The 72089-nt window shown below is 40.8% G+C and overlaps 1 protein-coding gene across 2 annotated transcripts; it reads right to left on the reverse strand.

Moving 5' to 3' along the window:
- Positions 1 to 1772: 1772 nt before the first annotated feature.
- DKK2 (dickkopf WNT signaling pathway inhibitor 2) lies at positions 1773 to 50096 on the reverse strand. Of its 2 annotated transcripts, XR_011048391.1 has the most exons (5): positions 49244 to 50096; positions 6962 to 7112; positions 6137 to 6286; positions 5251 to 5611; positions 1773 to 4982 (listed from the first exon to the last, which is right to left on the reverse strand). XR_011048391.1 is itself a non-coding variant. In XM_068403363.1 (4 exons), exons 1-4 carry the CDS (start codon positions 49499 to 49501, stop codon positions 5361 to 5363), a joined length of 810 nt encoding a protein of 269 aa, XP_068259464.1. In that variant the 5' UTR covers positions 49502 to 50096; the 3' UTR covers positions 1773 to 5360. The 2 variants fall into 2 exon arrangements, 1 of the variants encoding a protein (XP_068259464.1); XM_068403363.1 differs by having other exon boundaries at positions 1773 to 5611.
- Positions 50097 to 72089: the final 21993 nt, after the last annotated feature.

The following is a 72089-nucleotide window of genomic DNA, read 5'->3' on the forward strand; positions in this document are numbered from 1 at the left end:
TGGGACCAGCTGGAGTTCTGCAAAGCAGCAGCCGGCTCCTGCTTTTTTCTCTTCCTTCCTTCTCCGCAGCCTTCCAGTGGGATCCCTTGGCATGGGCAGGCTGCAAGCTACAGCAATGTTGCCTTAACAATGTCTGAGCGTTGGTGACAAATCCAAAGACTCTGGAATTATTGGGATCTGGATACGCAGTGGACCAAGGTGAGAGGCATGCTGCTGCCAGGGGGACATAGGCTCAACACTTCAGCTTTTGAGGGACCAGAATCAATCAGGCCTCCCTCCCTTTGGGTCAGTGCTGTGGGGACGTGGCTAAGGACCACATAGAGCACGTTTGCCCTTCTTCTATTCTTGGTAATTGGGTGGGATACAATGAACATTCATGGGTTTTGCAGTAGCATCTAATGAAATGTTGAGGTAGATTTTCCCCGCTCTCCCTGCCATGTCAAGCTTCTGGCTGACTCTCTCCCATCCATCCTCCCCACCACCACCACCACCACCATTTTCTCTGCTTTCTCCTTACCTCCTGCACTGCTGCCTTAAGCAGTTCCGTAAAAAGCCAGCAGAGCAGTAAAGTAAGAGGGGGCTGCAGCAATTTGCCGTGTTTCAACAACTGACAATAGTCATATAAATTTGAAGGTAAAACAGAAGGTAAGAATGGGTGTAAGGTCTGTGTTGAACTGTAAGCGCTCTTTGGTAGCAGTGGGCATGTTAAAAACTGTATTACATAATAAGGCACTTGAGCAGAAAGTTTCTGTTCATCTCAGTGAAATAGTATGATTTAAATGAGGGAGTGCAGACCTCTAGACTAACTCTGTTCTTTCACTCCTGTCTAATGCAGCATCAGAAAGATGCCATACATCAGACAAGTGAGCTAGGTAAGAAAGCATAACTTTATTATTAGTGTGATTTAAAAACAAAATTAATGATGGCTTTCTGTGGAGTGAAACTGTGCCTAGTACAAAAAAAAAAAAAAACCCACAACACAAAACCCCTGCATTCAGGGACTACAGGTGAGATTGTTTTGGGGTTGTTGTTTTTGTCCACCCCGCTGCCTGTGGACAGTTATTTTCAGACCACTTGACTGACAATCCAAAGAGCTAGGTTTCTTTATTTTTTGTAAATGTGGACTTATTGTCTACATAACTCTCTTAGCAGTGAAAGTTAGAGGATAGATCTCAAGACTCTTAAAAGCCTTGGCTTAGCGTATCTGCTAGATGAGCTTCTGCTGGCTTTAACCTTCATGATATCTTTTTTTTAAAAATGGCTCTCCTAGAAGAGAAGAAAACTGGAAGGGGATGAAGAATACAAATTTTCTTTGATAGCACTTACCTTTCCTATTGAGGGTGATGATGCAGGGCTCTGAAACAAAAGCAGAGAGGGCTGGTGGATTGGTGACAAGGAACAGTTTAGGAATGTCTCTTCTCAGCCTCTGCCCAAGACAGTTCATGGTGTTTGGTGGGTTTTTTTGGTTTTGGGTTTGTTTTCTTTTTGGTTTTGTTTTTTTTTTCTGTTATTGAGACAATGAGCAGGAAAGTCAGAATATGCAGAAGACTGCTTGAATTCCAGTGAATTGTGTTTTAGGTGTCGGTAGCTGGATGTATGCTGTTGAAAGTGTTGTTATACAAGTAAGTGCATAAATCTATTTTAATTGCTTTCATTAAAAAAATGTTTAAAATCATAAATACTATGGGTCGCAAACAACATAAGACAAAGCAAATAGTACAGTAATAGATACACTCCCACATTTATACTGTAAATCAAATATATGCTATTACAGAGTAGAAATCCATTATTTTTAGGAAAGTTAATAAGTTCTTTCACAGAGATGTTGCATTGCTGAGGCTATTCTAGGCTAATAGGAAGAGTATTTGAATTGTTCAGCAATAACCTCTTCAGTACTTGTGTCATGACAGCAGATTTCTGAAATGTTGCTGAGCCGAAGCCACTCTTAATTCCCTTGATGAGTGACACAGTGAGAGCAATTTTCCCAAAATTTAGTTTTTCTTTTATTCTCTAACTGATGTATATTTCCCAAAAAATCTTAACTGAATGGCTTCTAAACAATCAAACTTCAGTCTTGCGAAACTGCTTGCATGCTATTCAGTTCAGCTATGTTGCTCAGTATTTGTGGTGTGCAAGGAACCGCCTGTGCCTATTGTGTTTGCTACCAGATCGAATCTCTGAAGGCTTTGGCAGCCTCAAGCTCTGTTGAAGTCACTGGGCTCTGAAGATGCTCACAACTTTATTATGTTGTTGTTAAAAGTGTAGAATTCAAAGGCCTACCCACCAAATTTTGCAAATAACAGTAAGAAAACTTTTTCATTTTGTATAAACGCTGGTGCAACTTGGAGACCATGCACTCCTCCAAATATACATCTGTTTGAGCAAAGGGTTACCAGAAACAAGGAACAAGGATATGGAGACCATTGCTCAATAACCACAGCCATTATTTTGCAATATTTATTGAGCTCTGCAGGGGTTTTCCTGGGATCAGAACTTAGTTGGTTTTAGTAGCAATATTTTCAGTTGTGTCATATGGATTGTTTCACGTTGTTAGAGAGGAATGCTGTTATCTGTATTTCAGAATTGCTAGTTATAGAACTTGCATCAATGCATTTGTATTCTGTAACCTAAAGCAAAATGCCATGTAATTTGAATATCAGCTTTACCCACCATGAGTCTCTCTGGTATGTATTGCTATCCAGGGAATGTGTCTGGGCACCTTTCCTATTTAACCTGGTTGATTGAACATGATGCATCCAGGTGCATTATTTTCAAAATTTATTCTTGAATATTTAGGTGTAAACCATCCCAAGAGAAGCATATAGATAGTTGCCGCTTAAACCAGTTTTGTAGACATGACACATGGGGATTTTAAGATGACCTTCAAGTGTTTTACCAAAACTCAGCCTACATAGCGCTTTGAGAAACAAGTACAATCAGATTCGTTTTCTTGTACAGCTAAAATATATGTATTTTTTTCCAATAGATTTGCGTATCTTTACAGAAAGAACTACTCTTCTTAAGCAGCAGGTAAAGAAAAGAATATGGGTAAAGTATTTGGGGAGGAATGGGAAAGGGCATTTAATAGAGTTAATCTTATTATACATTTTTCTACATTAAAGTCAACAGGCTGCAAATATATTCTGCTACAAAGCTTTGTGTAAGAAATATCTCTATAAGAAAATACATCTCATTAAACATTTCCTGTAAATAAATTATCCCAAATAACTATGTTTTCAAGAGGAAAAGTGGGGGCAGGCCAATGATAAGAAGAGCTAAAAATTGCTGAGAGACCATTTCTGTAACCCCCCTGCTCATGCTGGGTATCATTTTCTTTAATATGTAGTCACAATGAGAGCAATAGGGTTCCCCTGCTGAGCATGTGCTGTGTCAGTGTAAATAACACTTGCAAAATTGGTTCCTGTACTTTTTTTTAATATCTTGAAATTATGCTATTTCTGAGCCTTAGTTCTGTTTCAGTTACACTGGAAAAACTCTGAAATAAGCAGAGTTGCAATGATAGGACTGCAAGATAGAACTCTGACTGAGACTATTAAAAAACAGAAGCCTCTGCCTCTGAGCAGTCCCTCTAGGTCAATAAAAACTAACTAACTACAGTAGGGAAAGAGGCCTGTGAAATACTCTTCTTATTTAGACTCTTATGAAAGATAAAGGCAATGTAGCTGAGGTCTGTGTTCTAATTAGGAAGTCTGAGTCAGGTGGTATAGCTAAGCTATAGTTTTAAAACAATCACTGGTGGAGACAGGTCAGTGGATAAAGGTGTCTTAGGTATGGGTGACACAGTCTTCAAAGTTAAACTACATACTGGTGTACCCTCATTGTTCAGAACTGATTAAACAGAAAAGTCCCTTGTATTACAACATGAAAATGGGTAATTATAAATGGGTAATCACAACTTAGCAGTTGGTCAATTATAGAATCGGACTTATTTAAAGAAATATCAGTCTCTTTACCAATATCTATACAAAGGAATACTTGTAAATAAGTAAAATAAACAAAGTTTAAAAAGACCTGGGAGACAAGCCAAGGGATAGAGACTGTCCTTTTTTTAACCAATACACACATAATGTAGAGTTGTCAGCTGTTTCCACAGTCCATGTACTTCCATTGTTCCTGGCAGAACAGTCCAGACTGAGAAGACACCAAGTTCAGGCTGAACACATCCTGGAGGCTGGTATGCTGTGACATTGCATAATGTTTAACAAGTCATCTGCGGTCGTACCATCTTCTTACATCCTTTCCTGCAGGAGAGGATGTGTTCACATGAGCCTACTGCTTTTTCTTTGCTGCCTCTAAGAAACAAATCCATTATAATTCTGCAGAGTGCCATCACTAGCCCGTTGCTACTAATAAAATGTAAAAAATTGAGTTTGTAGCAGTATGCTCTAAACACCTCAACAAATGTCTACATCGTCTGTTATAACAGCAACAGTGACACAACTTCAGAGCTCATCGTGTTAGGCACTTCAACACTGCTATTTCTTTTGGAAATGTCTATAATGCAAGTACACTTAGGTAAAGAAAGTATATTTAGGACTAATGAGCAACTGCCTGTATATAATTCTGGATTCAGCATGCACATATTTGCTTCATCTGTTCAACCCAATGTATACTAGCAGTAAACTGAGGCAAATACAAGCGATTAAGAGCCATACTATGACGTTGAACTACACAAAGCATTTCAATTTACCTATGTATAGGAAACAGAACCCTGTTTACATGCCTCCTCTTAGAGAAACTGCTGCTCTCTAGAAATTGTGAGACAGCAAGTTTTCACCTCTTTCATAAGGGCCTGCAAAACATAGCACTCGTGTCCTGCAGGAGTGCTTTCTTTGCTTGAAGTGTCAGCCCTGAATGACAAGGGCATGTGGACATTCACAGTAACTTTATTTCCATTTCTCACACCTGCAATGTGACAAATAATGTGTTGACAGATGAGTCTTCCTGGCATGTACTGCTTCCTATAGGAGTACAAGGTATACAAGTTATTTAGCAGTCATTACCACGCTGGAAACCCACTGTAGCCCTAACACTAAGCCCCTGAAACATCACAGGACAATGCAGCAAGGTAAGAGACATTAATTACCACTGTACTTGTTTGCATGCTAGCATTTCCCACAAACTGTAGAAGTTATTTACAGAAGAGCTGCACAGTAGGAGAACTCCAGCCGCACTTGTGTTTACCACTAGCTCAAAAAGAAATGCATTTGGTGTGTCTTCTACTCCTACCCTGTTACTTTAGCCGTTCCACTTTCATTTGCAGTCCTCATTTCCCACCATGCCATGATGCATTAATACATAAAGCCACAGTCACTTAGTATTATATTCCCAATTCTCATTCAGATTTTCTGGCACACATGAAGTCTTGATTTAGAAGAGGAGGTCGCATCTTTCCATACTTTGCAAGACAGACCCTTGGCACAGTCACATCGTTGGAAAATCTCCAGTCCATGCGACCCTTTCTTGCGCTGTTTGGTGCACACCTCCCCCTGATGCAACACAGGCTTGCAAATTTTGGTCCAGAAATGGCGAGCACAGCAGTGTCCCTCAATACAGTCTGATGACCGTAGGCAGGGATCGCCTTCATGTCCTAAAAAGAGCAACCAAACTATTTTGCCTCATGGTAAAACATGAAAGTAACAGATTCAGTGCAGACTGATGAAGCTCAGAAAAAGGAGAGATGATATTTCCATCTGTGGCTACTTAAAGGATGTAAACATAAAGGAAGATATGAATTAGGAAGGTTCAAGGGGGTAATTAATGAGACTTGCCATAAGACTTAGTAATGAGAAATTCAGCTACAGGATTGTAAGCAGTATTACAAGTGCTTAATTACATGACTGTTAGAAGAGGGAGGATGTGTGCAATCTTGCACAACTACAAACTGCGTTGTCAGTCCACCTCTGATACAGAGAAGAAAGCAGATGCTATTTCAATCACAGGAACTGTTGGTTGATGTTACATCACTTTTTGGGTCATGCTGTGAATTCTCACAATAGCATTCACTCTCTGTGAAATTACTGCCTATTTCTGGTTTGCATGGCTGTATCTTAACAGCAATAACATGATTCATAACATGAAGGAGCAAAGCAGTGTAGTGCACATGTGATCTTACCTTTTATGTGTGACAGCTTGGAGCGTGGCCTCCCCAGATTATGCCATCCCAAATCCTTGCTAGCATAATGACCGTTCTTCTTGTTGCGTGGCCCTTCTAGAGCAGGGATGTGAGGTGTAAGGATGCTTTCAGTTACTGGTATGCAAATACCTGTGTAGAAAAGAGTCAGTCAGAGATTTGAATGAGAGGAAAAGAAGCTGAGAGATGTACACAAACCAGGACCAGGACCAGGACCATGAAAGTGCTGGGGCTTGGCCTCAGTGATGCTCAGCTCTAATCACATGTCTGGTCCTGATCCCTGGCACCTAACTTCACTGCAGCTCTGCTTCACTCACTGTCAGTCTCGTTGTGGCTCCGGCTTTATGGTCTGAGCACCTTGAGACGGCCTCGTAGGCATCTCTCTCCAGTATCCAGAGGAGAGTATGGGAATGCAAACAGTACGGTTATAAACAATGCCCCCCAGGAGAGCAGATCAAGGATTCATTAAGTTTCTTTTGCTTCTTTAAAAATATGGGTTCTGTGCAGTCTTCCAGGAAATCGAACCACATTGAATGTAGCGCTGTGATTTCAGTCAGCAGCAGCAGCATAATTTTTGGGTTTCCCCACCCCAAAATAGGAAAAAGTCTGGTAGCACACAAGCTTTAAACATAAAAATACTATTAAAGAAAATGAAATGGAGTGGAATGAAGTAGATAATGAAGTATTCGTGGTTTAGAAAAAAGAAGCATAGTCACCCAAAAAAAAGTACTGTTGCTTGGAACAGAGAAATCGATGCTATCAAAATGCTGATTTTTATGAAGGAAAACCAAGAAACGACTGACATACCATTGTTGCAGCGGTTCCCAGGGCAGCACATGCCATCTCTGTGGCAACGCTTCTTCTTCCTCCGGCATATCATGCATGCAGATGTTGCTTGATGAGGACTGTGACAGTATCGCCCAACTTCGCATTCCTTATCATTGGTGCAAGGATAGGCCTGGTGGGTAAAAGAAAGGTTTACAGTGAAGCACTTCTTTGTACAAGGCGTGTAAGCAGCCCATTTAAAAAAAAAAACAAAACAACGAAACCCCACCAAATCCCCCAAACAAACAAAGAAACTGACAGTTGCGATACCATTCACTGGGGCCAGGAGACACAGGTAGGGATGCTTCACTAGAGCCATACAGCAATCTTTAAGCTTACGCTTCTGATGAAGATATATCTGCTTGAAGAATCGGGGAGATACAACCAGCTCCCTGGTGGTTTCATCTTTTCTTGCTTCCAACATATGTTGGTGCAAGAGAATCATATTTTTGTGGGTTCAGGCGTCTGATTCATAGACAAGAGCTTAAAACTCCACAGTGAAGAATAAACAGAACCATAAAACTCCTCTCAGTCAGGAAAAAACCTGAAACACACCCTGCAATAGGTAACATTTTAATTTAAACTTCAAGGAGGCATTTTCCTTTGATAGTTGTCAAACACACTGATGGATAGTAAGTTCACTGTTCTCACAGTGAACACCTACAACACTGGTACAAGCTCCTTTGCAATTGTACCACTGGCCCACCCCAGCTGGACTACTTGAAAGCAAACAAACATCACCGGTCAGCATTTCACTTTGACAACCTTCACTTCATTTATGGTCTTAGTATAAACTTGCCACCTATGGTATGCAGCATGGAACATATTATAGAGCACAAAGTGTTTTGCACATATATTTCCCTGCAAGCAGAGACACACTATACAATTCTTCTATATTCATCAAAACCAGCATTATCTTACAGGAAAACTGACTTTAAAAAAAAAAGGGTGTGAAAGCACTGTGTTCACCCATAAAGAGAAAGAAAAGTTTATTCCTACAAGAGGAAAATACATGAAGGATAATGTCTGCTGACTCCCATACAGCTACAGTTATGCTCTCTGTCTGTATCTAATTTTACTGCCTGTTAAATTAATCATTTTTTTTCATTCCTCAAAATTATACTTGAGGACTCTGTTTAGATAAAAAGATGAGAATAAATTTTGGGCACTTTCTGGAAAATGGTGTTTACATGTCCTCAACTAATTTTCTCCAGCATTTAAAATAAACTATTGCTTTTACTGTTTTCAAAATGACTCTTGCAATTAATTATTCACCACAAACAAAAAGCTCAACTGAACAATTTTCAATGTAGGCTGATTACTTTTCTAATATTTTAAACCAAGGCTTGATTAAATTGTTCTCAGAAAAGAAAAGCTTGGAGGCTGTTGAGAATTTGCTCTGAAAATTGTCCTTTTAGATAGAGAACTTTTTGTTTCTCTGTCTTTGTGCCGTTCTGTTGAGAATCACAGAAGAAACAAGAGGTCTGATAGTAAAACCAAGAAAGTTGCCCTAGCGCCATTAGTGGGAGGGGGGAACTATACCATTTTCCATGCGATTTCATTAGTTGTTTTCTTTGTCAAAATTTACTTTACAATACCAAAAGTGCTGGCTGGTTATTTCCCAAGTGCTGCTGCCCCATTACTTCTGCCCTCTGAACATGTGTCTTTGAAGAATGACTCTAGAGTGCAGCTGTTCGGAGTAACCTGACGCATAAGCCTTTCTCCCTTAAGAATAAACATTTCCTCTTGAGTTCATCTTCAAGAGGATGAACATCAAAGACGACCAGATCTTTTAGCTAGGAGTAGCAATAAGAGACAAACACAAGCACTCATCTGTTTGGTGCTCTTAAGGCATAAATTGATTCTACCTATTCTAGCAAAGCAGAACTAAAGTAGTATCTCCTCAATCTCATCACTCCTTTCCCTCCTTTTTCCAGCAAGAAATCATTAAGACTGACTTACAATTTATGATATAGATACCATAAAAGTAAGGCTTCCCTGACTTAAGTGAGACCTTACTAAACTAAGGATCTTACAATACAGAAAAGCAATTTTATATAGACCTGTGCATGGTTATACTGAGTTTTGAAAATACTAACACTGCTAGCTGGGGGAAATATAAATAAAAACCAGATGAACTGGATAAAATCTGGAGATGAAGGCATTTTAGACCTTTATCTGTCATCAAGATCTTCATAACTGCATCTTTTTTCCAATATGGGCATGTGGTATACACCTGCAACTTGTCAGCAAGAAGCCTACTTGCAATTTTCTTTTGGTTCCTCAAATAGCTTTTTAAAAAAAAAGAAGAGTTCCCTGATCCTGAATGGTGCTAATGAATGCTCTCACATACCATATCTAGTGTTTGTTTTACTTTTGGCTTTTAGGCTGAGTGACACGTAAAAGATATTTTAAGATACGCATCTAATTGCTAACTCTCAGCCCTGTCTTTAAGAATGGTTAAAGCAAAAAAAAGACAATTTTGACATTAAAAATTGCCAAGGAAACTGATGTAACTCAGCCTTTAGTTCCACTCTAGAGCCTCATCCTAAATAAAGATGACGCTTTTTTAAATGAAAAACTAAGCCAAAACATTCACCTACCTAAGGCAAATGACTGCAGCACATCAAAAAAATAGGTTTGTGTTACATTTAGCTCAGACAACAACTGGCAAGTCCATTCAAAACCCCAAAAGACCAGCTGCCAGCCAGCTATATGAAAAAACATCTTGCAGATGCCTGATGCCATCAATTGCCTTGATCTTTCTTCCAAAACCACCATCCATTTGATATCCTAGCTATCAATCACAGGGAGCTTGAAACAAAAATGCCTACATAGCTTTCTGTCTCCTAGTCACTAGACATTCGTTGGAATAACTCTTCCTCCCAGCAAAGTAATTTCTATAGCTGCACAGCATTCGGTATTAAAACACAAGAATAACATAAAATAATATACTGTGTACATAGCCTTGGCTAACGGGGAGAAAATGTGTGCATAATTGTCCCATTGTTGGCAGTAGCTGAACCAACCTCTGTATAAATATGTATATAGTTTAAAAAAATGCAGGGTAAAGAAAACATACTTGTAAAAATGTACATGCTAACAATTGTCTATGCATGAGTCAAGGTTTTCGAAATCTCCTACAGCACAGTGCCTGAAACACAGTCTTTACGTTTAGAGACTTGCAGAGAACATTTCCTATATACGACACAAAGACACAAATCAGTCCCAGATGGAGAGAGAAAAAGCAAGCTGTAAACCAGCTCTACTTCCCCAGCAATGATAACTAATTCTACAAGGCACACCATCCCTTCACATTCTTCAGCTATACATATCATCTTCTCGTCGTAAATCTCTATCCACTAAACACAGCTTTGATATTATGGGAAACCAGATGAAACTGAGATAAAATATGTAGCACTCCCTGAAGCTGCATTTAAACATTCTTATTTAATTTTTTTAGCCCAGATTACAGGCAATCAAGTCACCCATAGCATGACATAAACTAGATTTGCCTGTGATAATGAATCGCATTTTCAGAATGTGTTGTCTGATTAAGAACATTGCTTGCTGAGATGTTTTCTCAGTTATTCCAATTACTTTTGTATCCTTGTATAAAAGATACTGTTGAATGCATGTCCAAAAAAGTACAGCAAAGACGTACTGGATTTTTTGCAATGTTGGAGGATTCAGGCTAGATATTTAAATGGGTGCTGCCCATGCTGTGCCAGGATGTCCCCTGCATCAGTCCACCAAGACTAACCTTTGCCAGCCAGGTCATAGCAATACATAAACGTCAAACTTTTATTTTTGAGAGCGAGAATATGAATCTCTGTTCCTGCTCTTCCTGAATGTATATTCAAAATGCCAAATGTGCATAATAGAAATACCTGAGGAAAAAGATGCAGATGACAGAGGAGAAAAGTTGGGGTTTTTTATAGTTGAACAAGTCCTTCCAGGAGTACTATTGAGGCTCTTCCTTTTGTAGTAACTTCATGGTGAAGCCGAGGAAGGGAGGGACTATCTAACTTTTGTGACTAAGTGGCTAATCCCATTCCCTTGATGTGAGGAGTGTGCAGGAGTGAAGTTTATTTCTGCCTTTGTTTTCCCCTTTTGGCAGAGGAGATCTAACATTGCAACTTTTCTTGGTGCAATAAGGTTTTCTTGATATGTTTGCTGGAGTCATTTACTATCCTGCATATTTTATATGGTCATCCTAAACCACAACTACACCGCAAGCTGGAGCAATACTAAGTGGTGGGACTGTTGTGCTATGGAGTCAGTCAGTCCGAGTCTCTCTGTCTGGCACTATAAAACGTAATGGAGAAGGACTCCAGGGAGACAGTAAGACAGACTCTGTAATGTGCTGAAGGGTGAGTGAGTAGACTGATGGCAGGCACACTTTATTGAGCTTTGGGAGATAACGGCTTGAATTTCAGGATTGCCTCCAGCAAATATTTGAAGACAATATTCCCGGCCAGTGTCTTAGTCACCAGGCTCTCACATTTGCTCATATTATGATGTCTTATTTATTTTCATGCTGAAGCTACTCCATGCGGTACTAGCTAACTATGTCAGAGAAAGGCAGGAAGAGTCACTGGCATTTTTACCTAGTCTGTGTCATCACTTATGCAGCACAAGCAGTCCTAGACACTGCTGGCTTCAGACCCACCTTCAATGCTGAGAGGAGCTGTGCCTAAATAAGTGATTTGGTGGAACAGATATCAGTCGTGGCTCCCTCAGAAGCAGGTAACTTTTTTTTTTTAAACACATCGTAAAGTCCAAGTGCAGAGTCAGTCCTGGCAGGAGATCATGGCTACTACCACTCCCAGCAGAAGAAACAGCTTGGAGGTCATTCACTATCCTTTTACCATGGATGCTGAGCAGCACTCAGGAAGAGAACTAAAGTCTCACGTGCCACATCAATGACAATATCACTGCGGTTACTGTGCTGGACACTCGGCCAGCTTGTCTCATACAATCATCCTGTCATCACACTGGGGTACTGGGGACTGAGCTGAAGAACAGGAGAAAAGCCACAGCCAGTTGTACAGCTGGAAAGTTAGAGCACTTTAGAGCTACCAGGTCAATCCTTCATCACTCCCTCACATGGCAAAGAGGCAGTAGCTATTGTAAAGGTGAGACAAGTGGCTCAAGAAAATAGACACATACATTATCCCAGGAATGGTCTTGCTTCCTGGGTACCAGTGTGTTAGAAATCAAATTTAGGCTACTACTCACAGTCCTGTACATACAGAATCCCTAGTCATTAATACCCTATGCAAATACCTGTGCCACTAGGTTATGCTATCACATCCAGCAGAAATGTCTTTTTCTGCTGTGAAAAGACTTCTCTTTTATATCACACCTGTATAGTCTATTATATTCACACCATGTCTGTGAGACTGTGTACCACAAATGAATTGGTACCGCAACTCTGTCTATTACTCACTTGTTACTTAAGGAAAAAAGGTTATTTTCTCTATTTCAATTAATTATACTTTTATAAATTTTAAAAGTATAATTTAAATTGTATAATATACAATTAAATATTAAATATAAATTAAAGTTTATATTTATATAACATAAATATAAATATATAATATATAATATATATATAATATATATATAATATTCCACCTCCTGTAAAGGAGGTGGAAGCTGACCTCTCTACAGCCATTGTGCTAACTAGATGATCAAAACTGGCCTGAACTATAGGCAAAAGGACACATTTTCCACCCTCTACATAAGAGATGAACAATAGAGCTTGTTTGCCCTTTAGTCTCGGGACTGCACATATTGCTTAATATTCCACAGCCATCAGGCACAATGAAGCAACCAACTGGCTCAGTCATGGTGAGACTCCTCCTGTCCTGCTTTGAACAGGACAGAACTATCTTTCTGAGCAAGGACTTGGTCCCCATAGAGCAAACATATGAAATAACCACAGGGGTGCCAGGTTTGCTTTTGCTTTTCTCTCTCTCTCTCTCTGAAGAATTAGTTAATCCAAAGTAAAAGCATGCCAATAAATTGGGAAATACAAACATATGCTTTAACCAAATAGCCTGATGTCAAGACTAATTACAAAGAATGCAAGTTATTGTTTGCCTCCTTGGTTGGGCCTGATTCTGAGTTGGGATCTCAAATTTGTTTTGGCTTTTAGCAGATCAACATTGGTGGGACAGTTGCATGCCTGTAGAGCTAGGTGAATACATCACACGTGGGATTTGTCCCACTCACCTCTTTGGAGATAGAATGAAGATCCTCTCAATAAAAGTCAAGAAGACCCAACACAATCTCAGAGGACACAGACCTTTGTATCAGTGGAAATAAGAGCTCTTCATTCAGAACCACGTAAATGTGATAGAGCAAAATGGAGGGGGAAAGTCAAAGCTTTTTAACAATCGAACAAACTCCCAGCTCTTTGTGGATTATTTTTTCCCTGCGAGGCAATTAAACTACTTTCTGGTAGCTTCTCAAGTGTATTCAGACAAATCCATGTCTAACCCACAAACTTCAGCCTAGCTTTCTCCTAGCTGCTAAGCAAACATATACGTTAAGATGTGGATGGGAAATGACTGTCATTTACTACTATTTTGTTTTTAATCCCGAATGAGAAAAGAGTTTATCAGCAGCCATCTGGAGCAATGCAGTTTTCCCACAGCACTGCTGATGTTGCTTTTTTCTATTCTTAGCTCAACACAAGCATAGATGATAGCGAGGGATCTCACTGTGCACAAGTAGAAAGTCATGGTTAATTTATCCCATGGAGGAAATCATGCTGTGCCCTCAGACAGCTCCAGACATGGATCCTGTCTCAGACTGATCTCACCAGAAACTCTCAACTGTTAGTGACTGCTGTGGCACAGACCATTCCTGAAAGCAAAACTCACAGCAGTTGCAATGAAACAGATTTACTCCATTCAGTTGCCATGACAAGTTTAATGATTCAATTTTTCTCACTGAGCCCCCTTCTTGTTAAAATAATACATATCTGACCCATTTCTCTGCCAGATCCAGAGAGAAAAGCACCATCTTCCGCCTCTAGATTAAGCACAGGCACTTTCTTCTAGCGATAACTTATTTTTAACTCTTCAACTTAAAAACAACACTGCTGTTCATGAGGTCTGATTCACAGAGTGCTACATCATGGATACACATACTGCAACCTCCATAGATCATTCCTTCAAACTGTGTGGCTAATGGCCCCAGAAGCCTGCATTATTAAGACAATAAATATTCATGTTTCAAAGTTATACTCAATCCACTGCTAGACCACCAGGGGAAGAACATTTCTAAAATGTGCAGTAGTCCAGCTCTCATGATTTGCTAGAGCCAAAGAAAACTCAGATCTTAACAACCAAAAAAACAAACCTCACTGAGGTCCCTCTGAACCAACAAGGCTGCAGGACTCACATGGGTCCTGACTCAGGCTTTCCTCCTCCCAACAAAAATGTCATGGAAAACAACTTCCCATTCTGTGCAAGGATCTGTCCTCAGAGGAAGCGTGTAGCTGCACTCAGCGGAAAGAGAGTCAAACACCTTAAAATAAACACGGGAGCTGTGTTGCCCTGTTGCATGCAGAGCTAGCCAGCATGAGTGGTGCCTCTTCCAGTGCAGACAGAAAACCTACAAAGACTTTTCCCATACAAAATCTCACTCATACTGTGACCCTATGTGATCTCCTGTCCCACGTAGTGGATTTTAACGAGCATTTTAGGTTTACAGCAGAACCTCTTACTCAACAGCTTACAATTCAACATCTTTTCTTACAGAACTACCTACATTTTGTGTCCTACTGGGAGGAGGTAGTGTCTGTTTAAAGCTGGCCTTGGCTTCAGGAGGACATATGGAGAAGGTAATCTGAAAGACTGCAAGGGGATCAATAAAATTCCTGGGTAGATACTATTATCTGAATTAAACTGGCCTTAATTTAGTGCATTTTGCATGCATTACGAAAGTATAAACTCAAAGGTTTAAGGCACTTAAAGTAATCCACCTTACAAGTTTATTCAACTTGACTCACCTTCAGTTCCTCACCTAGATAAAACCTGGAATGAGTACTATTTCCAAATGACTTAAAGGACAGCACACCATGCCCAAAATATACACAGTTGTATGTTGTTTATACCACAGAACAGCATAAAACTATCACCAGGATGCAGCATGTACATTGTAGTTCCCAAGACAGCACAGCTATGGGTCTTCCTGTTCTATCACACCTTTAAGGCAAATTATCAACCTTAGATTCGTATTGGTGTCCCTCTGCTGAACCATGCCATTTCAAAGGAAGCATTCTATTTTCCTGCCTCATGCACACCGTGCGTACACAGGTGCTCAAGTTTTCCCTCCCTACCTCGTATTGTGACCATAGGGTTACACAGCAGTGCTCCCTTCTCAACATTTTGAGACCATAAGCCTCTTACACTGCTTGATTATGAAGGAGGCTTCCTGCTCCGTAGAACTGGTACCTTACAGAAGACATGATTAAAGAAGGTTCAAAAGTTTGGGGAACAGTCAGTTTGACCCCAGATTTTATGGACTTTGTCTCAATGTGTATGATTCATATTGTCTGGTGAACTGCCAGCAGCAGCATTACAGCAGAGAGCATCAAAACAATGTTAGGTAATCTTTGAAGTCAACAATGTAGTACTAAATCAGTGTGACAAGAAGCCTCTAGGTCTTGATTTTATGTCATTTTCGAATGCATCACCAAAGACTGCTCGAAGAATAAAGGTTTGTTAACACGCACTTTGTTCTGTGTCCAGCCTTTTCAGCAGACTGTTCTTGCCCTTTTATCTCTTCCTTTTCCCTACCCCTTTTCTGATGGTTTAGCTTTTTAGTTTTGTCTCTAATTGGCTATTTATCATCTGTTCCAAAGTCAGATTCTTCTGGCTTTTTGATCAACACGTTTACTGCGATGGATGAACAGTGGGTTGCCAAAACCAGTTTTCCCTCTGGATCTGTTAACTCTAGAAGTATGGAGTTTTTTATTAATCTAAGAATACTATCCAGATGGAAACGGCTAGCAGATCGTATGGCTTACAAAGCACCAAGCACTAAACCACAGGTAGATACCCAGATATTGTGGCTGAACACAGCCACAGATATTGTAGAACACTACGGCTGGGAACTGGCAGTAAGTTACTGTTCTAACACCTGGGTCTGAACATCCCCAAATCATGATGCACTTTCAAGCTGGAGATTTAATTGGGAGCCATCTCTGCAAGCATGTATTCACAGCGAGAAAAACGAGATGACAGCTTTACCTTCTGTAGTATAACTACTAAGGAAGTAAACTTCCTTTGCTTTTAAAAATTCACAAAATCTAGAAAAAGGAAGAGGAAACCCTGTCTTATTGAAGTCAGTGCAAAAACTCCCTGTCTGCTACAGTGCTTCCAGGTTATAAACATTTGTGCAGCGTCTGCAGTCCTCGCCCTGGAAATGACTCTTAGGTATTCCTTGCAAAATATGCTTTGCATTGAAGAATACAAAGCATTTAAGACACTAGTTTTCAAAATGGAGTTTCTCTGGCCCCCATGTTTAAAAGGACAGCCCTGAAAACATGAGTTCATGTCAGCTGGAGAGACAGACAGATGCTGTATGTCTGAGAAGGAGGAACCGCAGTCTCCACCTCAGCAGGCCGCTGACTGCAATCTAACATTGTTACTGAATGTCAGCATCGTTGCTTGTCTCCCTGATGGTCATTTATGTGAGAACACCTGGCTCATACGCCTCTTTCAATCCCCAGTTCTTTCTCTATGCATCAGAAACCACCACTGTCATCTGATGTTCAAAACACCTTCCCTCTTCTCCTGCTCTACATGAGCCCCTCTGTAACGTGATGTCTATGACTGATCCATTGCAAGGGGAACTGAAAGGGACCAAGTCCTTTGAACTCCAAAGCACCTACAGAGAATTAAAATCAGACATCAAAAAGTCAAGCAGCCTAGCTTTAATATCAGAACAAACAAACAAACAATGCTGGGGCACCTGCACCAGCTCCCACTCTCCAGTCTCATGCACCACAGAGAATTCAGAGATGTGGCCACAGAAGTTCATGAGTTTTAAGGACAGGGAAAGAAAAAAAAAAAAGAAAAGGGCGATATTTCTTCAGTTCTTACATTTGGTCTGCATGAGTGAGACTGAGAATCAGATGAGTCAATAATGCGACCTAGGGCTTTCCCTTCGTAACAACAGGAAGAATTACAATATGAGTGCTGGTCCTCATCCTGACTCATTCTAGGAGCAGTTATACTTGTATGAGGAGCCAGCAGTAGTCATGCAGTGGGACTACCTGCAAAAGAGCAGCTGTCCTGGGAAAGGGCTTGGTCACAGCCCCCTGAAGGCACAGGTAACCTCTGTGAAGTGGTTAGACTCATAGTGCCGTTCAGCTGACTCCTCAGTAAAAGGAAAAATTATAATACTAAGCTATTAAGGCAAATTATCACACTTTACTAAAAAGGCAGTCGAAAATGGCAGAAAAGGAAAGGACCCCTAACAGCATCATTAAAAAAGTCATTGTACTCTTATTATGTGATTAAGTTAGAGCTGCCTACCCACCTTCTGCCTGTGGTAAATAACGTAGCAATCAAGGTTTCAACACTATTTACTCTCTTTTCATTTTTCTTTTAAAATGCTCCTGGTTAATTTTGCAGAAACAAGAAAATAGGAACAACACAGCAAGGCAAGAATAACTTGTGAGTAAAACCAGATGAACACTAACACATTTACATAGTGTAATGACTTCACTATTAATTCAAACAAACCCAGGCCCCAATTCTCAGAAGAGCAAGCTGAGCACATGCAGTCCAGGAGGCAAGAACAGGGTGGCTTCAGACTACATTTATGTCTGCAGCCCCTGAGTTAGTAGGGACTCCTCTTAGTTTCAGTCTGCAATAGCCGCCAAGGGACCATCTTTCATTCCAGACATTGCACTCTGACTACACTCTCTTCTCAACCTTCTGAGCCCCTTTCCATTTTCAAGCAAGACTTCCTTCAGTGCTAGGCACCATAACACAGAAGAGAAAGGACAACAGAATTTCCAAAAATATCTAATTCATAGAAAAAACACCTAATGTCATAGAAATAAGAGAAAAAAGAGAGGGAAAAAAAAAAATCCAGACACAGTTCCACTACCTACAGGGGACAGTCATTTCTTGACAAATGTACCAAAAAAAAAAAAAAAAAAAAGTCCAAAGAAATGGGAATAATCCTATGCAATTGCTGATTCAAGCCAAAATGGACATTGTCCTATTCTAGTCGTTGTCAGCATGCAGTTACCTAGGATTCTGGCATTTAATGTGGAATTAGCTATAAATCTGTTCTTCACCCTCAAAATAAGCTGTTCTGCAGCTGAGACCTCTTCCCTGCTACATTTTACCATATCTTCTGAACTTATGTTTTCAAGCACTCTCTTCTTGTCTGAAAATAATATTCTTTATGTGGAGTTGCGGAATCTCTTCTTTGTTCCTGGATGTCTTGGATGTTGATCAACAAAAAGTCATTAAAATGTTTAATCCTCTATGCTTGGCACTACATCAGTCTGAGAGCAGTTTCTTTGTAACAGCCTTTGGAATAAATATCCATTAAAGATTTTTTTTTCCTTATACGGGTCACCCACACTTTATAGTGGGTGGCCCTTTCGTTTATCCCATTACTATATTTCCACTTCTAAAGCTAAGCCAGATGCAGCAACCTGATACTACTTTTTAGTTCACGCAACTTTATTGTAATGAAAACTTCCGTGTATATCTGATACTTGTTAGGAAAGCCAAAGAAACAGGAACCACGGTAATATTGCACCACCTTCTTGACAACTTTTATTTTGCATGAGTTGGATTCTCCAGGGTACTGCATGCTTCATTAGCAAGAATTTTTTGCATAGTCAACCCATATTTGAACCCCTCTTGTTGGTGTTATTTGCATTATAACCATGCCCAGAGGCAGTGTCTAGGTGCTATACTTTCTTATAATTCTGCATGATCAGTTCTATAACTGCTAGATAGTCTACATAAGCAAGACCAAACAAGGGCAGAAGAGATTTTAAGGGTTTTGTTTGGTTGGTTTTGTTTGCCTTCCTTTTTCTTTCTTCTTTCTTTTTTTCTTTTAAACAGAGGGACCCAAGGTAGTGGAGATTAAATGGCTTGGCTATGCCAAGGCCACATAAGAAGTCCACAGTACACAAATAATTTCCTTCAACCCTCATCCATTTAACTGTATGATTCTTTCCTTTTTCTGAACTTGTACCCTTTCTTTCAGATGTGCCAAATGTAAGTGACTGTGTCTTTAACAATTATTTCCTCTATACAGGGATACAAACACAAATCGAAGTGGACACTTTTACCAGCCAAGTATGCAAAAATGTAGTCCTACTTTCCAGACATACCCATGGACGCATATTTTACATAAATAAATTGATTGCCTAAAGCATAGTTTACAGATAAATTTACTCAGCCTTTTCAACAACTGCCAAACAATTCTTAAAGCATGGATATGTGCAGAGCTCTCTTTAAACTCCACGCTGAAACCAATCATTGACCATGGCTATGTGATCACGGCAAAGGAAGATTTCCTTCCTTACCTTTTTGCTAGAGTGTTTACTGGAAGATGTAAAGGAGATGTGATTTATTGTTTTCCTTGCCACTCCAGAGGAAAAAAAAAAAAAGATGTTTTAATTAGGCAGATAAAAATATTTATAACTAAGTCTTGTGTAGTTCAACTAGCAGCAGTGGAATTATTCAAATGCTTGATGTTATTTGTATGATTGTGCTTGTGAGAATATAAGCATATTTCTAATAGTTTACTGTACACAAAGCATGATTCATCTCTTAGGCAACAGGTTATTTTCCTAGTTACATCGCAAGGAGACAGAAAAGCATGCTCGATTGACATGAATGAAAAGTACTTCATCAGAGAAAAGTAATGAAGTAACACTGGATGGCTTTCCTCAGTCATGAGAAGGGTAGTTCCCAAGTCAACCAATTCCTTTTCATTGTCCCGCTTTTCAAATCCTCCAGAAGACACAACTGCACAGAATACTTTGCACTCGAAACAAGTGAGACAGCACATTTCCCTGGCAAGGTGCCCTTTCCACCATGTCTTTAGCAGTGTGCTCTGAAGAGCACTCAGGCTTGAGGATTTCTCTCCACCTGCACCAAACCAACAGTTCTGTCAGTGGTGGTTACACACCTACTCTACTGAAAGAGCTGCAAAAACCACTAGGCAGCTCTTTGCTTATCCAGATGTCTAAATTCACCCAAGTGTTTGCATGTTTTGTGAAAACATTCAGAAAAAAAGGCAGAAAATGCGCCCTTTCCCACAGACCACTCAGTCCCAAAACAGGCACAATTCCCACTGGCTTCAGAAGTTTCTCCCAAGTAGGAAAATCAGCCCATAAGGTAGCAACATATCACTGTTAAACTGTTAGTGTGTCTCCTAAATTGGGTGCATTTTCCTTGAAACCCATTCAAAGGATCATATGGGATAGAAGCAAACGACACTTTGCCTACTAAGAGAATCTCTCAAAACTGAGGCACTGGGGGACACAGCCTTGCAGCTATTTGCTGCCTTATTAATTCAGGAATTTATCTTCCTGGGAGTCATGCAAAACAGTCCCCAGAATACAGTGGAAAGGGGCTAAACATCAGGTTTTGCCGTCTCTTGCCGGCCTTCCTACATGCATAGCAAGGGAAGAGGGGAAAGAGTACGAGACCTCTGTAGTGCTTTGCTGCTACCACTTCATATTTTGATCCCTGTTCAGACAAGTATGAGTAGAAATGCCCCTCCCTGGAAACACTGAAATGCCATATTCATGGCTATTCCTTTTCCCTGGTATCAGTGGCACAGAAGGTATCAGCTTCTACGGCAGCCTGCTTTACAGGTGCTAATGCTCCACACGCTGAGTGTGGTGCAAAGGCTAAAGGAAGGAGGAATGATTCCCTCCACCCCCAATGCCTGCAAGGGAAGGAAGAGCGGCTACAGAGTCCCAGTTCCTGCTGTGGGAAGCTGCTGCTCTGAACACTCCCGTAAAGCCCGCTCCAAAGCCCGGACTCTCTGAGGCCATGATAGAGATATGCTGTTACAAATTAATGGGGTTTTTTTTGTAATATATAGGCTTGGTGCATAGAAACACCGGTTTTATTCCTGAAAACCCATACTTGGTCCTTTTGGTGCAATGTTCTCATTTTATTCAACAGAACCTCATTTAAACATGACACGTCAGGACTTGGCCCAAAGGCAAGACAGTGCTCTACCTCAAAGTGTTAACAATATAGGATATACATTGTAGAGAGGTAAGCTTTGTCACTAAAGGTAAAACATACATTTTCATCAGTATTATTAAAATGAACAGTCAAAATTCTTGGTTTGATGGTGTCAGACTATCTTGAGCTGCAACAATAGGGCATATGAATTCCTGAATATTTAGCGTAAGTTTTAAGATAGCACATAGCGTACTTACAAAGATTTCATCTAATTTAAGTACCTTTATCCAGGTTTATTTAACAGAAGAGTTTTTTTCTCAATTAAACCAATGCAATCATGCTGATGCCTACAGGGAACATTGGGATCACTGGTATCAGTGTAAGATACTGAAAGAAGTCCCTCAGTAAGCCATATCATACAAGTATTGCTCATCAGTTGCGCCTCTGTATACTTCAGAATATTACTTGAACATGCAAATACAACTACATTGCTATTTTGACATTTTTCTAGAACCTTCTGAGAGAATATAATCACTCTGCTCCAAAACATCCCTCTCCAAATCTTTTCTCATTTTTCCTCATGTTGTATTAACAAGATTTACCATGCTTGATCATGAGATCTGGAAAAATAAAGGAAGAAGCACATGCTAATGCAGTTAGCCCATTTTTCTTTAAACAGAGGACAAAGTCTGCCTTACACACACACCTCTGCAATCATTGACATCACTATTTCTCTTCTGTATTTTAAAGTCCTCATTATAAAACTCACTGAAGGGAAAACAAAGGCACTGACAAATATCAGCATTAGCAGCAGTGCAACAGTCTGACACACCAAGAAAACCCAGCATTTTGTAGAGTGATGGCCAGTAGGGACTGCGTGCTAGGAGCAAAATACAAATGCCTGGATCCTTCCCAGCACCTCTTCCAGCTATTCATACAAACCTTTGCCAACCTTCTTTCCTCATTTCTTTTCAGTGTCAACTTCTTTTTACTCATGGGTAAGCCACAGTTGTTTACCATATACCAAAAAATTGAAGTTAATTATATTGAAGTCTTCAAGTCAAAGTACATCTGCTTTGGAAATTAGAGTCTGTTTTAGGCCCATCTTTCATGTAAATACACACACACACAGGCACAAATACATATCTCCGAATGGAAAAATGCCTGCATGTTACAGATTTGCTGAGGAACATGCAGTAGTAGCCTTATCATTCCTATCGTGTGTAACAAGAACGACTTTTGAAAAGTTCAAAAGAAAAGCAGCAAACTGTTGTTTTAATGAGACTCCATTAGGCAGAACTCTGTTCATGACTCTCCCGGATCATTGTTTTCATTAGCAAGCTACATGAATAACAGCAAATCTATCTGTATAGCGCTCATTGCTTGGGTGCAGGCTCCCTCTCTGCCAGAGTGCTGTCTTTTAGATGTTCAATCCAGCACTGCTGCTATCTGCTCTGTGAGAAAAAAAACTGATGCAGTTGAATGGAAATTTTGTGGCTGGCCAACAAAGGGGCTTTCCCAGCCAAAATCAGAACAAAGGTTATAAATTATTTAGGAAATCAAAAGGCTAAAAAGGCATGATCTTGCAAGCTCTCCTTAATGCAAGTAGTCCTTGCTGTGACATATAATCCCATGGTTTTGCTGGGCTTCACAATGGCTTTACTCATTAAAGACTTAGAACATGAGTAAAGATTTGACGAGTAGGTCGTCAATACATGACAGCACATAAAAATATTATGAAAAGTAAATTATGTGTTAGTTGGAAACATACACTTCAAGTTATTTTAGAGCAACTTGGACAAACTCTTGAAAAGAGGCATACAGACGGTCTGATTTGTTCACAGAAAAGCTAAGACTGTGTGTGTCAATTTTTCTGAAACACCACATCCACTCATCCATGCACAAAGTAATGTTATGGTCTGACAATGTCCTCAAAAGTCCATTTTGTACATCTGAAATAAAACTCTTACAAAGCTTAAATAATCTACTTTTGTAGATTAACCAAGTCTATAAATATTTAAGTCATTAGACACATTTGCAAATCTAAAAATACTTTAAAAGCCATTACTGCATTCAGAAAAAGCAGCTGTAGAGCACTCCATAAATCTTTTTCTGTTTCCTCTGAGCAAAACCTGTTCCAATGTCAGAGTTAAGACTCCAGTTCAACACTACAGAACAAACACATCTGAGAGAATAAACCAGATTACTTTTTGATCCTAAGCCTCGCTCCATTGGTAACTATGGCTAAAACAGCACTTACATTTAGGATGCTCCATAGAGCCGCCAAACGTACTCTAGAAAATTACCTAAGTACCTACAAAGTGTCCAGTACACGCGTGGCCCCATTGATTCTGATGGGATTACTGATTGAAGGTTTCCCCTAAATGAGGGAATACAGGAGCTCAGTACTTTGAATATCAGCCTGCTTGCAGTAAAATAGAAAAGACCCGCAGGTGTGTAGTGACGCCCCAGCTGACAAGGGTGGTGGATCTCTACCACCTACTGTCAGCTCTAATCTTAGTGCATGGTGTTGCTCCCCTGCATGTCCCTGTTGGATGCCTTCCCACGGATCACACAGGAAGTCTGGACTACAAATATTTTAGTTCTCCAGATTCTACCTAAGTTTTGTCCAAAAAATGGGCCTAAAATGACTGGTAAAACTTTTACCATTGTTTGGGAGGAGTTAAACCTATCCTTGTCCCCCAGTAGGGTGCCTGCCACCCAGGGAGCTCTGGAGCTTCTCCAGAGCAGGGTGCCAGAGCACAAGGCTACAGGCATGGGGCTTGCACTTGCAGATGGCACCTCCCGAACATGCATGCAGCAAACAAACACTGCTAAAAACACCTGATCTCTCCAAAAGTGCACAGCTGTGGGTAAAGTACAGTGACCCCTTTCCTTTGATGCCTTTCCATTAACTGCTGAATCTCATTTTCAAAATTCAGGAACTAACACACTTCAGAAAACAAATGTTATTTCAAAAAACCCCACCACTTTTTACCTAAGAGTTTGCAAGAAGCAGTCCTGCTGAAAAGCTATGTGGACTCATGTGGACTCTTGGAGTAGAATCACCAAGCAGCATAAGCAGGAAAAAGCTTTTTTTAAAAAAATAATGTGCTTTTTTATAACAGCCGTGAGAATAAAATATTGGCAAAAGGAAAAACCGCAGCAAAAAGTGCTAAGAAGCAGATCTGGGTACCAACTGGTCTGGGTCCATAACTAGGACTAGCAACTACCATGAGCCAGGCTATCACAGATTCTATGCAAATTCTACCATGTTCAGGATTTCAAGAGAAGGAGACGTATGTATGCTTTCATGCCTGAAAAATCTACTGCCTACCTATACCACACGCACATGCTAAAACCTATACAGAGATGCATTGATGATTTCATTTCTAAAATTCCTTCAGTTATCTAGATGTATGTCACATGAATGTATAGCAGAGATACATGGGACCCTGCTGGCATATGGCAAATGATGACAGAATATAACAAACAGCTACATCATTTGCAAGTATTGTCATAACTATGTTATATATAATTTTTTTCTACTGAGAGGCAGCAGAGCAACCAACCTCAGTTACAGACAAGACCTGCATTGTTCTTAGCAAAGTGGAAATAGGAATTCCAGTGTAAATGCCAGAAGGGTTCAAATCTAGCTCTGTAGTGGATTTACAAAGAGCTGAATGAGGTCCAAAGTCTTTTAGTATATGTCAACAAATCAAATTGAAAACACAGCTATTCGAACAAGGGATCTGTATGTACTTACATACTGCATACTGGTATACCTGCCATGTAAGAATTGGGTTTAGTTAACGTAGTTAGGAAACTCTTCATTTAAGTTTTATTTGCTTCTCCCTTTTGAAAACAGCTTACTATTTTCTTTTTTTCTTTTATGGGCCACCAAATTACATGTGACCAAATGTACCTATTTAGTGAAAATGGGTTCCATTAGTATGTAATCTTATCCTTGCATTGTTTTCTTCTGAAGGAAAATAATGGAGAACAGGTGGTGATGCTTAGCATCAGGCTCCTGTTTCTAGAATTACAATCCACTGGGAGCCACCAGCAATCTCTGAAAGCTGTCATAAGCGCTCAGGAACTAGTATGATCCAGAGCACACTCAATACATTAAAGCGTCTTTTTGAAAATTTAAGTAGGTGTGACAGGAGAAAACTGGCTGAATGGCGCAGGGATTCTAACATGTCCCTGCAAAGGGTCGTGATTTCCTCCTGCATCCCACAATTCCTCCTGCATCCCACAATAAATAACTCAAGCTGGCCTCCATTTCCACAGCAGAAATTAGACATTTAAAAAATTCAAATAGGTACCATATGCACTATAAACATTTCTGGTTTAGCGTTCAAATGCAGCCGCATTCATGTTGCTGGAAAATATGGGATTTAAATTCTCCTAGAAGAACTTTAAAAAGCTGTTCCTTTACGCTTATTTATTCTTTTCTCAGTGCCACAAAACCAGTAGTGCCGATAAACATCTCCTTGATGTAGTTTGAAAACCTACTGATGTCACACAGCATAAATAGCTTTACCCAGTGAGTCACAACACTGCATGTCAAATGGACATTTCTTTGTTTTATCAGTCCCATCCTTACCTTCCCAAGTAGGAAGATGTTTAGAAATAATTCTATATAACTGACAACTGTGTTTCCTAATGCGTTCTCATGGTGATCGTGAGACAGGAACAACACCAGCTAACAGATCTATACAAGCAAACAAGCATTATAGCTATGTTTTAAAATTTGGCTCCAAAGATGAAGAGTACAACAAAGACAACACATATTTGCATGGCAATTTCAACTGACATGCAATTTTACAAAACCAGACGTGGAAGGCTGGCTGATATCCCTAACTACCGTTCTGTGTCGGATATGCCAAGACACACTCTTACATGAGTAAACAGTTAATGCAGGTTTGATTTGTGGCATTGTAGTTGGGGAATGATAGGCATTAAAAGAAGATAAAGTTATTTGCAGGGCCAGATTTTCTATTGGTGGAAATTGGCAATATCCCACCGATTTCTACAGAAATATGTCAAGTTGCACCAAGTAGTTAGATTCTGCTTCACATTCCAGATTTCTTGCACAGCAATATGAGATCAGTGTTACATTTATTATTACTGTGGTTATTTCTTTTGGGAGACCTTAGTCAAATTATAAGCGGTCCCTGCAAGTTGAAATCGGTTGACAGTAGGCTAACTTCAACAGGCTTTAGGGCAGAGTACAAATATTTTAGCCAACTTCAGTCTCACCTGTGTCTGCTTTCCTCTAAAATAGGAGGCAGTGTGATGAACTGCAATTCTACAGAAATCATGTTCTGATTCAACAGAGCTCGGGACATTCTTTTACTGCTTCTAGTTTTCCACAAAGTCTTAATGCAGAGAGAATGCCCTGTTCTCCAATGAGTCCCATGTAAGTGTCTCTCCACTTGAAGCCCCATGGCTATGACAGAAGAAAATTAAAAGGTGCCCATTGCTTTGAAGATACTACAGAAGGAACTCCACCTTACAGAAGCAAGACACAAAGCTGGGAGAGATGGCAAAATACAAAAGTTGAAAAGGCAAAGAGGATGCCAAATACTATTTTTTCTTCTTGGCGTCATGCTAACAACAAAGTTTTTCTCTTTAAACTTCGTTATCCAAGATGAAAAACACAACCGTTGTCATAGGTTTTCTTAACCTAAGAAACACTAGTTTTGCGCTACAAAAACTCTTAGTCTTAATTAGTCTTTCCAACTGAAATTAGGTTGCTGAAGTAAGGGATTATGCTAAATTGTCCCATCAGATCCATCTAGAATCAGCTGGTTTCTGAATTTCCTTAATACACTAAATATTTCCCCCCATTTATCACTCCTGTGAACCTGGATCCAGTTAAATAATGTAAATCTCTTCAAGCTTGTGCCTCACCAGCAAAATTCTTGACCAAAAGACAATCACAGAATTACTGTTACTGGTGATGAGTGAACCAGAAAAAGTGCACAGCCTGATCCCAGGAAAGGTTTCATCTCCAACAGCTAAAATCATCCTCATCCTGTTTGTGAGCTGACCAAATTTAAACATTGGAAAACAATACACATGAAAGCGGCACACTATGCCAGTTTTAAAGAAACCCGTTTCACAATAATTTTACTTTCACTCCAAACTTCAAACTTACCTTCAAAATATATTTAGAAAGGGAAATTTGCTATGCTTTGAGCAGTGAATAAGACTGAATAATGAAATTTAGAATCATAAATAATTTAGTTTTGAAGAGACCTAATTTCTAGAAGGTTTTTCCCCCTAACAAGAGCTGAAGGCTTTGTGTCTTTATCAAAACTTATTGAGAAAATGTTCTTTTATGACATTTTTCCTTTTCCTGATACTAGAGATTGCAAAAGCATTTCCAATAACATCAGAGTATTGGTAAAAAACAGAAAATAAATTATAACTTCCCTGCTTAATCCACATACCATAGATAGTTCTAGCATATATATGCATATATGTGCAGATACGTAAGTCAGATATAATGTAAAAAATAACATACAGGTTCAAACTAGGATACGCTATTACAGTGAGAAAGCCAGAGACATTCTACTTACTATACCTTCCCTAAAATTATGTCCTTGGCTAAAATTCTGAAAGGATTTTAAAGGTAGAAATGCTTTAATTACCTTCTGAAAATCTTTTTCCACAGCCTGATGGATCACTTGCTGAGTCGATTGCAGCACAAATTCACCTTAGTCTGGAGCACAAAGATTTTGGATTTAGCTCTTACAAATATCACAGATTTACAAGTATTGTATTGCTGAAATTTCCTTTCAATTCAGAGGACTTGCACAAGTGCAACTCGGGGAGAATGAGGTTTTCCAAGTTATAATAGCTTAGAGTGATTTTTCTTTTCAGAAAAAAACCCTTGAATTTCAAATACACATAGCTGCTTGAAGAAGCAGCAGAGTTATAATACTGCATTTTAATAGGATAACTGGCCATTAAGTCCCTAAACTCTTTTCCTCCATGCTTGGGTAACGTACTACCACTACTAAGTTTATCTCCATGGTAGAAGCGAATTCTTTTCCTCATGAAAGAAGACTATAAAGGCAATAACGGTAAATTTAACCAAGAAACAACCACGTTAGAACAAAAGAAAAAACAGGGAATTGAATGGTTAATTTTCCCGAAAGTCTCATTTTCACAGAATCACACAGAATCAATCAGGTTGGAAGAGACCTCTGGGATCATCAAGTTCAACCATTGCCCTGACACCACCCTGTCAACTAGACCATTACACTAAGTGCCATGTCCAGTCTTTTCCTAAACACATCCAGAGATGGTGACTCCACCACCTCCCTGCGCAGCCCGTTCCAATGTCTAATGACCCTTTCTGAGAAGAAATGCTTCCTAATGTCCAACCTGAACCTCCCCTGGTGAAGCTTGAGGCTGTGTCCTCTTGTCCTATCGCTAGTTGCCCGGGAGAAGAGGCCAACTCCCACTTCACTACAACCTCCCTTCAGGTAGTTGTAGACTGCAATAAGGTCACCTCTGAGCCTCCTCTTCTCCAGGCTAAACAACCCCAGCTCCCTCAGCCGTTCCTTATAGGTCAGACCCTCCAGACCCTTCACCAACTTGGTCGCCCTCCTCTGGACTCGCTCCAACACCTCAACATCTTTCTTGAAGTGCGGGGCCCAGAACTGAACACAGTATTCAAGGTGCGGCCTCACCAGTGCCGAGTACAGAGGGACGATCACTTCCCTAGACCAGCTGGCTACACTATTCCTAATAGAGGCCAGGATGCCATTGGCCTTCTTGGCCACCTGGGCACACTGCTGGCTCATGTTTAACTGGCTGTCCATCAGCACCCCCAGGTCTCTTTCCACTGGGCCGCTTTCTAACCACTCTTCCCCCAGCCTGTAGCGCTGCATGGGGTTGTTGTGGCCGAAGTGTAAGACCCGGCACTTGTTCTTGTTGAATCTCATGCCGTTGGTCTCGGCCCATCTATCTAACCTGTCCAGATCCCTCTGTAGGGCCTTCCTACCCTCCAGCAGATTGACACTCCCGTCTGCAAATTTGCTGAGGGTGCACTCAATCCCTACGTCTACATCATCTATAAAGATATTGAACAGCACCGGCCCCAGAACTGAGCCCTGGGGAGCACCGCTAGTGACTGACTGCCAGTTGGACTTTGCCCCATTCACCACCACTCTCTGGGCTTGGCCATCCAGCCAGTTTTTAACCCATCGAAGAGTCTACCCATCCAAGCCCCGGGCAGCCAGTTTGTCTAGGAGGATGCTGTGGGAGACAGTGTCGAATGCCTTATTGAAGTCTAGATAGACTACATCCACAGCCCTGCCCTCATCTACTAAGCGGGTCACTTTGTGCTCTATTTTTGTTGTCTTCTGGTCATAATGATTTTACCACCTTTCTTCAAAGAACAGAAAGCTTCATTTTCAAAATTATGTGTTGCCAGATGAATCTGTCCTGAATGGTATCATTCTGAACTAGCTGGGAGACGGTACATATACAGGAATTGTATATGTTACATGAGGGGTAGCGTTCATGGTACCATGATTTTAACAGTTCGCTGATAAACAAACAGTTTACTTTTTGCCCAGTTTGCAGTTCTCCATAAGCAGAACATTAGTACCTTATGGCAACACGCTTTGTAGACAAACTGCATTGCCCTGCATTTGACACAGTTGTTCACCCTTCTCAGTTTGTAAAATCTGGATCCAATTTTCAAATGAAAGATCACTTTGCTGAACATTTATTTTTCCTGTGGAATTACTTTACCAATGTTTGGTGAACAGGCTCTTTTCAGCCTTGGGGGTTATTTATTTACATTTTTGTTCTCTTCAAAATGTTGGCGGAAAATGTTTGTCTGCTGGAGGGGCACCACATTCTTCTGATCTGAAGGTTGACTGACTTCTACTGCCTAAAAAGCAACAAGTCAGCAAGTACAAATACAGACAGGAGGTTAAATGATCGTTCAGTATCTAAATGAACTGGGAATTACAGCCCTAGTTTCAACAGTCTGTCAGATGAATTGAGTTCCAGTCTAATTCAGAGTCCTGGGAACTTAGATTTCTATATACTCAAGAGTTTACTAAACTGAACAATATAATATCGCAAAGAGATGGATGAGCGAGCATGAATGCCTAGAAGGATGGAAAACGAATGCAGCAGTAACCTGCCAATTCAAGAGCAAGTGCAGGTTCCCAAAGCAAATACTTTTCCTATCTGCAATAAATTGTGATATTTTTTCTGCTTAGAATCTGTACAAATCGTGAATATAGCACATTTTTTTCACTGAAAGATTAAAAAGAAAAAAAGCAGCTTTTTATTCCAAGAATTTTTATGGGAAAATGGAGCAGTCCCACTGAAATCTTGCAGTTTCCATTACATTTTTTTCTGTTTTCTCTTAAGCACTAAAAGCACTCACTAAGTTCTGATGTTTCCGGGAATGCAGGAACCAGAATATTCTGTCAAAAAATGGAGTTCCAAAAGCAGAAAATATGTTAGGTATGCATCTTTTTAAAAAAAATATTTCTAAGGCAAGTTTAGAAAAAGTGTTCAAAGGAATATTGATTTAAACAGTACCATTTTCAACCTGTGTACTTCCTATTAAACTTTATGACATTTAACACCATTCTGTATTAATTGCACCTGTGTCTTCTCTGAAAATACCCTACTTCCCGTTGTGTAAATACATGGATTTAAGTTATCATCTTCCAAATGTTTTGAGCTCCTTAAAATATCATATAGTTGTTTCAGAGAGGAGCATTTCCACACAGTGGGGACATTCAGATGACATACAACGGAACCAATGCATAACTGATGACTCAGCAGGCGAAACATTAGACTAAAAATGATAGGCTTCCACTCATGGGTGAATGAAGTCTTTCCTTTACGCTTTTGAATGAGAGGCTCATCTATTGAATATAGCTCTTAGAGCAAGTTTCACTGCATTCAGTTTAATTTACACCCACATAACAGTGAATTGTCTTGGGAAGGTAATCTCCACTCTTTCTCCAATACTTTGTGCACTTAGAATTGTTTGAATGACTCAGTTCTTCTATTTCAGTTTAACTTCTGCTTATGCACTCTTTAATAATGCAATGCTTTGCAGGTAATACAATGCTTCAAAGGTGATAAGAAATATTTTAACTGTCTTGCTGAATCAGAGAGAGACTTAGACAAGCCTGGATAGATGTCTTTCGGAAAAGGAGAAGTGGGATTCTGCTCCAAATCCAGGGAATTTTACTGCCTATTTCCTTTTTCAAATTCTGCATCATAAAAATAATTTCTAAATTGTCTTTTTTTAAGCAAAGAAATGTCATTGCAAAGCCAAAAACAGTCTCCAAAAAACCAAAATCTATCTTGCTCTTACCAGTGCATTTCTATCAGCGATAGCAATGCTGCAGCGTCAAGATGCAAGTAGCAAACCTATGTTTTTATTACCACGTCATGCACACCTCTGTTGGCTTGGGTGGCTGACAGTGTGCAGGCTAGACAGACTGGGAACTTCTCTATTCATTAGCCCATCAATATAGAGGAGATACATTATTTTTTATTAGATCTCTAATACCAATTCTATTTTTCTCTTGATTGCATTTGTGCAGTGTTGGTCCATGCAGTCTAATTGTATAATTATTTATGAACAATTCTTTGCTTTTACTTATACCATCTTGCAAAGGCATAATACCACTGTCGTGAAGGAAGGACATGAGGAAGATTTTGGAGGTTTTGATTAATTCTTTAAAGTGCTGAAATGAGAACTGATGCAGACGATGGAGTGGAACCGTGACCCAGGCTTTCTCTAGACATCTAGATAATTGAGCTGATTTTCAAAAGTGACTAAGCACCCAGTACCTTTCAGCCGCAACCTGTACATAAGCTGGAAGCCCACTTCAAAAAATCAGGCTACGTATCTAAAACTGTAAAAGGGACCTGACAGCCCCACATTAGCCTGAAAAAAACAAAACCAAATGACCAAACATTCACTTGTGGCCCCTGTAAATACTATAGCACATGCCCGTTAAAAATGCCATGCTCAAGTAACCATTGTGCTGTATGCACAAAAACAGCAGAATAAATGAATACGCACCATTAGTTGGCATTTTTTTTTCCAGCAAAAATGGAGTCAAAATCAGAGACTTTAACAAGCAGTCAAGTTCAGGATAGCAAGTTCCTTTACATCTCTGCTTTAAAGAAGGGAGCAGACTGGACTTGGTCACATCTATCAAAAATCATGTACTGCATCAGATATAAATGTCACAAGACTCATCACATCAATCGACTAGTCGCAAGACATCACATCTTGCTCTCAAGTGCAGTGGAGAGGCAGCGGCTCTGCCAGGCTCTTTACTGAACCTGGGTAGCTGGTATCCAGGTTTGAATGTCACAGTATTTTAAACATATGCGTTAACCATGGCTCTAACTGGTTGAGAGGTTGCAGCTGGAAAAGGAGATCAAAGGAGGGCTTTAAAACATCGTTAAACTAATGATATTCATTAAATCAGAACTGGTAACCAGAGACTGCAGGTAGGGGGAGCAGCAGAGGGAACGCAATATTTTAAGACTCTGCAAATTCCCACTTTTCCCTGATGCAGAGGGAGATCTGAGGAAAGACACCTCCCCCCCGCCCCCCCCCCCCCCAGCACTTGTAACACCGTGTCTTTTATTTAGGTTCCCTAAAATCTCTGGTCAAATAGATTTGAAAGATAACGCAGGAGATTCTTGGGTGGTTTGACTGTAATCCAGAGTTGTTCTTTGTTCTCAGCTGTCTGTCTATATTTGTAGATGGAGCTAACCAACCCTGTACTTCCTTGGTGTGAGAATAGTTTCCATCAAAACTGTAACAACTTTGAAAATGCTAGACTTTTCAAAAAGTTGTAAGGTTCTTCTAACAGCAGAAGTGATAAATATAATTTACACCAGTAAAGTGTTCTATTAATGCACCACTGAAATACAGAGTATATTTAAAGGAGAAAAAAATGTCGCTTTTGTCTTCCAGAGTGGCGTATTTTCATCAGCTTAGAACATACTTCACCAAGAGGCAGGAGAAAGTATTGACTGCTTCTGCTACGAGCTCACGAGGAAGTGACACACACTCTGCTGTAGGGTCTAAGTTTGCTGACCTTTTCTATGGCAAACTCTGCCTTTAAAGATAACTGTGCATACAGAAGGGCTGAGAGGTCTGAGCAGAAAAAAGAAGGTGGATTCTGAAGGTAAATTTAAGTCAATTCACTGAGTTATACAGAGTTTACCATAGAAGCTCACTACAAAATTACAGGATGTTATTTATTAAGTTTCTATAAAGTATGAAGATATTCAGTCCTATGTATAATGATAATTCGGGAGGTAAGAATTTACTCAGGAGCAAAAAAAAAGCTTGAGGAAGTAACAAAGGAACGAAAAAGACCCCCCCCAAACCAAAAACCTTCATTCCGAGTGATGAATGACTTGAAAATCTGACGCTTTTTTGAAAGGATTTACTTCTGTAGCTGACTAAATGGTAGCAAAGTTCTTTGAAAAGTCTCCCCCAACTTGTGCGTACTACATACTTTGTAAATCTGTCCTAAGCCTCTTTGTCTATTTCTCCATTTTTCCATTTCCTTTTCATTATACTCATGTTTTCCATTTGCCGCAGCAATCTCTTTGGAATATTTAACGTTTTGCCTAAAAGTCTTTCTGGATAACAAACCTACACTGAAGTTCGTGGGACTATTCACACTGATTTCAATGGGCATCGGAGAGTATATGAAAATCAGTGCCCACTGTCATAGACCCAAAGTTCAAGTCCAGCAAAACATTTAAATATTTGCCTGACTAATATTTATATATGCACATCCTAACTGAGGTAAACAAGACAACACAAGTGCTTATGTTGAACAACATATGCTTAAGTTTCCTGCTAAATTGAGGTAACAAGCTGGGTTATTTATGATACTGATAAAATATAAATTGATATTGATTTATTATGTTGATAAAAATAATAAATTATTGATAAACTACATAAGTACATGGAAGTTGCCATAATGCACCTGAGCAAAGTGGTCAGGCCAGTGTCCTGCTAGTGGCCAATACTCCAAGGAGTAAGAAAATAGGCAAGTACAGAAGGATTTCTCATTTCTCCCAGATACACTCTCCCAGCTTCAGCAAACCACAGCTTAGACAGATCTGAAGCTGAAAGTTTTACCACTGTTAAGTACCTACCAGTGCAATCTCTCATCGCTGCGTCTGTCTCATCTCCGTTTGAGTAGTTCCATATGGCTCCCACAGCATCATGTGGCAATAAGCTATACAATATGAAAAACTAGTTCCTGGCTGTCTGATAATTTCACACTATCTGCTCTTGGCTCACTTTCTAGGGCAAATACTGGGTGATTGCTCCCCACTCACCTTTTCCTTACCCTCCATTATTTTATATCTCTCTGTCCTGTTCTCTCATGGGCATCCCTTTTCCAAACCAGGGCATTTTGTCCTATTTAATTTCTCCTATGTTAAAGCAGTTCTGCTGCTCTGATCATCCCTGCTGTCCTCCTTTCCCATCTAATCCTGACTGCTTCTATATCCTTTTAACAGTTGTTCAGGATGAGCAGCACCATGAATTTAGTAGTAGTGTAAAAATTCCTTCTGTTTTGACCTCAGTTCCTGATATCCTGCTTGGCTTTTTTTTTTTAAATTTCTTTTCTCTCTCTGCTGCTGGTTCAACATTAAATGACGGCTAAAGTGACTCTAATTTAGAAGTTACCCCTATATGTGCCTAACTGCTGTCACACTATGCTGTGTACATTGCTTTATACCTATAGAAACAGAATTTTACCTGTGGGTTTTATTTCTCAGATGCTCAGTAGAGACTCCATGTAGAGTACTGCATCCAGCTCTCGTGAGACCCCACCTGGAGTACTGCATCCAGCTCTGGGGGCCCCAACATAAGAAGGACATGGAGCTGTTGGAGTGAGTCCAGAGGGCCATAAAGATGATCAGAGGGCTGGAGCACCTCTCCTATGAAGACAGGCTGAGAGAGTTGGGGCTCTTCAGCCTGGAGAAGAGAAGGCTCTGGGAAGACCTTCTAGCAGCCTTCCAGTACCTGAAGGGGGCCTACAGGAAAGTGGGAGAGGGGCTTTTTACAAGGGCATGTAGTGATAGGATGAGGGGTAACGGTTTTAAGCTAAAGAGGGTAGATTTAGATTAGATATTAGGAAGAAATTCTTTACTGTGAGAGTGGTGAGACACTGGAACAGGTTGCCCAGAGAAGCTGCGGGTGCCCCCTCCCTGGAAGTGTTTAAGGCCAGGTTGGATGGGGCTTTGAGCAACCTGGTCTAGTGGAAGATGTCCCTGCGGGGTTTGGAACTAGATGATCTTTAAGGTCCCTTCCAACCCAAACCATTCTATGATTCTATACTGAAATTTGCTGCAACTTTTTGTGGTCCATTTAAGTTCTTACTGCTCTGAATACATGTCACTAAAAACTTCCGTGGTGCCTCCCTAATCCCCCATTTTCCAGACAATTTACCACTAAGTTGAACAGCATCATTCTCCAAGAGATTTGTGTGAAACTTTGCTTAAAGCCTCCCTGCACTGTGAAAGCTGGCTGTTTAGTCCTGCTTATTTTTTCTTGTCTCCTGATCAGTTATTAGTTATTCTAATCAGTTATGAAATGGGTTATCCCTTGGTAATTCAGTTTCTTTAAGTTTTTGTACTTGAGCTATAGCTCCATTCACACAAGTATTTGAACAGTGGTAAATTACTTGCCAGAAATGGTGTCATTTGATTTTGATCTGTCATTAGCCTGGTAAGAGTGTGCTGTTTTGAAACATTAACCTCAATATTATCTTTACAAATACAATTAAGACTGAGTATTAAGAGAGTGTTTTGTAAGGCAGGCTGGAAGGAAGAGGGAAGCCTCAGCCTCGCACATGTTATCAGGACAGGAGAGCATTTGAGGTTTTTTGTTCTGGAAAATATTCAGGTGAAACATACTGTGAAAATAAACTTTAGAAGAAGCAAATGTTCACAAAATGTTTTCTACTAGCTACTGGCTAAATTAATTTCCTGCCAATAGGGTCATTTAGGACAGAAGGGGATCAAAAGTAAAAGCAGTGTGAAATTTTACTAACAAGTGGTCAAAGTTTTCTCAGCATACAAGCACAAAGACTTCCAGTGAAGTCAACAGCACCAGAGCTTCCCATCCTGCGGTAACACAGACACATGTTGTACTACCGACAGCGCACAAACCATGTTCATGGATGGTCTTGTCTGCTCATGCTATTTCAGCAGCATGGATCACCCTGGCTGAAATTCAGCCCTGCACCACCTAAGCAGCCTTTCAAGTTCTCCAGCTGGTATCTCACAGAAACTGGTCTGCCCTTCACTCAAGGGGTAAAACTCAAATTTAAAGTGCTCAAAAATCTTGCATTTTAAAAACAAAACAAAACAAAAAACAAAACAAAACACCCAAAAACCCCAATCCCTCACAAACCCCAAACAAAACCTCCCCCCCACACACATACTCTACAACCCAAGACCCGAATACTGACCAACAGCCAGAAGGAGCACTGGAAGTCAAACCAGAGAAAGAGAGGAAATCAAATCCAGAAACTGAGTGTCAGTCTCTGTTGTGCAATCTGTTTTCACAGAATCAGCTAAATCTGAATTAGTGAATTCCACTTCAGCTTTTGCTCCTACCGCTGCTATATCCACGGTATCTGGGAAATGACTTAGACACACTCTGGAGAACAGCATGGGTCCGGTGCTTCCAAAAGGCCAAAGTCAATACGTTCATGTGTCAGATACATGTGCCAGGGTAGCTGTCCCAGCTGTACAACACATGATGTGTCAACTGCTTTACATAGGGTGGGTCAGGAAGAGGCTCATTAAAGAGAAATGCTACAGCTCTGCTTGCAACATCTCTGCATCCTTGTCCAGTTTTACACCGAAAAAAATTACACTGCTTTAAGAAAAGGTTTACTCTGGATGGAGATTGAAACCCGTAGAGAAGAGCCAGAGGAACTATGTCTGGTACCTTAGATTACAGATCCATCACTGATCTTTCATATCATTATTTTATAGTTGAGGGAACAGAGTAGATTATTCTGATTTAACTTCTTCTGTAATAATAATGGTAACAAACTATTCTGATGACCAAATTCAGGCTATCTTACATAGGTGAAGAAAGACAGGAAAGCTCCTTTTCCCTGAGCATGCTTTGCAGCAAGGGAGTCTCAGCTGGACTATTTCCTCTGAGCTTAATTTCTCTCCTGTGTGGAAAAGGCCACGATCCTGCTCCCTAATGGCATGCAGAACCTAATTCCCACTGAAAACATTCAGGGAGTTAAGCACATAGAATACCCTTCAAATTCATCCAATCTATAAACAGGGCCTAACCTTTGAGATGGCTTTCTGCACAGAAGCATGTGGCACCACTTGGATAAGATGGGCAATGAGACAGCACATTTTGCAGAGTAAGGAGACAAAGTGTGGCATTTCTGGGCAGCATGAACTTGTGTCTGTGGCCACATTTTTTTGGTGCATCTGCTGGGAAACAGTGCTAGAGGGGAGTGAGTTACATCACTTCTCTGGGTACTGAATTGTCACCACCATTATGGACGTTCCCCTTGGCGAACCTGAAAGCTGTTCCTGAACAATTGAAGATATCATCACGTGGCTGTTACAGAAGATTACAAGTTTTTTCTCATTTTCCCCATCCATGACCCTTCTGTTCTGACCCTTTAGCTGCAAAATCGACTTCAGTCACACCAAATTCAAGAGTGACAACTGCACCCCGGAGCTGGAACTCATATACCACTATCATACATGTTCGTACAATGTATTCACTGGCTTCTATTCATCTAAAACCTTTAAAACAGGGTTAAGACAGCGCTATCCTACTCTTTGTCTGTTTGTTCCTATTGGAGGGGGATTTTGTGGGTAACTCACTGAGAGAAGTGGATACCCCCTCCAGTGTCGAATGGTATCTCGGCTAGCGGGGCCTGTCTGTGATATATGCCTATTCAGAAAAAGGAAAGATTTTCACAGTGCTAGTCCCCGTTACACAGACAATCTGCAGCCCATTTGCTCATCCTTTTTGGCTTTATTTTTAACAGGGCCTTAAAACATATTTTTCCTTAAAATGACAACGTTCTTTTCTGCCCTCTTTGTTCATGGGGCTTTCTGTGCTCGTAAACAGTTTAAGAGTTCCCTTCACACCTGCGGTGCACATGTGTGTCTATAATAAAGACTCTCTTATCTATCCTTCACTGATAACTTAAGAGGATAGTGCTTAAGAAAATACACCATCCTTGTGACTGTGGTGAACAAAACCAAACCCAACTCCCAAACCTACAGCAGTGACAGTAAGGCCAACGTGCCTGGGGAAGGAGGGAACCTGACCCACGAAGCTCATTAGAAATCTGCTTTCCCAGGGACTGAGGAGTGCCTCTAGTTTTGCTGTCCAGTATTTAAACCCTCCATAACCTGAGTTTATTGAAGTGCACCAATGACAGACATTGCATTTCAAATTAACGTCTTCTGCCTATCAGGCATCATGCATGAAGGTCTTTAAATATTTCACAAATGTTTTTAATAAAGCCATCCAAAATCCCTGTCAAGCACCGGGCCAAATATGTGCTTCTCAGTTTGGCAAATCAGGATGGCAAGCAGGGAAAAGCTAAACATGAAACTTTGACTTTCAAACTCATTCTTTCAATCACCTGATAACTGTCCTACTTCAGCGCTCCAGCCAGTTGTTTCTTCTATACTTCCAGTGAAATCCAAAGATAAAAAAAGCTCTTGCACTTTCAATAATAATAATAATAATAATAATAAAGAAACCTGAGTTCCTACCTCTGAAATCCTTAGAAAATTTTTCACTATCTAGCGCATTTTACACATTTGTGCAATACCAAAACACAGAACCTCCTATTTCCCATGTAATAAAAGATGCATCTTCTTTCCCATTCTAGTCACTTCTCTAGAGAAATGAAGGGACAGAGTCTTCCTTATCCTCCCTGCTGGCCCCGAAATTGGAGCAGAGAGGCTGAAGGGAAGGCAAGCAGATCTGCGACTCCTTTCCAGCTGGAAGACCCTGCTCAAAGACACAAGGAAGCAGCCTGTACCATCTCAAGGTTTTGCTCCATACTTCCTTGACCTCCCTGGACTCCGTGTTGCTTATTTGGAAAGTCATGCCAAAAATGCTTCCCAATTACCATAATCTGAGCTATGCTAAAGCTATGCTGCTACTCAAAAACAGCTTGCTCAGAAAATGCTCCCCCGGACACTTGTTTACACAGCAGGGAGCTGATCGGCACGCATTAGACTGCCGTGCCGTGACTTCTCCTTTCTGCTGCCTTGTGCTGGTTATACTCCGCTCCCACTGACATCACTGGCCGGGCCCCAGCCCTGGCACCAAGGTCTCGGTGGAAGGAAAACCCTAAGTCGGCCTAACCACAGTACAGTTTGGGATCGGCAAGACTTTCCCAGCCTCTTTCAGCTTAAGCACTGGTACAAAGTCTGAGAGAAATTTCCCTCCACAGAGAAAACCTTAATCTTCTGGTTAGACAACACCACACGCTACAATTTGATACTTAATAAATTGTCATGAAGCTATAATACAAGTATTCACTTGGTCACTTATCCTTTTAGCAATAAAAAACAATTGGGACTGAAGTTCAGTTGCAATTTGTTGCAGCTGCTGTGGCAAGGACCCCCTCAGAAAGTAATTTCCAGAGGATTCTTCTTGTTAAAAAGCCATTTCCTTGGCGAGGAGTGGGATGTCTGGAAGATAGCAGCGGGGACAAAACCAAGCACAGAAGTTTACAAGCATTCCTGAAGAGCATTTTAAAAACCCTGTATTTATTCAAACAATTACAAAAACATTTGATGTAACTAAGCAGTTTAGGCCCTCCACCAAAATATAAAGTAGACTTTAATGCCTAACTTTTGATAGGCAGTTTTCCTCATTACCCCTAAGACGATACATGAGGCAGCATCAACACTTGGCTCCACCCTGGTGAAGGTATGGAGAGAGGATGGCAACCTCCTGGTTTCCTGGTCCTTCCATGGCTCCCAGGATTTCCATTCTTCAGTTCTGACCCACACCCACTCTCTGTCCCCACCACAGGACTTGGTTGTGAATAATTTACATTACTTATTATGATTATTAATAATAATATACAGTGCAAATTTAGCTTTGTTGGGAGTAACAGGAACTGAGAGGGTCTGGAAGAACAACTTCCAGCCGCACTGGGCAACCACATAGTGTTCAGCTCACACGTTATGGCATGTGGTTGGCTATGTGGGTCAGATGGTATCATTATTCCTACCTGAGTGGATGAAAAAATGAAATTTAAGAATGACAAGTCTGGTAAAACTTTCAGGCTATGCTGAATACATGAAACAGCTGAGATCCAAGACATATTCACATTTACGTGGTGGTTCCCATCATCCCAGGGAGTTAATGAGATGATTCCCTCACAGAGAGAAGAATAATGATGCCAGGCTGTTTATCTCCATAAATACTCATGAATTTATCATCAGCTAACACACCAGCCGTGCTACCTTCTCTAGCCTGCCAAATGGTCACCCTCTTCCCTGATGCAAACACAGGATGGTAGACAGCTTTTTCTTCTCTTATGCTTCTTCCATTATTATTATCCCTTCATGTTACTCAACATATGGTCTCTCTCTATGTGAAAGCTATATGTTAACTATTTAATCACAATTTGTATCTCTTCCTTCGGTAAGGAATGAGTTGTCCTCTCCATCTCTGAAAGAGGAAATGGCTGTTTGAAATCTCCTCTCCCCCTACCTCCCTCCTGAAGAAGGACAGGGGAGATGATGTTTGAAAAAGAAAGTCTCCATCCAGTACTCCTCCTACCAAAGAGGAGAAGTAGGAGACTCACAGTTCATTCTCTGTGTCCTGGACAACCTAATGCCCCACAATATAGACAGGCACACTAACTTTTATTTTTTAAGATATAAAACAGGATCCTGAGTCTCCTAAGGAAATCTACAATGAACTGGATGGGAGACAGGCTCTGTTCTCTCATTCTCAAGCCAAAAGAGAAGAAACAGGGAAATACAGCAAGACTGCAGTCTGTGCTAACCCTGCCAGATCAGGTCAACAGAAGCTTCATTTGGCCATTTTTCACTCAGCTGCTACTGAAGACACACTGCAAAGACAAAACATCTGCCAAGCCCAAGGCTCCCTAACACCATCTCCTGCTTGCAGCTCTGCGTCATATCGCACAGAAGTTTTTCTCATTTTAAACCTATGCTCTATAAAACCTCACCCTGAACAGAGGCCATATAAGCCAAAGCACCTCTGTGTTATACTCCATGTGATCACACCCATGGCAAGAAAATCAGGGAAAGCACTCAGGCACACCAGTAAATCTGGCCGTAAGAGCGGGTGGCAGGTGGAGACTTCCTTCGAACTTGCAGCATTGGGAAGCCCAAAATCTGCTTTCAGTAGTGACTTTAGGAAACAACCTAAGCTATTTGAGATGGGACTCAAGCCCCAAGTAACACAGGACCTAGATTTCTATGGCTTTTTCTGAGTCGACATGAGTACTTGACACTGGCCATTCAGAGTACCATGGCTGTACTCCACGAAACTACATTTTTGCTGTAAAAAAAACCCCGACACTAAAAGGAGGGGAGACAGTCATATGAAAGCAAAAATGTTAAATACAAGATGGCAGCACATCTGTCACTAGCTTTTTTTTTTTTGACACAGCCTAAATCTTTCTGATACTTCTGAAAATTAATTGAACTAAGTTAACCCCAAATAGATTAGTTAGGCTTAGCATTTTGCATTTCTGTTAGTGGTTTTACATACGGTTCTCTCCCCTGCTTCCAGAGACCTCGTTTTACAGCAAAATGTCCAGCTTTAGGATCTTTGCGGGCTGTCAAGAAGAGGTGTACCACTTTCTGTAGGAACACATAGCAAAAGAAATAATTCTGGAAACTACTCTTCTCTGTGAAAAAGGAAAAATAAAGGAGCTTTTCCTCCATCAGATGCATTACTTTCCTTGATGCTGTTCTAGTTAAGAATGAGATTCCAAGAATAAAAGTTTCCTGCTGCATCATAAACATATTCTGTTTGCAATTCCTTTTAAGAGATCTCTGCTTTAGGCATTTCAGACTTGCAGGGAGGAGATCACACTGACAGCACGTCACTGCTTCACTCAACACAAGCTGCCAAAACACGTAGAACTGAACCCTGTCCTCTCATTCACCAGACCGATGAATATGCTTTTAAAAGCCTGCACAGCCTGATTCACACTTACATGATGCACAGAGAATGAGGCAGAGGGCTTGTAGAGTGAAGCAACACCTCATTCCCGAGCATGTGCAGAACAGTCCACCTTTGCTTACTGCTAAAAATGCTAAACCAGTGCCATTTGCACTACATATGTGCAACATGCATGTCTCCAAGATTAATTACTGTGCATATGAAAATTCAATCATATCAAAGCTTAGCTTTAAGAAAGTCCCAAGGGGCTGAACTGTGTGCTTATGCTCTTTGAGGGGGAAAAAAACAACAATTCTTAAACTTCTTTTTCTTTTTTGTAGCATTGCCCTAGTCTTTCCTTTAGTAAGAGCAAAACAGCTGCTAAATGAGTGAACTCCACATTCCCACTGTGTGTTTATAGCCATTCATTTTCATAACTCAAGTTCTGTGTGTGTGAACGCAAATGGATAAATCATAGATGGATTTAAGGCCGATCCCAAGAAAATTGTAACTAAGATGAACAAAACTCATTATTTTATTTGAAAACTGCTGTGCTTTGATCATTTAATATGACCATATGTATCTTTTTATGCCATCTTTCTCTCTAACACTACTTTCTGTAGCTCATTTGAGAGAAAAGGATTCTGCAATGAGCTTGCAAGTATCACAAATTGACCTATTTTCACATTTCATTGCAATTTGAAAATCGCTTTGTGTTCATGAAATTTTCCATTAAAATAAGTCTGCCCTTCAATCAAAAGGGGAAAAATTATATTGAAGAAAAGTGATGGTTTGGGGACACATATGGTCATTGCACATTCTATACTTGATCAAAAAAGAAGAGATGAATGTTCATGTTGTCTAATGAAAATAAAGACTTTTGCAGGCAAATTTAATTTAAAACTAACAAAAACAAACCTGATCATCTTGGTTTTTGCATAGGCCTTTCACATCCATGGATATGAAGCTCATAGAAGCTGGTTTCAACCTAAAGGTACCAGAAACACAGCATAGAACACAGCACTGAAAGACAAGGATTTCCAAAGAATTATCCTCAGTTCTCAAAAAAAAAAAAAAAAAACAAACCAAAAAAACCCCCAAAAAACGAATACACTTGGAATTTTACCGATGCAGGAAAAGCAGAGAGGTGGTTTCTGGTTTTCTTCCCCATTTTTGTAGTGTCATACAAACTTCCACTCTTCAAATCTACCATAAATGTCTAACGACTGCAGTACCAACACCGACACGAAAATCCCCAGCACCATGGTGGGACATGGCGATAAGCCGCATGCCAACAATGGGCCAAGAGGGGGCTGCCAGCTCCAAGTCTGGCCCATTGCACCCTGACTCTTGCTAGCCACGACCAGTGTGTGCACGTGGGGGTAGCACAAGCTTGGCAGGGACTTCTGCAAGCCCAAGCAGGAAGGGAAGGTCTTTACTTCGAAGGTATTCTCCAAGTTAATATTTTTACTTTTATATAAAACTTGTTTGGATATACTTTAAAAAATTCTCAGATACACAAAAAATGAAGAGGAAAGCAATGCTCAAAAAACAAACAGAAGCAGGAGCTTCATGGGACTCCTCCTTTGCAGAGTTAAATTCCTCCTAAATGACATTTCCAGGGTGAGGCATTTGTAAGTACAACTGTAAAAGGACCAAAGGCTCAACTGACAAACCATGAGATATGAAGTGCTTGCAAGATACATCCGGTGTTGAGATAATTAAAATCAAAATTAAACTTGTGCTATATTTGCATCTGCAAAGCATCAGTTAATCAAACATAATGAGTTAATCAGAATCATTTTTCTGAGGGCAAAATGTAATCATGCTTCATCATCTTTTGTGTTGTCCTCAGACTCTGACAGACTTTCCAGACAGAAACTAACTCTTCCTAAGTATTTGCACACCCAATAGCACATCAGAGTCCTGGAAGTTTTCTAGGCATTGTTGCAACATTAATAGGAAATAGTTGTCATAAAGCCACTTTATAGGAGCTTTCACTCTATATTAAGAAGTCAAGTAATAACAAATTGAAGAGGACACCAAGCATGACCCAGGAAGGAGGTAATACTCTGCATCTCATTTTTGCAATCAAGAGACGAGCCACTCAGCTATTTAGCAAGACTGCTGCTAGTAAACCAGTATGTCTCCCAGATTCCTAACAGCAAACAGCAAGAGCAAGGAATACATTCTCTGGTGACCTCTGCAGATTTAGCAATTCTGTATTTATTTTTTAATTAAAAAAAAAAAAAAAAAAAAGCAGCTGTTGCTGGATGTAATTTCTAGGTATTGTAATTAATTTATTTTTAATCCCATGGAGAAATAATTTATACTGTCTTGGTTGCTAGCTATTCAAGATATTGTGGTTACATTTTTGGTGTCTTTGATACATTTTATTGTAACATTCTCAGGGCACTGCAGTCAATTACTACATCTCATGCTGTTTTACTTTCTACATAGCATCATCCAAGCATTCTCTAGCAAGTCCTTGTGGGTAACTACGCCCTGTTCAAGAAACACTTGTATGTCTGTGCACTGATAGGTATGAGATCAGCATCAACTCAGCCATTTGGATTAATGCCTTTCTGGTTTGGCTTCTGTGGTCTTAAGCCTTTTAGCTCAAGCTGTGATAGAGTTTAAAAAAAAAAAATTTAAAATTAAACTGAGTACATTTGGAATACAAAGGCTTAGCTGATAATGGTCTATCATGCCACTGAAGTGTTAAAACTTGTCCCAGTTTTCACTCACTCCTCTCTCCCTTTTCCGGACCTCATTACCTTTTATTCAGCCCCACAGTTGTGCTGGTCCCCTCTCTTGGCTGTCCCAGTTCTTCCCTTCATTGCTGCTGCTCCCGTTGTGCGCATGGGGTAAGTGGGAGGGATAGTCCCAGTGAGAAGCACAAACCCAACCGGCTACGCAGCAGCAAAGGGAATGAGAGACACGACTTGCTGGGGAAAAGAGCTGAAAGAATGGCTTTTGGCCAGGACTTGGAAAGGGCAGAAGATAATAGCGCCCTATAAAGAAGGAAAATGGCTGGAAATAGAGTTTGGTAGGTCTCAGCCTACTAGATCATTAAAAGGCGGTCGAGTGCGAAGGAGTGCAAACCCCAGCACTGATGGAGGGAACAAGCCACAGAGGTGAGAGGGGACTATAACCCAGAGGCAAGAAGTCAAAAAGACAGTGAAGTGAATTAAAGAGGGTATGGAACCATCACCCAGGAATCTATGGAATGACTATGCCTTTCAATCACAGCTACGATACACAGGATTTTCCCTTTCAAGTTGCATCCCTATAGCTGAGCAAGAGCGCTCACACGGGAGACATTGCCCGAACACAGTGGAAGTTGTATCTGACATGCAGAAAAATTAATCCACCATCATTGCTAATCTGGCCTTTTTCAGTTATGACTCTATTCACTGTATTGTATTTATTTAGAGAAATGATATAACCAGAATGATTTCCCAGACAGGCTACAGTACTGAGGTGTTAGCTGTTTCTAGAAGCCATTTCTCTAAATCAAGTTTTGAAAGGAAATTGATGGCAGACAGTATATAGTACTGACCCCCTCAAAAGTAATGTAGTCTAACGTGCACTGTATGGTCCTATTTCTGAGCATGCTTTTCCCTTGTGCAAATGCTGTAGACACTTTCCGATTCTCTGTGAAACTGGGAAGACATTAACAGTTTGCAGAAAGGGGAAAACAGGAGTGACAGTGAAGAGCACTGAAGACAGTGAAATCTCACCGATTTAGCACGTCAATGCTTCTCATTCTCTGCTGATCCAAGGCAGTAAAGGGAATAAGAACAGAAAATAAATAATATTCCTCAGAAAGACATAAAAATGTAAGTCTTACTAAAATTCACATTTGCCCCGCCAGTGAGCAGCCCAATCAGCTTGCTTTGCTCATGTGAGTATTTTCATTAATTTGAACTGGAGCTTTGCCTGACAAAGGAACGCTGGATCTTCCCTTTCTGGGCAGAAGCACTGCAACTACCAGCTGAAATACATCAACACTCCAGATAAGCCGTGAACTATTGTATCCGTTGATTTACTGCTGATTAAAGACTCCCAAGTTGGTCCTAGTCCTGAGAATTAACATAATTGAAAATGTTGCATTAACATATTGAAGGAACATTCTGAAAGTGCATAAGTCTACCAAGCTGAATAAGTAAATAGGTTGCTGGCTGATGGTCCTTTCATCAGTTTTGGTGAGAGTTCTCTTATTTCCACTATGTGTATCTGTAGAGTTGAATGCACAGCTCAGATCTGCCACAACTGCAACAGCAAAATTCTATTAATTTTACTTTAAGCTGCATATGGTTGGTCCTTACTAAAACTATTTCTTAGTTGTAAACAAGACACTCAACTCACCATTTAACGTTACCAAGATATAAAAGGTACTGTTACATTTGACACATTATAAATTCTACTAATGCAACAGATTGTTTTAGAAAGAAAAGCATAGGCCTATTCTTTAAGCAAATGGTATGCAAAACTTCAGCACAAAGTCCCATAATCTAAACAAATCAAGTACTAAGCTAATAAGAGAGTACTTAAAAAAAATTTATGAAAATGTCATGTCTGAGTTGGTTGAGATGTGTGACACCACTGTTAAAAACCATAGCTGCTTACCAACTCTGCTACTGGAAGTATCACCAAAGATAAAGCATTATCACAAAAGCAACTTATTTTTTTCTTTTTTTTTTCTTTTCTTCTTTTTTACTGCAATTCTGTGTTAATTGTGTTTCTTCAGACGGATGGCCAAAAGTAACATCTACAATTATTGGTAGCAAATCTGAGTCATTTTCATGGACTACATCTGCGTGAGACCATGCATAAGCAGGTGACAGAGTCCCAGGGAGTGAAGGCGAAATCAGCACTGACAGCCCTTGACGGCAGGTCAGGCTTTGCTCCCTGGGAGCCAAAGTCACTGATTCTCCAAGGGTCTTTGCTTGTGCTACAAACAGGACATTAACATGCGTGCCACCTCTTCTGCCATTACACATACTTACAGCATTGTCTCTGACTCGAAGTGTACCTTGTGAGTTCATGCCAGTAACTAGAAGTCCCCAACAAACAGTCCAGGTTGGCAAGTTAAGGGGCAAATCTTACAAATTTGGTGGGCAGCACAGGAACTGGGTGAATTATATTATTGTTTTCCAGGAACTGGGTGAATTATAATCAATCATTCTCAACATTGTGCTGAACACACATTGAAGTGGGAATATGGAAAGGTGGCAAGACTTCCCCAAAAGGCAAAAATGGCGTATCGTGTTTGGGACTGTACAGCACAGCCCCACAAGTACCTGCATTGAAACTCATGAGACTGAGGTAACGCTCAGTGGGAAAATAGGTCCTATATACTGACTTTTTGTGAATACACAGGCAACAAAAGAAAGCCCAAGGAAAACATATAAGAAAACATATAATGCTCCTGTATTTTCTCAGGGTGATCTAACATAGTAATTATTACAATATGCACTTGGAAAGAGCACAGTACTTTAGTAATATGAAACTTCAGCACAGCATCTGTTACTAAACTTTGCTTAAAGGTAAGGAGAGGCGACCAAAATCTGGGTAAATTATAAAACAATTGAGCGACTAAGGAAAGAAATCTTGGAGGAGTTTAAACACAAATTTCTCACCAAAACTACCACCACTGTTATTATGCCTGCACACAAAACCAAATGATAACATTCAATTATTAGGAAGCTGATGTGAAACACTTTAGCAGATTCAGTGGATTGCTTGAATTTGCAGCTTTTCTGCTGCTTTAAGGAAAAAGTAGGCAAGATACAGACCCTTCAGGCACAGAGTATTTTGCCTTTTTAGTGCTGAATGTTGGCAGCTCCCTTGCTGCTACTCTGTTTGTTCCTTATGAAAAGCAGCTGTATTTGGAGGTACTAATAATACCCAATATATAGTATAAAATCTACATTTTCTGAAGAAGTCTACCTCCTTCAACGCCACAATGTGCAACATTCATACCACCCAAGTTGAGACTTGATAGGGAAGTAGAGGACTGATGGCTTAAAATGCTGCTTTATAATTTACCACAAGGACAGCTGAACGAAGATAATTTTCTATCAGACTTCCACATTTCCAAGCAGAGTAGAGAGGAAAGAAGACTGCACAAGAAGTCAGAGTCTTTTTTTTCATAAAGTTTCTATAACCTTTTATATCTTCCTTACACTCAAACTTCATATTCAGGGCTGTTACACCCTGCTTATCTCAACTGGACATACCCAGAAAAAACTTCCACAATCACTGGAGCGTATTCTGGACAAGAAACCTAGAATTTATTTTCTATCATATTAAGCAAATGAATATGCCTTAAACTATACCCCTGGGACAGCACGTTTTTTATTCTCACCATGGAGAAAGACATCAGAAATCAACTTGCTAGCTGTGATTTTTAAAACCAAGTTGTTTCACCTCTGTAAACACAGTTTTCACTTCATGCTCAAATTTTTCTCACCTGTTCAAATTCATTTCATTTAGTGTGTGAGAGTTAATAAGAAATTTCTTCCTTTACTTCTAGCAGCCCTTTGAAAGAGTCAAAGAGATACTGAAGATTATATTTTTTTAGATTACTCTTTCTTCCATCAGTTATTAATCCTATAGAGAAAAATGAGACGTTTAAAACCTTCCAACTCCCACTTGCATGGTTCTTAACACCAATTATGAAAGGATATTTTCCCAGACAAGACCAATGAAGTATATTAATGAATTTAACACAGTAAAGCTTTGAAAACAATGTGAGGGGAGGACTAGCAATTATTTGCTCATAGCACGCAGACGGACAGACACTTGAGCAACGAAGCGATGTCCTACCTCTCCTTGCCGGTGATAGTGCTTGGGAGGTTTTCCCATCTGCTCTAGCATTTTGCCCTTCTTACTGCTAGCAAGCGTCAGTCCCAGGTGGATGCCTGCAGATCTGTTCGTTGCCTGAGTTGGAGCCTCCCCGATCAGGGTGGACTTGATGGAGTTCACCTTGGAGCTGGAGCTGTCTAGCTGGGAGCTCTCCACGATCAGGACCGCGGCTAGTAAGAGGAGACAGCAGGAGCACTTATTCCACATCAGCACGGTCATCTCCCCTCCCCCCAAATGGACTATCTTTCTTTTTTTCTTTTTTAATGCAAAGAAAACAAAGGAGAGTAAAAAAAAGGTTTTAAAAATATCTCTCACAGTTGTTAACAAAGCAATGGATTTCAATGCCACACACTCAAGGAACTGCTGTTCTGAGAGACACGGGAGAAAAATAATTAAAAAAAGAATCCCCTAGGAAAAAAAAACGAGTCAAGTCTATAGGCACTGAGCAACTATTGGGTCTGTGAAGTGATGGCCTTTTCCTCCAGGTCCTCGAGAAGTCCAGGCAACTCTTTAGTAACTGAGGGTGATAAGCTACGAGGCAACTGCACCCCGGGCAGCTCCCCGCCAGTGCGGTCACCAGCACGTTTGCTTCAGCTTCAGAGGCAGAGTGAGCGAGCGAGTTACTTCCCCCCACTCCTCCTCTCTCGCTGCACAAGCCAGCAGAGAGGAAACTCAAACCAGATCCAATCCAAGCAGCACCGGCAAAAGCTGGGCTTAGTTTTCTTTCACTCTCTCTCTCCCCCTCTCTTTACTTTTTATTCCCCTCCTCCTTTTTCTGTCTTTTGCCTCAGCGTCTGCAGCCAGCAGGAGTGAAAGCGCCCCGTCTCCTCCTGCTCCTCCTCCTTCTCCTCCGGCCCGGCCGGTGCGAGGCGAAGGGCTCCGGGCATCCGGCGGCGGGGCGGGCAGGGCAGGGGGAGGCCCGGGCCGGCCCCGACCCGCGGTAGGAGCGCCGGGACACGGGCAGAGGGGCAGCCCCCCCGGTGGGCTTCCTGCGCCGCTCCCCCTCGCACCCGGGGGTCTCAGAGGGCGGCCTCTCGCTGCCCCCCGTATTTATTACAGCCCCCGGCACCGGCCGTCCCTTCCCCCGCCCCCAGCCCAGGGAGGGACACGCCGCGCAGCGACACTCGCCCCCTCTATCCCCCCCAGCTCCCACCTCTCCGGGGGCCGCTCTCCCCAGCCGGGCGGGGACACGCTCTCTGCGGCCGGGCCCTGCCCCGGCGCACGGCCACGCAGGGCCGCGGACACGCGTGCCGCGCTGCCGGCTGCCGCTCGGGTACCCAGCCCGGGGGCGGGGGTGAAGCCCCGGCGAAGGGCAGGGCTGCCGGCAGGCTTTCTGCACGGGCTCCCCGAACTGCGCTGCCCAAGTGAAGTACGTGTCGAGGGGCTCCTGTGCTACTGTGAAAGGACTAGGCTGGCAAGCAAATCCTGCCAAATCTCACGCCCAAGCCTGTGAAGTCCACTGCCTGGGTAAAGGGCATATCTGGCCACTAATGGTGCGCTGCACTGCTTCTAAATGTGACACTTCTCAGTGCCACTAGCAACCCAAGATATTTATTTTGTGTTCATCTTCTCAGTTTCCTTGGCATGAGCACGCATCTGATTGCTGTGAAACATCCAGGCGCTCCTAACTACACTCACACGCTCCAAGGCACTTGCATCTCCCTGCCGCAGCACCAAAACAACGTATTTCAGAAAAAGGAAGGTAAACAGGGACACCGAGCGCAAAACCAGCAGAACTGGGGTAACCCCAGCTCTTAACTTTTCCCTGTTACTTGCAAAAGGTTTAGTGCTGCAGAGAACATCACCACGGGGCACTGCAGTGGAGCAGCTATAAGCCCTTATCTTTCTCCCGGACTTGTGAAAGTGGGGTGGAGGGAACAAAAGGTGGTCAGAGGAGCAGCCCTCTTGCTATCCTGCATGTTCATGTACAAACACTACCATGGGCTGGGAAGAGTACAGAGAATTTTCATGTTTTCCCTCTCTCCTGAGGGGTCCCTCCTCTAAACTGTCAGTCCTTTCCATTTACTCTGCCTCTTTACACAGCAGAAGGTGTGAAGAAGAAATGCGCACCCGAAATTTCTTTTTTTCTAAATTAACAGCTGTGCCAAAGGAAGTTGCTAAGGCAAGAAATTCCAGGGAGGAGGGGAGCACTCTTTTGGCCCTCCCAGTGAGCAGAAGCCCTCTTGGGGGCTTAGGAGCTGTCTGCAGGAATAGTCCTCTGTGCACCACACCATCTTAGGTAAGATTTTTAAAATGTTGTCTATCTATTGACATATGCCTGCTAGCAGTGTGTCCTAATGTTAGGGCTTGTGTTCCGTTAAACAGAGCATCTTGTAAAGAGGAGATTAACTTACATCTTTTTCCACAGCTCAAACCTTAGAATTGCTTGGGAGGATTTGATCCCATTTCACAGGGCAGATTTATTTTTCATCTTTCTTATCTAATGATCTCTTAGTTCAGGGGATTATTACTGATTTTTTTTTTATGACATATCAACCCCCAAGACTGGATTTTAAACTGTTCTACAGAGCACGGCATTTGCTCTGACTTGGGCTTCACATGAGCTCATGTTTACTGGTTTTGATGTTGGAAACCGTTTTATTAGCACTTGATTTCAGAAAAATTAGGTTCAGGAACAAAACCACACCAAAAACCAAAAAAACAATGTTTGCCTTCTTCACAGCATTTCCTTTTTCCCTCTTTATGCAGCCTTAAATTAATTGAAATAACGGCCATGTCTTCATCCCTGATAATTCCTGAAGACATCTGTCAGGAAATGTTTCTAAAAGATCAGAAAGCAGTCTGCATTTTCACAAAAAACTGATAAAAGCCAGTCCTTTTTGATTGTTTTTGACACCCAGCCCTTCTGGTGTTTCAACCCCTCCCGAACCCAAAAACAAACAGCTATCAAGGCCACACGGAAAGCTCTAACAGATAATTTCATAGAAAGTTGGTAGCCATATAAACACCACACACACACAAAATGGGTAAAATCACAGCAACGGAGGACCACGCGATGCAGTCAGACATACATGCGCAGTGTATGTACCCACCTGCACAGGCAGCCTCACGGACAAACAGGGCAGGCTGACGCCCACCTGCTCATTCACGTAGGATCAAGGCGAGATGGAGAAACACAAATCGGTAACAGCTCCCTGATTTCTAATAACAAGTCAATCCTACGTTTCCTTTTGCTATTGCCATGGACTGCCCTAGTCACATTTTGTTTTCTTGCTGGGGATAAATACACTGCAGAGAACACTTAAGTTACGATTCACATTTCTTTTCCTGGTGTTCTCCATATATGCCACCACGGAGCCTTAGCCTTAATCTGTTCTGCTTCATGGGCAGTACCAAATTTGTAAAAATATCAAGGCAGCAGGTTTTGCAAGATTACCACGAAAATTGGACAAGTAAAATGTCATTTTCTCACCCCTAAGACATTTGATAAAATAATAGGTGGGTCTGGACTATTGATTAAAATATATGGGAGGCTATGTTAATTCAAACTTAAAACATCCCCCTTCTCCAAAATGCTTTATACAACTCAGAATTTACAGTATATTTAAGTGGGCTTTGAATCTATTAACTGACTTGTTTGTTAACTTTGGTGACAACAATAGCAACCCCCCTCAAATTATAATTTTTTTGGATGTTATCTCTTGTGTGCACTCAAGAAATACCTCCACTCACCTGTCTTTTGCTTCTCTGAGGGTCATAAGACGGCATATTGTGTTAGTATTCGGCTGTGACAGATACTCTTTAAAAAAAACCCACAAAAAATATCCACCTGTGTTTCTCTTACACAGGAAGGAACAGAAATTTATAAGTCATTGGTGGAGTATTCTCCACCAGAGCTGATTTGAATAAGAGGGGATTACAAAGAGAACAAAATAAACTGATGAGACACGCAAAGAGAATCCATGACAATAGAAAACACAATATGATGACCTCATGCGAGTATCATTCATCTCCTCTTGAAATAAATGGACATGTGTGGTATTAAAGAGAGTCACACAGCACCTAAAGGACCAGACTGTAAGTAGACTCTGTCTAAATTAATTAGATATATATCTGTGAATATATTATTACTTAAATTAATAAATGTAAAAAGCAAGCCACATTCCAAGTCCTTTGATGTAAAACAACAAAGTCCCCTTATATTCATAACCTCTAGAGACTTGAAGGAAACTAGGGAGGAATGCTGAAAGCTTTTCAAGTATTTAAGAACAGGTGCCCAAACTCATTTTTTCAAATCAGTCCAGATTCAGCTAAGCATGAAGTTCATCAGTCAGCTGGATTCAACTAAGTTTCCAGACATCAATTTAAATTTAGTGGGAATGGAAGTAGGTTATCTTTCCAACAGGTCAAGACCTATCTTGTAACTCACTGCTCTGAAGGGAAGAGTTTGCAACATCTCTGAGGAAATGGAAACAAGTTTTGCTTTGCTGCCCTGACAGATGGTTCCCTCCAGAGGAAGCAACAATCCACTTCACTGCAGGGAAACTGCTGCCAGACCAACATACTGCTCAACACCAAAATCAGAAGTAGATGGACAGAATACTAAACCTGTGTTGGGGAGGAGCTTTTTTTTCATTTTTCTTAACAAAAGCATGACATGTAGATCTACTTGTAGAGAAACAAGCTACTTGGTATTTTGGGTTTTTTTCCACTTTTAACTAGCATTCAGCCCATGGCTTGTGTACTTCAAACTGATCAAATACAGACTTCCAAACCTAGGTGTGAATTTCCTATGCTCCTCCTTGCAGCAACTCTTACGTCTTTTAAAGACACAGATTTACTTCACAATATCTACTCAAGTAGATATTGGCACGGAGGCAAAAATACCAAGAATCATCTCTGTTTTTCAGATTTATGTCTGTGCCACTACAACTTAGATTTTGAGAGACACCAAGAACTTCTAAAACATTTAAGTGCCATGGGGGATCTAACAGGGGAACCAGCTACAGTGGTTGTTAAGTGCATGAAGTGCACTAAGCAGAGGCTGTCACATTACTGAAGCTCAGACAGAAAGAGTTCACCACTAAGCTTGGGTGCCCAGTTTGGAGAAGCTAAGACCCACATACTTTGTGTGTGTGTGTGTGGTTATCACAGAATCACAGAATCAGCTAGGTTGGAAGAGACCTCTGGGATCATCGAGTCCAACCTTTCACCTAACACCACTGTGTCAACTAGACCATGGCACTAAGTGCCACATCTAGTCTTTTCTTAAACACCTCCAGGGATGGTGACTCCACCACCTCCCTGGGTAGCCCATTTCAATGCCTAATAACCCTTTCTGTGAAGGAATTTTTCTTAATGTCTAACCTGAACCTCCCCTGGGACAGCTTGAGGCTATGTCTGCTAGTCCTGTCACTAGTTGCCTTGGAGAAGAGGCCAACCCCCACGCCGCTACAACCTCCTTTCAGGTAGTTGTAGAGAGTGATAAGGTCTCCCTTCAGCCTTTTCTCCAGGCTAAACAGTCGCAGTTCCCTCATCTGCTCCTCATAGGACATACCCTCTAGACCCTTCACCAGCTTCATTGCTCTTCTCTGGACTCGCTCCAGCACCTCAATGTCTTTCTTGCAGTGAGGGGCCCAGAACTGAACACAGGATTCAAGGTGCGGCCTCACCAGTGCCGAGTACAGGGGGACAAGCACTTCCCTAGTCCTGCTGGCCACACTATTCCTGACACAAGCCAGGACGCCATTGGCCGCCTTGGCCACCTGGGCACACTTCTGGCTCATATTCAGCCGGCTGTCCACCAATACCCCCAGGTCCTTTTCCACAGAGCTGCTTTCCAACCACTCTTACCCCAGCCTGTAGCGCTGTATGGGATTGTTGTGGCCAAAAGTCAGACATTTCAGAGCAATACAGCCTTTTGCCCAAAACAATGTTTTGCAGCTAACCATACAGAATAATGGAAGAAGCAATACCCCAAAAACCACGGTCAGTGGCAAATGCTATATAAGACATGGAACAGTCACTAGAAATCTCTCATCAAGTGCTATGTTGAAGAGACTGAACCTGCTCCTGGTCATTGGGTACACAACCACAGATCTTCCTGGGATCCTCCAGAGGTGGCACTTATGCCCTAACTCTGGAAGCAGATTGTTTTAGGACACCCATGCTGAGCTTTAACTGCTGATCCCTCCTGCAGATTTCCAGCAGGCAGAAGGAGAGGCTGTGCTGGTTACAATCCATGCACACAAAGCTCAAAAGTCAAGAGGGCAAATGTTCATTAGATACCAGTGAGACCTCCAGCTGCAAACACCAAGAACTACATCAGTGAGTCACAAGTACTCGGTTCTCATTTAATGTTTAAAATATATATATTTCAATACAGAAATATGCATTTACAGCTCTTTGGGTCTAAATTAGCGTGCTTTCTGTAAGAAAAGTAGGTTTTGCTTTTGTCTTATTTGTACTCATGAAGAGGAGACACACGACAGAGTAAAGTTTGTATTTAATTCAAAATCAGGTATTCATACCCTGAATAAATATTGGAAGTTTAAATGTTCCAAACACGTATTTCTGTTTTACAAATGCTTTGGTGTTTCTTTTAATTACACTCTTTTATAAGTTTAATGAAAAATAATGAGTGGCCTTAAACAAAGGTTTTTGTAGAATTTTTCCAGTCTCACTACTTATCCTTGCCAAAATAAAAAGTGGCAAAAAAAATCTCAATTTGTTAGTATTTTCATTGCAAAATATTAATATTTTAATTGCTTTTCTACCATCTTTTTATTTTTCTGTATGAACTCCCCCCTTACATTCTTTGCCAGGGAGTTCCGTTAGATTCATTGCAGCCCTTTTTCATTTTTCTTGGAGGAGAGGGGATTTTATGAGGGCAGGAAAGGCATAGAAAAGTAACCTTTTTTTCTCTTTTTTTTCTCTTGCTTTTTTTTCCCTTTTTGTCTCTGAAACTTTTTTAAAGAAGAAATGTTTGGAAAAGCCAGAGTCTAGCAGAAATCAAGACAAAAGCAAGAAAAAAAAGAACACAAGAAATTAATACGTTCAATTTAAGGGCAAAAAGGAAATACAATGAAAATGGGGAGATCCTTTACCTGACCCTCCTCCAAAGGGCCAAAATTACATACTGTAAATGCAAAATGTTATGGGTCAGATTATAATCCTATGTATTTTACAGCATCTATATTTTAAGCCACTTGACTTCAGTTGGACTGTTTTGATTTATACCAGCTTTAGTCCAGTCTAATGTCCTGTGTTTTTCTTTCCCTTAAATAAACAAAATTACCTGTTCTTCAAATTAAATCTGTTCTTAATTCTATATAAAGCATCTTGGGATATTTGTTGTATGAAAGGCATTCTATAACACAGAGGTGTATTGTTTTTTGTTATTATTTTTTAAGTTCACCAGCTGCACTGAATTTCCATTGCCCCTTACAGCAACTCTCACAACCTGGCTATGGCCAAATCTCCCTTAGCACTGCCCCTGGGGCCTAGTCTGGCTTTTATTTAATTTCTGACTAAAAAATTCAACCAGGACCATCAAGCAATACCTAGTTTTGCTAAGGTTGCATATTAACAATACAATATTTTCTTTTTAAAAAGCACATTTAAGGAGTTCCTTCCTCCCCTGCTGTCCTCCAGCTCTCTATGAGTATGAACTTTGGGTTAATTTCTTTCCTTTTTCACCATTTTTGTATTCAGCTCACAACCAAACCCCCTCAACCAATTCCCTGCCTCACCACAGAGAAAGCTTTGCATGACTGTACAAGGGCAAGAGAGTGCAGGTACTGATTGTAGGATGGAGACAAAGGGCAAGAGAATCCCCTTACTCCGGCATTTCTACCAAATGCTTTGTGGCCTGGGACTGTGGCCCCAGCAAAGCACCCAGAGAACAGGCTGGGGTGTGTGATACTCGAAAGCATGACAGGTGAGTGTCAGCTCCAGAAACCCACGCTAATGGAGTCTATGGCCACCACAAAACTCTTCTCCACAGATAATATTTCTATATTAGCATCAGGGGAAGCACTCATTAGAGCTTATGCCATGTTTCTACCAGCATTGAAGTCCATAGGTGTGGCCACTACCCTAAGAGCTGGTCTGCTCCTCCTCTTCTTTTCCTCTTGACAGAGGACATGTGAAAGCCGCAGCCCTACCCTTGCGACCCAAAAGTGCCAGGGAGCCCCTTCTGCAGCCACTGGGACACGCTGCAAGGTGGGTAAAGCTCTTCTTCCTCCTCAGCCTTCATCCCTGACCGCTCCGTGCTGCGGGACACGCTGCCAGCACACTGTGGGGATGGTGTAGCGAGGTGCTGGCAGCAGCGTCTCGGCATCGCTCCTCGGGACTGCTGGCATATCCAGCAACTAGAGCAAGCCAGCGCAGCACTCACTGGATTGCCGCCACAAACAACCCCTGGCAGAGGTTTGACACTGGCTCAGAGCACCCCTGCGCTGACATCGCGCCCACCTAGCCCGGCCACTTCAAGAGGTGCCAGGTCACCTCTCCCCCCAAAGGTTACACTCTTCCAAAAAACTGTCAGCAGGCGCAGCCGCTGGTGTAATTGCTGCCTGGCCCGGCTGCAGCCGGAGCAGGAGGCACGACCGCAGCCCAGAGAGAGGCAGGCTCGCTGCGTGCAACCCCGGTCACAGAAACCGGAGACGAAATATCACATCCTTTGATTTCTGTATTTTTGGGTCTAATTCCTAATGCCACGCTCCTCATGAGCAGGAAGGCAAATGATGCAATAAAACTGTTTTGAAATCTGTATTTATGATTTTTCCTCCTGCTGATTTTTTTTTCAAAAAGATGAGTACTGAATGTTACCATTATTCCTCATAAATAACTCCTTTTCCTGATTAAAACAGTCCAGGATGGTGTCACAACTAATTAGCCACACAGTGTGCTGTGACTGGCTTGGTTGCTCACAGTTAGGATTTGAATCAGCCCCTCTGACAACCATTATTAACCCTTCGGAGTGGGAATCTGATTTCTTTGGAGGACAACAAAAGCAACGGGAAACACTCCCAGCCCACCAAAATTAATAACCGTCGACAAACGTTGCTTCAAAAGCCAAACATAATAACCAGACAATTTAAACTATTTTAAGCCACTTCATTATTTTCTCCAAAACGTCTTTGCTGTGTCACTGAACTGAACTCAGCCTGACCACGCTCCCAAGACAGTGTAACGTTTCAGCGTTAATCAGAGAAAGAAGTACTTTCCAAAAGGAAAGGTTTCAGCAAAGCACAGCAAAGGTGCAGGTCTCATGCCCAGGAGGCCACCAGTTAAACCCTCTGGTCTCCCTGCTGGGAGTGAGCCCAAGCGGAGAGCGTGAGGAGGAGCAATGGTCAGGTGGTATTTTCTCCTCCTCCTCCTCCTCCTCCCGTGTCTGCGCGCAGGACTGCTGCTGGCCCTGCCAGAGCGCTCCCCGGCACGAAGCGCCGCGAGGAAGACGTATGCGAGCTATGCTGCGTATGCACAGCATGTGGTTTTCCAGAGGATCACAACGCACAAACAAACACATGAATTCGCGGTAGCCCAGAAAGACGGCTGACTTGATATGGAAATAGCTAAAATTTCAGCCTCCCTTCCCCAGTTACATATGTTGAAGAGTTGTTAAAACAATAAAAATACTTATAATTAGCAAGTCTACATACACCCATTTTCTTTGCAATATTCTTGGCAATATTGGAGCCAAGTTACTCAAACTTTCCAAAGAAAAATAACCGTAAGGAAAATTCTCAGGAATTAAAGCAGCAGAAAATTATGAGGCTGGAAAGGGAGTTAGAATGGAAACCATTGTGCAACCTTAGACATAATAACTACTGGAAAAGCTGATTGCTGTTTATTACATTTATCTTGTGTTTTCTGATAAATGCAGTCACATCTGAAGACTGTATAAAACAGCAAATGTAAAAATATTTTCAGTCATTTGCTTTGGCTTGCAAACCTACCTTAAACAAATGTTTTTGGAGCTAGGATGGTGTACTTACAGGCTGTCCTAAATATCCCACTCTCAGAGAAAGAGTAGAGCCTCTGCTTTGAAAAAAAGGGAGTTAGGGAGGTTGCTTCTTTGTCTGTGTGATTGTTCAATTTTACTCCCTGTCTTTATTTAAGAAAAAAACTAAAAGATAAAGAGATAAGTCTTCTAGAACATACACCTCCATGAGTTTTTTTAGCACAAGTGTATTGCTGTAGAATCAGGAGATAATATGACATGGCAAAAATTCCTTATCCACAATATAAGAATTTCTGCTGAATGCTTAGTCCATTAAATAGAGTCAACTTCTGTCCTACTAACAGACTAATGCAACTGCATTTGATAACATAAGAATCTGGTATTGATCACTTATGAGCTGCCTCTCCAACTGGGTTGCGTTCTAAAAAAATGTAGACTTTATAAATAATTGTCCAAAATAAGGGACATCTCACTTCTCCTCTTAATGAGATAATGTTTTAAATGTCATTCCTAATCAACTTAGTCCTTTCATTCCAATATGCTTGCAATAATTGGTAATATATAAAGTAAATGTCTAAATAAAAAATAATTTGGAAAAAAAAATTGGAACATTTTGTTTTGCAAATGGATTTCATTTCTGGGATTTTTTAAAATTCTGATTTGTTTCAAGTGAAACAGTTTTTCCACTGAAATGCCAATTTAATGGCTGCTTTCTGACCACCTATAGAAGTGTGCTTTGCAGGGGACATGATGTTTGTTCTGAAAGAAGAAAAATAACATTCCATATGCAATTTTCACAAAAGTAGGAAAAGAAGAAATTACTATCCCGCTCTTGCATAGTGGAGAAAAATAACCTCAAGCTAGCACCAAAGATACCCCATCTCTTTACTCCATCTGTTGTTGAAAGTGGACAGAAAAAAAGAGGTTCAATCCATATTGCTCCAAAGACATTTCCTATATGGCTGCTAAATAAAGCAGCAGCAAAAGCTGGAATTATAGGACTTTTTTTCCCCCTAAAATCTTCAAAGAGGTTAAAATTAGGATAGCCATTCAACAAACTATGCAGGCTGCATTCCTGGCTAGTTTCACAGGTGATGGAGAGCAACTGTGAAGCCCCATAATTACAGGTAAGAACAACATGCTGCAGTTTTCCTCTTGTGCATGTATGTTTACACTCCATTCCCTGGTTGCAGTCGTCTCTCCATTTTTCTCTCACTGTAAGAGGATGACAAAAATGATCAGAAGGGGAAGGAAGGGGAGCCTCTTCTCTTTGGTGTGCAGCCGGTGTGATAGAGGGAAGGGAGCTTGCTTCACTGCTCAAAACACAAATACCCCGGGAAGCATCTAAATTTACTCCCATTCTGACGTTTGGTAACTCAGCCCCACTCTGGCCTTTGGTAATTCAAAGACAATAACTATGTAAACCTCAGCATAAGCTTCCTTCCCAAAGCTTGGCTCTTCCTAGCACTGTGCTGCAGCGCCTGCTCTGTCCCAGATTTTTCCAGCTGAAAGAGTTAATCGGACCTTTTTGCCAGCCTTACTCAGCATAACTTTTCTGGCTCTTGGAAGAAAGCATTTGAACCTCAAGTGGCGACTCGAAGACCCCTGCCAAATTAATTCCTGGTTTAAGTCCATTGACACTGTTGGAGTTACAAGAGGAACAGAACTGGTCCTTTGCCTTTTTTGCTCTTATCCACAACAGGCAGCTCTATTTTTCTGCATAACAAGTACCAGAATTCTGAATGTATTGTCTGCCAAGAAATGCAGAACAAACAGACTTACATGGTTTTCCCCTTATTTCCATCATCTGACCTTTGCTTTTTATGTCTTAGAAGCAAGCTGCAACTTTATTTACATGTATAATCTAGATGAAATGCTAGTTTGTGTGTAGAAAGCTATGTGGACTTTGATCTTTGAATTTGATTTTCCATTTTTTTCAAAGCAAAACATAGTGAATTAATGGAAACATGGAAATGTTAGGTTTTAGAATGATTCTCATTTCATGTTTCTGATTCTTTCAGCCCAGGCTAGATCTTTTAGGCTTCCCTAGAGGCTTGAAGCATTAGTTCATAGTTCAAAATATTATCTTGTATCCTGACATAGTAGGTACTGAAATCACTCATATTGCTCAGTTCAATAATGATAGATTTTGAATCCCCACAGAAGTACTTGACTGCAACAAAAGGTGCTACTACCCACCTCAAAATAGTATAAAGTGCCAGTAGTGAGAGAATGAATTATGAAATGATTAAAACTGTGGAATTCAAATTATGAGGAAGAGAGCAAAAACTAATAGGGAAATGGAACAAGTACTAAGAGAGTCAACAGGAAGAGGTAAATCAGATAATAATCTAGCAATGTTTTACGGTTACTTTTTTCGTAGATTTTAAGCCAAGGTTTCAAACCTGCAACTTGCTACATTGACTCTTTTTTTCTTTTCCCAGCCTGATCAATTTTGGATATTTCATTTGTATTTTAAAACCTCACATTTTTTGCTTCTATGTATCTGCCTAGACTTGGCTCTGATTGCCAATGTGCAAAGAATATCTCACTTCTACCCCATACTTCATGTCTGGGCCATGCAATCTTCCCAGTCTTAAGTACCAATTAAAAATAAGTTTTTACTGATACATGCTAAATCTTAATCTTTCTTGGTCAGGAATTTTTCACAAAATAACAGCAAATAATCTGCAATATTGAAAGGGGGGGGAATGAAAAAGAAAGAAAAATCAAGTGCTAACTTCTGTGTATAGCTTCTTATTAAAGCAAAGCATCAATTCTGATATTAATTTTTAAATTCTGTATAAATTTACTGAAAAAGACTTTTATATCCACGTCTCCATGCATCACAAGCATACTACTGTGATAAACCCGTAATACTTTATCTAAAACAGTGAGCAACAGAAGATTCTTCACAGGGATTCTATAAGTAGTCAAAAGGAGATTAATATGGGTTTACTGTTACAATATATGGTTTATTAATTTTTTTAACATACATATTGTCTATCTACACGTCTTGTCTCTGTCCACACTGATTTACAGATGATCATCAGCTCAGCATCACTGGGGCAGGACTGAGGAGTGTCTTTGTGTAAATAACCCCCTCCCAAATTGCATGGTACTATTTTGTGACCCAGTTAAAGGCTAAGAGACTATTCTTTTTATTTGTTACCACACACAATCTACATTGCCAGTAACAAACCATCAAAGCAATCCAGGTGGTTACCATCAGAGCTAGATATTTTTCAGCAAGAAAAAAAAAGGAGCGAGAATCTAGGGCACTTTTCAGAGAACACCATCTACAACTCAAGAATTCTCACTGGAGCAATGGTGAAATTAACTGTAAGGCAAGCGCCTAACCCAAAGGGGCTGGGATGTGGAGCTCTGCTGCTTCAGTGAAAGCCACTACCTGTTACCGTGCTTTCATTATTAAAGAGAGACACCCCCCCCCCAAAAAAAAAGATCAAGACGATTAGAAGCTCACTCACATTCACACACACACTCTCTCACTCTGACTTTAATATTATAAAAATTACTGCTCAGTTCCTAAACGTTGAATTTACAGCTGACCAGCCAATTACAGCAGCATTTGATAGCTTTCTCATTCTGCAGCAACATGGATGCCACACCCAGTTTCTGCTTGGAGATTGTATTATTTTTTGATTGCATTGATTAAACTGAGAACATACTTAATCTACTGTAGCTCTAATTCTTCATACGATCTTAGGAAATAGGACTACTTTGTCAATACTATGTTTAAAATTAGCTCTAGAGGACATACATTCCTATAGGTCCATTGTTCTTTTCAAAATGGGAAAGATGATTAATGCTTTCAGAAGACAACTGCGGTAGCTAGGGATGTTATACACCAAACGGAGTTAAACTCAGTTAAACTCTGCAGTTCAGAAATTAAATGTTCCTGGGACAAGGAGAGCAGTCTCAAAAAGCAGCTCCCTCTCAAAACTGAAGGAGAGGAGTGTATGTCTCTGCATCTTTTAAAACCTCTCAGAATTGTTGACTAGACCTCCTGTCAGCCTGTCAGATACCGAGCTTCCCAAGATAAATGAAACTATCTCAGTTTCACAGGACTTATAAAGCAAGAACGTATGTAACCTGCTTTCCCAAAACACACTTGCTGCAAATAAAGATATCAAGTGTACTGACATTTCTGCATTACAGATTAAAATAACATCCTGTGAGATGCCTATACGCTGTGCTGTTAGCTCAATTTTGGATTTTCTAAACACTGAGTTTGCTTTCAAAGAATAACACTCTGGTTCCTGTACAATACATGAGTATATTGGCTCCTCAGCTGGGAAATAAAGTTAAGAATGTGTGGGCTTTGGCTTCAAAATTAACCATGCTTTAGTAATCTAGTATACTAAACTGTTTCTTATTAATGTATCATGCAAATACTCTCCAGTCATCCCGCAAGTCTGACACTTTCCCAACATATCAATAGCAAATGTTCTGTGAAATGCAACTTTTCTGATGTAGGCCACCCTGACTTTCAGTGTGATCTCAACCCACCCTCCAAATCTTCATGGCAGATGCAGAATGGGCTGCTGCTTTAATAAGGGAAACAATACTGAAAAGAAATGTTTCTTCCTAGTTTGATACATTAAGTTTGTTTTTCTTCAGTAAAGAACCAGCTGCTTTTTTATTTACCCTTTTTTTTTTCCTAGTTATGGCTGGACAAAGTTAAGTTTGTTGTGTTTACTGAGTCAGAACGTAAGGTAATTTGGGGGGATGGTTGGTATCAGTCCCTTATTAATGTAACTATTTGACTTAAAATACAATTTTGAAGTGCGTCATCTTAACCCCAGCTGTTTTCCATCTTAATGTAGATGAGACGAAGGATGTACCCAGGGACTTTTCTCACATGACAAATGAGCTTCACTGAGGCTCTTGTGACAACTGTCCCCATCTCCCAGAGCAGATTTTTATGTAACGTTGCTGTTGCTGTGTCACCTGGCAGCACCAGCCAACTTCACATCCCTTCTCCGGACAGTGGATGTGACTAAGTGAACACATGGCAGTGTCGTATCAAGATATAGGAGCTATTTTTAAGCAAGTTGGCTGGGTGCTGGCTGCAGAAGGCAGTAGGTTAAGCTGCCCTGCTAGTCAAGTGGTTTCGTGGTTTGCCCTGGGCTGGCAGCTGCCCCACCTAGATCGCTACCAGCACCAGACCAATGCTCGCCGCTTCAAAGCCACCACTGCACACTAGAGTGCAGCCTGCAGCGCAGACATCGCCATAGGTTCTGGCCCAAACAGGAGACAATTTAAAATGACATATGAAGGGTATGGGAGGAGTATATAGCCATTGATGTTTAGTTTTCATATGCTTTTAAATCTTTTTCCACTATAATTAAAGCCATAGTGTTATCTAGTCTCCTCTGTGCCTCAGCCATATCATCTTTCAGAGGCTTTTTACAGGCACTGTTGCAAAAGAGAAACTTCAGGAATAATTAAGGAGGATAACTTGTTCTAATTTTTAGCTATTACATGTCCAAAGTGTGGCATTTCATTTACCCTCTGCTTTTAACATTCTCTATGCAGATGCACTATGGTTTTCCCCCCATAAAATGTACAGTTATCAGTTCACAAAGAGAATACTAAGAGTGTGGGTGAGAAAAGCCATGTGAGTTGTATGAAGGCAGATCCAGGGTGACTCAGTGGTTGAGCAGAGGAGCAAGCTGAGAGAAGTAAGAGTACACATGTCAGGGGTGGGAGGCAAAGTGAAGAGCTTTGGAAGCTCAAGTGGGGCTGGATGCTGACCAGGCTCTGGTACCCAGAGCACACAAATGAAAAAATGAGAGATAGCAATGCCACGATCAGTGACATGGGTCAGGAAGAAAAAAATAGCAGATGTGTTTCAACTAAATTGCATGCCAGAGAGGAGCTGGCAGGTTTCAGCAGCCACTCATAGACCACACAAACATTTCACCTCTTGCCTCTTTAGACATGGATGGGAGATTCAACAAAGAACCTCAGCAAACACTGAAGTTACAGAGTCCCTCTGCAGGACTCTTCATTGCCAAGTCCAAGAGAATTGCTGGACTTTTTTTTTTTGGTTGCTCTCTTTTAGATGTAGCTCTTGGAGCTAGGAGATGATGAAGAATGATGCTTTGGAAAAACATGGGCCACTGCTCAACCAAGTTCTGTTTGTACCAGGAAGAGTTTGAACTAAAACAAAACCTAAGTGAAGAAGTCTGGAATTTGGCCCAGGACTCCCAAAGCAATGTCTTCTGCTATATTTCGTTCATCATCTACTCTTAACCAACCAGTACTATGCCTGTGTCCTCTCACTTTAGCAAATACAAAGTTGTTACCATTTTAAATGACATAAATGGCTTTGCACTCAGGCATAATAGGAGACACGACAGAAAAATGAGGGGGAAACCAGTTTTGCTAGACTTATTTGGATTATGCCTTTTTTTTAACTCCAAAATTGAAAGCAACTGGAAATACTTAGGAAATTCGGGAGATTTAGGGGTTGTTTGTACAGCAGATGAAAACAACTGACCCGAATGCCTCTATATTTTAAAGCTCCAAGGTAGGCGAATAGTTTATATATTAAAAATAACCAGGTCCTCTAGGTTCTGTTGCCTAAAGAAAACTTAAATCTAAAATAATTGTTTTTAAAAATTGATTTCCTTTAACATGTGTACAAGATTAAGTGGTTACAAATAGAAATGTTAGATATTCTGAAATATTTATAGTGAATATCTGAGTTGCTTATTCTGGCAGCTTCCATAAGAAGGGATCAGTAAGGTATCTACATTTTTTTTTTCCAGAGAAACATTAAGAAAAAACAGTAAGAACAAAGAAGTGGATAAAATGAACTCAGAGTAAATTGCAGAGCATACCTCTGCCTCAGTTCCCTGGTAAAGAAAAGGCACTATATGCATACTACAGGACTAATCTAAACTTCGTTTCCAAACAACGTACTCGAATGAGCAATTGAAATAAGTGGGCTACAGGTCTAACATTTTCTGTTTGCAATGCAGCTGTATCCGATCTATACCTTTTTTTTCTTTTTTTTTTTTTTTTCCTCTTAAATCAGAATTTATCTCCGGGATTGTAAAGTACAGCCACATGCCCTCTAGTGAGCTACATAGCAACTGCATCTTGCTAGGTGGAGAATTGTCATCTCATTTAAGAGATGTTTCTCTACACTACCACGTGCTATTTTTCTCCCAAAGGTATTCAACGTGTTTTGAGCTCAAGCCTTCTCAATCACGTCGTTCTCTGTACGTCCCTATTCTGAGGGCAGGAGATGAAATGTCCGGAATTAGGGAACACAAATACTTAGTCCAGGGAGCAACTTTGGAACTACAGAAGTCCTGTTGCCCCAGCTAAGTATCAAAGGCTCAGTGTATCAAGAACGTTTTCATAAGAGTTTTCTTATCACTTGGGGAAAAAAAAATTCTCAACCTGAGAAACAGATGCACAGGATGTTATTGATTCAGGAGCTGTAATAATTGTACTAATACACACAGTACTGTTATGGCTTGGATGTGCTTTTCTGTGTTTTGGAAATAAGCTTGCTCTACCTACACACCACTGAGTGAAGCGACTGAGGCACGACTCTGAATGTCTCCTAGCATGAGGCCCTGGGCAAGGATCTTCTGTATCATGCCCTTTAGGACTGGATCATCTGTCCACTTTTTGGCAGTAGCCATTTGGAAATGGAGCCCTGCTGGTGCTGAGGAAACCATGCTTGCAGCAGGCTTATACCATGCTCATGCTTGGCGGGTGGATATTTAGCCTTTGTCTTCAGTGCGCTCTCATCAAATACATCAAGATGTTTCACAGGCCACATGTGCCTTCTATGACACAGGCTGGCAGCTCCTGCCTTAAAGCAACACTTTCATTCTGGCTAGATAATTCAGGTCTCAATCAACAGCTTCACCATTCACACCAGTAAAGTTTAATATATGCTTAAAGCTTTAGAGGATTGGATTCGAACACAAGATTACTCCAAGCTTGCCACAGTTCCATTTTGCTCATTTGTGCCCCTCCAGTGCATCATTACCCACATCCTTAAAGAGACTTACTCTGTCATAATACATAGTATTTGGCCTGATAATAAAAAAGCCTGATTCATATGAAAAGAATAATAATTGCTGTTGCTATTGCCAATGGTAATAATGAAGCGTCCTGTTCACTTCATACAAGTTACAGATGCACAGAACATGTCATTTTTATTTTATGACAATGATTATCATTCTCCCTAATTAATAAAAATTACACTATAATTATTCTGAAAGCAACAACAAGAAAAAATAGAGAGAAGTTTAGTCTTAATCCTGTTTCTCTAGATATGCCCAAAAAATGACATAATACATCAAGAAAATTAGCTGATGACATACAGATTAATTATTACATTTGGAATGTCAGTGTCATCTGAAAAGTATAAAATGCCTTCTTGAAATGTTAATTGATTTTTTTGGTGACAAATGAGGAACTGTTGTATCCAAGTTATGCAGTACAAGTGACTGTCACTCACTACTTTGCCATACTATTAGCTTTAATACCGAAAAGCAGCATAGAAAATGTATTTTCCAATCATTAGGCATTGGCATATTTTCCAGCCAATAACTCTTGACTCGGACTCTCCCATGAAGTCCTTCATCAGCTATGCTGGGTTCAGCTGTGCACTTAGTTGGTGGCTTAAATGTGTTTCAGCCTGATTTTATGGGCTCTCCTACCTAAAGAGATGCATCAGTCCTAAAATCCGCTTTCTATAGGGAATAGCTGCAGATCATAAATATGTTTTTAATGTAAGTCTATCTCCTCTACGTAGGAGTTTAGGTAGGAGTTACTACTGCTGTGTGAAAACCTCGTCATCCCAACTGGAGTAGCAGTTGGAATTTGTCCATGTTGGGCAACAATAAATGATCTTCATATGAAGATGGTTATCTGGATGCAGCAAGGTAGTTATTCCAGGGGAAATTATGGCTGACAACATAACAAGAATTTGGTTAGTAATCCAAATGACATCTTGGAATATGTAAAAGATTAAGTAACAATGCCTGGACTGGACCAGATCAAGACAAATCAGACTCTGGTGGGAACTTTAGTGGCTAAAAGAGCACTAAATAATCTCAGGAATCCATCTAAAGATTCAAGATGAAAACAACCCCATTCCTTTGCTTATATCTCCTTGGTCTGGTTTACAGCTTTGTCGTTGGTGGATGCCTATCTCTTTAGCCAATGTCTAGCCTGGCCCTTTAGCCAATAGTTTAGAGCAATAAAATACATTATTTATATGAATGAAATCTATTTGTTAGCAACAAAGCCTGATTCTTACCAAATATGGTTTCCTTTCTTTGTGTAGCCCATCAAGGGTCATAACCAAAGGAAAAAACCCACAAAGTTTTACTGTTCACATTAGAAGCCATCATAATGGATGAATGTTTATTTCCAAAGCTTTCACCCAGAAGTAGAGATCTGAATGTGTAGGGGGAGGTACCACTACATTTATACGTGGGAGGAATGAAGACCACCTCCCTCTGTATTGACAGTGGTCTGCTGAGTTTCCCTACCTACCAGGTATCCCTACCAAACTAGAAAGTTCATGATCCTAAGATAACTCAATGAATTTGGAAATCTTGCCAAGAGAGCCTTGACCTGGTGTACGCACGCATCATTTTTACAAATAAGTATTTATTTTTAAAATCAGTGTTGCTGTCTCATGTTCCCACCTAAGCGAGCAGCAGAGCTTTGGAATTTGTCACTGCCTCCTTATTAACTCCATGTGAAAATATTCTTCCCATGCTAATAAGGCTTTATGCAGGACAATAATCTTACCTAAACCTGCAATCAGGCAACATAATATGGCAAAATAATTCATTTATAAACTGCTAAATAAAATAGCAAAGCAACTACCATTCATCTCTCTGCCATCTAAAATCTTGTACCCCAGCCCTTCTCATTAATTTAATGTCTAGTGATCTGCTATTACCATCTCCCCACTGTTGTAAAACACTTTTAGGGATGATAATTATCAAAATACCCTGAGCCCAGTAAGCATAATCATCTTGGTAACTAAGATACCTTGTACTCAACTTTCAAAACAACCAAGCTAGACACTTTTCTCTGAATGACTGTGGTATTTTTGTCCATGCCCCAACTTAAAGAATTGTGCATGTAGGTTTCAGAGCTACTGAGCCCCTGCAGCTCACCCTGCCTTCAAAGTCTTTCTGTAGCTCTGACATAAACACATTGGGGGAGAGCAATAATAATAATAGCAAACCTGAGTTAAGGTTGCATTTGGAGTCCCAGTAGAACATGTAACTTGCAGCTCATCCTCTCCTCCTGAGATGACTAAATTCTGTCACCCCCTGCAGTCAAGTCTGTATGTATTTTAACTGCTTGAAGGTAGACAGGGGCTTGAGGGTCTTATGAACCATCACCTTGTGCAAAAAAAGAGATATTTTCTGAAAAATTAAGAGCAATATTAGAACCTTTGTCCCCTCCATCAACTCTTTCAGGAACTGTTGTGCTGATTAGAGATGATGCTGGCACAGGTTCACATGCTGTCCTCTAGATAAGAGGGATCATAAGGGCAGATCCTGTGCATCTCCGTATTAGGTCTCAATAGCAGTCCTACCTATGTCTTATGGTGTAAGACAGGAAAGTCTCTGAAAACACCCTCCTAGGCAATAAATGATAATCAAACATGCTTCAAAAGAAGTTAAGCAGAGCTCTGAAGACGGAACAACAAAGCAGTCTACATACACAAAACTTGTACTGTGTCATAAATCTAATCTACGTGTCTCATTCAGAATTAACGGCCCTGCTCTTGCTCTAATGAAGTACAAGGCCAACATATTCTACGCACCTTCACTGAAAGCCAGTAATAAAGCTGTATGTGTCTCTGTACAGCATCAAAACAGATTTCACATGATTGCTTTAAATAGCAAGAGGACTGCACGGAAAGATGTCTGTATTTTTTTAATAGCAGTAACCACACTACATAGCGCATGTCAAAATTCTGAAAAGAGAACAGATTCCCAATGCTTTGTACAATGTATATAGTTTCTTTGCTTTGATGTCTCCACTTCTTTATTGTATTAAATTATCTGGATTAAAAAAAGACAAAAAAAGAAGGTTGTCTTTTGTCTTATTACTGAACTGTCAAACATTATTTGAGCTAAGAGAACAGCCAGGGCCTCCAGAACAATTTGGGGAGTGGAGGAAGGAAGAAGGAAAGTTGTTAAGTATCCTCCCTATTTGCAGTTAGGTATTTCAGCCACAGAGATTGCAGGGGGAGCACATTGTTCTAAAAGTTACTGTAAATGACTTTTAAAACTTACATAAAAAGGGATCTACCCTATCACTCCTTAAGGGAGTCCTGCATCCTTCTCCCACTACCTTTTTCTGCAGTTCTCCTACCTCTCCTATGTTCCCCAGAGTGGCTTTTGCACTGCATGATGGAACAGTGATGGCAAGTGTCTCTGGTCATTGCTCTGGGGATGGGGGTGAGATTACTTGCATGCTTTTTCTTTTGACAAACAAGCCTGACAGAGAGAAAAGATCCATTTCTCTTTTTTTAATATCTAGGGGAAAATGCCTGCCAACAGGAATTATATTCCTTCCACTGACTTTTTTTCTTTACCTGGAGCATCTTTAAAATCAATACCAGCTGTTGCAAAGAAGGATTTTGGTGCCCTAAACAGAGATTTATGACTTTAGGAGAAGGAATAAGGAAGAGGAGCACAGAAATCTCATAGAGAAAAGATTTTGCTGCCATGGCGGAGCACTGTACATCAAATAGACCTGTCTCTGCAGAGGAGCTGAAAAAGTGCTCCTTCAAATCACTCATGCAATTGTAGACCTGGATAAAAAGTGTGGCCCTTTGAAGCCAAAGGCAAAACTCCAGATGACTTTAGCCGGGCCACAGTTTCAGTTTTTGAATCAAATTTGAATGCAAATTTAACAAATCACCAGGCATAATACGGTTCAGGTTGTTACAAAATAGGCACAGGAGAGAGAACTGACTGTGGCAAATTGGCATCCTGTGTGCTGGAGCGGAGGCCTCCCTCGCCCTTCGCTCTGGCTTATTCAGTGGGAGTTTCCACACGCTCTGTGTGCTACGCAGCTCAATAAAGGCACAAATCCCAGCCTGTAACCCTGAAAACAGAGTCGGCTTTCACTGAACTGAATGGTGCCTCTTGTAAAAATAGTCCCCAAAGTTCACATTCAAGGATCCGGGAGACTGGGATCTGCTGACCTGGCTTGAGATCATCTAGGCCCTGGACATTCAAAAATATCTGTTTGTAACTTCAGAAATGTTCAAAAGCTAGCAGATGGTGACAAATCACTATTTTGAGGTCACAAGAGGAAGAAATAAGAGTTTAAATGGAAAAATGTTAGTGGAAGTGATGTGGACTTACAGGTCTGCAATTGATCATATTTAATAAATGTTGCTCACATATTTCTTGATCTAGAGCCAATGGCTAAAAGAAACATGAAGAAACATAAGCGCCTCCACCCTCCATGTGCTGCTTCTGAACCATAAACAAAGCCTGACAAAGAGCAGAAATGGATAAGGTCGATATTTAGTCCTGTAGTACAAGCTAAGCATAGCATGTAAGCAGAAGAGTGCAAATTTCTTGGGGCAGTGCAGGGTAAATCAGTTCCTGGAGGGCTCCACGCAGCAATGGCTACCCACTTCTCATAGCTCAGGTACGTTCTGCTGCTCTCCTTAGTGCAGACAAAGCATACATTTGTTTTCTAGTTTCTTAAGTAAAATCATTGATAAGTAAAATAAATAGAGCTAGAAAGATGACTGCTAGACACATAATATCGAGGAAGCTCTAGTATTTTTCCCCTTGAATTCCAATACTTATAAGAGTTTCATTTAAGACA

Source organism: Nyctibius grandis, chromosome 6 (genome assembly GCF_013368605.1).
Source record: "Nyctibius grandis isolate bNycGra1 chromosome 6, bNycGra1.pri, whole genome shotgun sequence".
Classification (NCBI taxonomy): Eukaryota; Metazoa; Chordata; class Aves; order Nyctibiiformes; family Nyctibiidae; genus Nyctibius; species Nyctibius grandis.

Bases quoted from the DNA above. Each gene is read 5' to 3' on its own strand.
- DKK2 (XM_068403363.1), bottom strand. From the start codon at position 49,501: ATGACCGTGCTGATGTGGAATAAGTGCTCCTGCTGTCTCCTCTTACTA. The intron at 6,287-6,961 runs GTATGTCAGTCG...TTTTCTACACAG, and splicing joins TGGGAACCGCTGCAACAATG to GTATTTGCATACCAGTAACT. The intron at 5,612-6,136 runs GTAAGATCACAT...TGCTCTTTTTAG, and splicing joins CAAGCTGTCACACATAAAAG to GACATGAAGGCGATCCCTGC.